Source organism: Silurus aristotelis (assembly GCF_946808225.1).
Source record: "Silurus aristotelis genome assembly, chromosome: 12".
NCBI lineage: Eukaryota > Metazoa > Chordata > Actinopteri > Siluriformes > Siluridae > Silurus > Silurus aristotelis.
The window spans coordinates 7,520,537-7,592,625 of NC_139585.1; the positions used below are offsets into that span (position 1 = coordinate 7,520,537).

At 36.5% G+C, this 72,089-nt stretch overlaps 1 protein-coding gene across 2 annotated transcripts; it reads left to right on the top strand.

The window, feature by feature from the left end:
• The first annotated feature begins 32,781 nt into the window (after window positions 1-32,781).
• pax2b (paired box 2b) lies at window positions 32,782-53,966 on the top strand. Of its 2 annotated transcripts, none has more exons than XM_083555776.1 (10): window positions 32,782-32,875; window positions 34,371-34,536; window positions 35,336-35,533; window positions 39,188-39,267; window positions 39,559-39,702; window positions 46,257-46,432; window positions 48,579-48,693; window positions 51,661-51,762; window positions 52,503-52,589; window positions 53,634-53,966. In XM_083555776.1, the coding sequence occupies exons 1-10, from the start codon at window positions 32,833-32,835 to the stop codon at window positions 53,705-53,707; spliced, it is 1,185 nt and encodes a 394-aa protein (XP_083411902.1). In that variant the 5' UTR covers window positions 32,782-32,832; the 3' UTR covers window positions 53,708-53,966. The 2 variants fall into 2 exon arrangements, with proteins under 2 accessions (XP_083411902.1, XP_083411903.1); XM_083555777.1 differs by having other exon boundaries at window positions 39,559-39,678.
• The last annotated feature ends 18,123 nt before the right edge of the window (window positions 53,967-72,089 follow it).

Sequence of the window (72,089 nt, forward strand, 5' to 3'; positions counted from 1 at the left end):
CTTAATACATATAATAAACTCATTTTATGTGCATGTAGATGCTGTGCTTTTTTAAAAATAATATTTTTTTGTCATCTTGTCTTATCACACCAATCAGGCATACATTTATGACCACCTTCTTAATATTGTGTTGGTCCCTCTTTTGCTGCCAAAACAGTCCTGCTCCATCGAGCATCAACAGCATTAACTTTAAAATTCAAATTTGAGCTACAGGAGCTTGTCTGTTGGATCAGACCATGCGGACCAGCCCTCGCTCTCCCCTTGCATCAGTGAGCATGTGGAGTAAAATTTTATATATAGTATCTCACAAACGTTAGTACATCCCTCACATTTCAGCAACCATTTTAGTAGAATTTTTCAAGGGACAATAATATAGAAATAAAACTTGAATATATTTTAGTGTAGTCAATTTGCAGCATGTATAACAGTACAGATTTACTGTCCTTTAAAAAATAACTCAAAATACAGTCATTATTGTCGATATATCTGGCAACAAAAATAAGTACACTATAAGTGATAACAGCTGTACGTCATTTAACCATGCAAAGCTAAATGTCCTATTCATTGTGTTCATGTTTTTGACTCGTTTTGCTAATTTGTGTATCTTGTATTAAAGCAGTTGAGTACAATTCTTGACCATTGAATGTTCAACATGGCACCTCATGGCAAAGAACTTTAAGGATTTGAGAATTATAATTGTTTCTCTCCACAAAGATGGCCTCGGCTATAAGAAAATTGCTAACACCCTGAAACTGAGTTACAGTGCAGTAGCCAGGGTCATACAGAGACAGGTTCCACTCAGAACAGACCTTGTAAGGGTCCATCAAAGAAGTCGAGTCCTTGTGCTGTGCGTCAGGTGCTGTGCGTCTGGCTTAAAAACATGTAATGCTTGTGTGCTGCCAGCATTGCCTTAGGGTTTGCTGAAGCGGACGGTCCACTTTTCAGTGCTCAGACCATACACCACACACTGCAACAAGTCAGTTTGCATGGCCGTTGTCCCAGAAGTAAGCCTCCTCTGAAGCTGGCTCACAAACAGTTTGCTGCAGACTTCATGTCCAAGAGCATGAACTACAGGAACTATGTCCTGTGGTCTGATGAGACTAAGATAAACTTGTTAGGTTCAGATGTTGTTCAGCATGTGTGGCGACGCCCTGGTGGAGAGAACCAAGAAAATTGTGTCTTTCCTACAGTCAAGCATGGTGGTGGTAGCATCATGGTCTGGGGCTGCATAAATGCTGCTGGTACTGCGGAGCTACGGTTCATTGCGGGAAACATGGACTTTAACATGTACTGTGACATTCTGAAGCAGAATATGATGCCCTTCCTTTAGAAACTGGGCAGAATGGCAGTTTCCCAACATAATAACAACCCCAAACACACAACTGCCTTGCTGAGGAAGCTGACGGTGAAGGTGATGGAGTGGACAAGAATGTTCCAGACTTGAACCCTATTGAACACCTGTGGGGCATCCTCAAGCGGAGGGTGGAAAAGCGCCATGTGTCTAACATCCAGCAGCTCTGTGATGTCATTATGGAGGAGTGGAAGAGGATCCCAGCAACAATCTGTGCAGCTCTGGTGAATTTCATGCCCAGGAGGATAAGGCAGTGATAGATAACAATGGTGCTCACACAAAATATTGACCCTTTGGACACAGTTTTGACTTGTCAACTTAGGGTGTACTCACTTATGTTGCCAGCTATTTTGACAATAATGGCTGTATATTGAGTTATTTTCAGAGGACAGTAGATCTGCTCTGCTATACAAGCTGTACATTTACTACTGAAAAATATATTAAAATTTCATTTCTATATTATCGTCCCATGAGAAGGTATACTAAAATGATTGCTGAAATGTAAGGGGTTTACTCACTTTTGTGAGATACTGTATATTGTGGGGCAATGAACATTAAAAACATCAAACTTAGTTTTTAGTAGCACACCATGAATACTTTCAATTCTCTGAATAGTCCATTCTAGTTCTATAGGTCATGTGAAAGCAACAGGTACCTGAGTGGTAAATATCTGTGCACAAACATTGTATGTGTGTACATGTATGCGTTTGTGTTTGCGCGCTCATGTGGGTGTGTGTTTGTTTGAGAGAGAGAGAGAGTTTTGACCTCATTGCTGACTCGTGTAGGCAGTCATTCTCCTTGGTAACTATGCGTCATGCTTTGTTTCATTTGACGTGTAATTATTTTTTCCATTAAACACACGGCCCATATTTCACTTAGACTTTGCCAGTGAAATTTCAATCAGGCACACACACTGCAGAGGCAAACCTTAGAAACATAACAAGATGCCAGACCAAAGGAAACTAATACACTGTCAATGTGTGGAGGAAACATATAACAAAAAAATAATCATTTCTAATTTGAGGGTGACGCATATGTTAAAGTGTCAACAAACAATGGAAAATATTAATAGCTTTCTGCCACAGAGAAAACAATACTTGATGGATATGCTTTAATTTGCATATTTCCACTTTACATATGGAATGTAGCGGTAGAGTGCTATTTTAATCACTGCTTTGACTACATAATAAGGAAAGGGTTGCAACCTACATAACCCTTAAAAAAATGCAGTTTGGCTTTCATTATTGGCCAGATGCTGAACAAGCATCCTAGTGTTCATTATGGTGGAGCTAAATTACCAAAGTGTAAATGTATCACATGAGGCTGGACTATTATTTAAGACTTAATAGACACTGTGGTGCTAATTGTGTTTGTATTCATGCAGTCCTTAAACCCTTAAGATATTCTCTAAAAGCTGTAAATAATGTTTTTCCCATTACATTTGTATGCATGTAGCATTATTTGAAAATGAATATGATGTAACCAAAAAACAAAGAACAATATACATAACTGTAATGCTGCACAGAAGATAGAACACTTTATTCTGTGCAATATGTTTTTAAACACCTAGTTATAAAGAAAGGACAGACTTACACTATAGCTGCACACTAAATCATCAGCTACTAGAGATTCCCAATCTTTGTTACCTAAATGTAATGAACTAGAATAAAAAATGTCTAACAATTTATACCGTCAAATAAAACTAAACAAATGGAGGACACAGATTCACTTGTATGAACTGTAAGTCTATTCCACTTGACCTTATTTAGTAAGGCTATATTTTTTGAATAAGATATAAAACAAAGCAATGATTTGTGTGTGATGCTTCTATGTTTAATAATAAAACAGTGTGATCTAATGTAGTCTCGCACAAAGATGTCAATCATTGCCCTGAATTACATTCTCCTTTACTTTCAAATTACTTTTCTGGACAAAAAGTAGGGGTAAATGATGTACAGTGTATGGCTGGTTTACAGCAAAGGATCTGAAAACTGGAGTTAGCCTGAACAGCCTTGGTCCCTTCAGAGTTGGTAGTACATGCATGAGTAGACAGAGACACTGTGGCTAATTATAGGTTTGATTTAGAGGTCTCTGACCATTTGTGTCTTCCCATATCCTCTGATTCCAGAAATCTTCTTGGGCTTATGTAGCAGGTTGGCAGACAATGGGGATGCATGGAAAAAGTATGTTTACAAAGATTTTTAAAAGGTTTTAATTTCTAGGTGATTGTATTGACTAATGCAGTGAGCAGTAATATTGCTTTACAGTTTACTGTCTGTTTGTAGTTTCACATGTTCATCCTGTAGGCTTCTTTTGAGTTCTGGTTTTCTTCCAAACATACATGTAGATTGACTGTCTATGCTACACTGACTTAAGGTGTAAATGTGTGCAATTGACTGGCATCCCATTTAGGATGTATTCTGTGCTGGTATATCAGCTTCCTTGTTGAGTTTTTGGATCCACCACAACCCTGGCCATGCAGGATAAAGCAGATACTAAAAATGATGTAAAGAATGCATTTATTGGCTTGAGAAACATTGACAGTGCAGTGCTATTTAGAGGTGTGTTTCAAGTACAGGAATCATTTTTTTTGCAATAAATCAAGTAGTACAGAAACCTTACAAGATGCTATTTGTTGCCTTCCTTCCTTTACTCAACCAATCAGATCGAATCATTTCACATAACTGCACTGTGAAAGTAAACCTTTTATCTTTTTACCTTGGACAGGATAGAATTACAAACTGCTTGTATACAGTGATGTACTCACTGTCAGACTATGAAGCCTTCCCCCCCCCCCTTTAAAGTTTTCCTTTAAGCTGAAGGCACAAACCACAGACCCTCAGAGAAAACAATCAAGCAAAGATCAAGACAAATTCTCTTATTTTCCACTGTCAGGCCATCGTTCTCACAGTGCTCATACCAATATAGTTTGCAGCCATAACCGGGTGACGGAGGGTTACGGTAGTGATTGAAAGGGTGCTGAAAAGCCCAAGGCCAAAGACTAACAGCACCGTTACACACGCGAGGTCACAGAGCTGGAAACACGCGCCCACAGCTTCCTCGGCCATTTTACACAGAGCTTTAAGACGGATCACAAATAGTTAGGGAGTGCGGGGTTTATATAGATGAAATGAAGGATGCTGGTGGCCTCACTCCATTATACGGAACAGACTTCTAATGTGTCCAGTTGTCCAGTTTAGCCCATGACCTAGAATAAAATAAGACAGCAAACACACACACACAAAAATATTTTACCTGATCAAAATTTTTATATATGGCATAATGTGAGTAACATGATCATGTGAGAAAACTGTGAAGTTTGACATTTTTTGACCTGAACTTTCATATAATGCCATATTTACAAATATGCAATCATGTGTAAAAAAATTTTTTTTAATAATTTCGAAAATAAACAAACTCATTACATATGAAAGATCCATGCATTCTAAAATGACTTTTTTAGTAAAATAAATTTCACATGCTACTCATATTTCTATATGTGAAATTTTGCCAGTAATCTAGTGGTCAGCATATTTACCTTGCATCTCTGGTGCACCGTTCCCGGAGGTACTGCAATACTGGGCCGATGCGTGGAGTGGACAGAGCAAGTTTGCTTGAGTTTGAATTTTAATCTCATGCATTTTGGGGTTTTTCCAGGAACTAGAGACTCTAGAGACTAGAGTCTCTAGGTGCAGACTCACAACTGGTGTCCCACAAGGCTCGGTACTTGGTCCCCTCCTTTTCTCCCTCTATACCAAATCCATTGGTGAAGTCATATCCTCACATGGGTTTTCTTACCACTTCTATGCAGATGACGCTCAACTCATCTTTTCTTTCCCTCCATCAGATACCACAGCTTCCGCTCGGATCTCGGCATGCTTGACAGACATATCTTCATAGATGAGTGCTCATCAACTAAAACTCAACCTGAACAAAACAGAACTGCTGGTCATCCCTGGTGATTTATCTACAGGTCAAGATTTCAGAATAACTCCATGACTTTCTGTTCTCTCCTTCAGCCACTGCTTGTAACCTTGGGGAAACTATAGACAATCAACTGTCCTTCTCCTCACATGTCGCTAATGTGGCTCGTTCCTGTCGATTTCTTTTTTACAACATCTAAAGGATTCAACCATTTTTGTGCACACAGGCTGCCTAGGTGCTTGTTCGGTCTCTTGTCATTTCAAGACTGGACTACTGCAACTCTCTGCTGGCAGGTCTTCCCCCTGAATGCTATTCGTCCACTGCAAATGATCCAAAATGCAGCTGCACGACTTGTGTTCAATCTGCCCAAGTTCTCCCACACCACCCCACTGCTGCACTCCCTTCACTGGCTTCCAGTAGCTGCATGTATAAGATTCAAAAGACTGATGCTTGCCTACAAGGCCAAAAATGTACCAGCACCATCTTACCTCAGAGACCTCATCACATCTCGCACTGCACCACGCTGTCTGAGATCCTCCAGCACTGCTCGACTGGAACCACCTTCTCTCAGAATGAGAGGTAAGTATACTTCAAGGCTCTTTTCTGTTCTGGCACAGAGGTGGTAGAATGAACTTCCCCTAGATGTCCGTACAGCGGAGTCCCTGACTATCTTCAAGCGACGGTTGAAGACCTACATCTTCCTAAAACACTTAAATTAGCACTTTTCAAGTTTGCTTTGTAGAATTCAAGAATTATATTTATATTAAGTTTGTAAACTTACGTATCAGTGTAGATTTATTCATTGCTAGAGACTCAAAGCACTTTTGTACTCGCTCTGGACAAGGGCTGTCTGCTAAATGCCACAAATGTAAACTATAGTTTCCTCCTGCAAGTTGACTGGTGACTGGATTTGCAAATTGTCCATAGGGTGTGTGTGTGTGTGTGTGTGTGTGTGTGTGTGTGTGTGTGTGTGTGTGTGTGTGTGTGTGTGTGTGTGTGTGTGTGTGTGTGTATGTGGGTGTGTTTGTGTTTAATTGGAGCCTGTAATGGGTTTGTACTCAATCCAGGTGTTCCCCTGTGTGCCCTGAGTTCCCTGGGATGGGCTCAAGGCTCCCCAATGTGGGATAAGCAATAAGGAAAATGGATGGATATCACTAAATTGCAAAAGCTTACCCATATTTATGAGGACCTTACAGTGACATAATAAATACAAGCATAGAAACATTATAGCTCTGTGCATTTTTTTTTAAATATAAGCTTTAAAATCATTTAATTTGAGTGCAAGCTGAATGAATATGTGGACTAATGCACTAATATCTAATGCAATTCTACTTACATTACTTAGAAAAGATTTATAAATACATATATTTATAAATCTATAGCGAGGACATATAGTCCATTTTGGTCCTCACAAAGGGCTTACCACACACACACAAACACAAAAACAACCCTTGAGTTCATGGTTTCTGCTTCAGTGAACACCAGTCTTCAGGTTTGCAATCTTAAGCTCAATAGATTTCATCAAATGAGTTAATGCATAAGTTATTTCCTAACTGAAAGTATTTTTCTTTCTTTTTTTTCTCTCGCTATTGTAATGAACAACAGTTTCAATTCAAGTCTTTTAATTCATTATATTTGTTATGTTTGGACAACTCATTAATGTTATCATTTATTATCATTAGAAAGATTTTAATTCTCATTTCCCAGGAGAGAGACTGCACTCCTATTCTTATGTTCACATTAAAATAAATACAAGGCTACTGAAGCATTAGATTAATGTGCTCACTCATTTCCAGCAGCAGGGAAAAAAACGCAGAGAAAACATTGGTGTGCTAACAAAGGCAACGCACTGGCAAGAAATTAGTATAATCTTCCCTAAGATACACTGAGATACATCACAAATCCATTAAAGTCACTCACTGACATTGTTATTAGTATTATTATTTCTTTTTAGAAAAGTGATTTATGGAATTCATTTCAGACATTGCAGAAATTAGTATGAATAGCAGATATACAAGACATGTACAACGTATAACACAATCAAATTAAATTCAGAATCTGTAATAATGTGTCAACTTGAATAGGAGGAGGAAATGAGTCAAGACATTAGCATTACATCAGCAAACTAAACTGTATTTTGACAGAAAAAAAAATGCCACTGAATGTTTGTAGTGAAGTTCCAAAAGCCAGAACAGATTGTTTCCACTCTAACAACAAAACATAGCACAATACTCGGATATTAAAAACAAACATTCATTTTGGTTTCACTTAGAGCACTTTCTAAAAATAAATCACCCAGTGTTGTCCAAGTGTGGTTGTCCCAATTCAGAATACATGAATAATTGAAGAAAAACTAAGCAAAACCAAACCAGGTAAGGTAAATTGTATATTTTTTCTTTGTTTCTGCCTGTTTAAAACCTCAGAACTCAAATTATAATTTAATAGCTATGTGAAGTGGATAGACTGTCAATTTACATACATGCAAATGTACATACGCTGAGCTCAATTCTGTATTTTTATACCTGATCTGAAGGAAAATTGGTTGCAAGGAGTCATGGAATGGACACAACTGCAAGGTACCATGCACACACATTCACAGATTCATTTATAGCTAGAAGCAATTTATCTTAGCCATACTACATACTGGCATGAGTTGAAAGGTGGGAGGAAACTAGGAAAACTGAGGAATCCCAAAGAAACACAAGGAGAGCACTCAGATGAACTCAGGATAAAACTAGGGACCCAAAATAAATACAACCTACTAGAGTGGTTTTATGAATGTGAATTGATAATTAAGAGAATTAGAATAGCAGTCTTATATTTTGTTACTAATTTAACTTGTGGGGAGTGGTAACTCAGTGGTTGAGTCACTGGGTTACTAATAAGAGGATCAGGGGTTAAAATCTTGGTATCGCCAAGCTGCCGTGGTAGAGCAACACCCTTAACTCCTATGCTCCAGGGGTGCTGTATCATGACTGACCCTGTGCTCTGATCTATTCTTAAGATTCTTAATTATATGAACAAATTCATGACATGTATCAAAGAGTTACAAAATAAATGCAAAAAGTTTGCAATTCATCTAAAACATGTGTGTGTGTGTGTGTGTGTGTGTGTGTGTGTGTGTGTGTGTATATATAAAGATATATATATATATATATATATTGTCAGGCTGCAGACGCGGAAGCCGATATAATCCGATCATTGTCCTTTTATTTCAAAAAACCGTACAACACAAAAACACTCATAAGCCGTTGAAAACAACAAACAAAGACATCCGCTCGATACGCGTTGCCCGCTATGAGTTCGAATGTCCCAAGCATAATCCATAAAGCCTTCGGCAATTAGTAATCCAAGTCGGAAGTGGAATTCGCATATACAGCCGGCGGTCGAGCAGCCACGCGATTGTCCAGCTTGACAATATAACGACCGACAGCCTGTGACTCAAGAACGTGAGTTTATGTAGTCTGATCTTTCATGAGCCACAGCTGTCGGTAATCTTGGGAAGCAGCGTGACTGCTATCGAGGGGGGCGTGGCAGGGTGGATCTCTGACAGCTACAGACGGGGGCGTGGCAGGGTGAATCTCTGACAGCTACAGACGGGGGCGTGGCAGGGTGAATCCCTGACAGCTACAGAGGGGGGCGTGGCAGGGTGGATCTCAGACAGCTACAGACGGGGGGCGTGGCAGGGTGAATCCCTGACAGCTACAGAGGGGGGCGTTGCAGGGTGGATCTCTGACAGCTACAGACGGGGGGCGTGGCAGGGTGAATCCCTGACATATATATATATATAAATATATATATATATATATATATATATATATATATATATATATATATATATATATATATATGTTTGTGTATAGTATGGTATGCTCATAGTATGCGGAACCATATATATATATATATATATATATATATATATATATATATATATATATATATATATATATATATATATATATATATATAAAGTTAATTATAAATGGTTCCGCATACTAACGTACAGCTTGGCCTATTCATAACCGGTATTAGGGCACAATCTTCATGTTCATAAAAATGTAAAGTTTATACTTCTGCATTCACTCTGACTGGGTGAGAGTGTGGAAATAGGAACTCTTTATGATACATATTCTTTTAGACACAGCTAGCTGATCCACCTTCCTATATTCTAGGCAATTTGTCTGTAAGACAACATGATTTGCATGATTGGAAATGTGTGGATTTATATAATCCAGCTCCTGTTAACATCCACATTTTGCATATATTCAATCGACATTCGCGTTTATGCAAATCAGCTACCAGGCATATGTAGTATTCATGCATATAGATGGGCGATTTTCGGATTAAGGCTCTCTGGCAGGGCCATTAGAGCGTTTTAAAAGTTTCTGATAACTAAAGTTAGCTTTGAATGTGTTAAATGATTTTCACATGACAACATTTATAAAATAAATCAAACCAAACTTTATTTTTTGCTTCATGGGAGATCAGCTGCCTTAGTGTATTGATCAAATAGTTTAGTGCTTTCACTGTCTTAAAATACTGGTTTCAGCTCATTAGGTAATCATCTTTTCCTTTAGTGAGTGGAGCAGATTTGGAGCAAGCTCAGTGCGATGCAGTGGTGATTTAAGGCCAAAAGATTTCAAACATTTATGCTTATGTTTTGTGGAAATGCAATATTTTCACTCTTTGTTGTTATTATTCGAATCTGTAGACTGTGTGATTTGAAAGTGGCTTAACTATTTCTCCTGTTTTACATCAACAAGCATTTTTTTTCATGCACGTTTAAATGCAGAATACACATCAGATCTAATGGCATTCTCACTCCAATGTCATTAGTATCCGTAGCATTAGAAAAAGGCTAATTTGGTCAGTGAAGCCTGACAGCATTTAGGCACTGTTAGCATCTCAAAGCTAAAGCAGCTTTGAGTGCAGTTGTGATGGGACATTATGAAACTAGGTAATGATAAGCTCCAGCCCTTAATCTGTAGGTTAGTGCTTATCCACACAGTCATCATCATTACAATATGGAAAATATTACATAAAACACAAATAAAACACCTGACAATCAGGAAAATGAAAGTCACACTTGATTTGAGTGGGTTCATTATGCTTCTATAATGAAAGCACTAAAGCACTGCCTAATGTCACTTCTTAGCGATGCGTTTTGGTAATTGGGGCTCTTAGAACCGGGAAACAATGGCTCCATTTCACCTTGCTGAAGCCGACCATGCAAATAACGCATGTACAAAACACATAAAAGCCATTGCCTTTGTTCTTTATGGCCCGTGTATGTCCTCTCCTCAGCCTTCATCTACTGCCTTTCCTGTTCCAACAAAGGAGGAGGGTCACCCAACACCAGCTTATAAATCTCAATGACAATGACACCCAAATGTCCAGAGCTTCAAAAAAGGCTTTAAATTATTGCAACTCCAAGAAACCCTTCGCATATTCAACTTGATTACTGTAAAATTGATAGCCAGGTAATTGATAATGCCTTGGTGAATAATGTTGTCAATTTTCTCCCTAAATCCCATTTTGGTGGCCATCTGGCCCACGTAAACAGCTCCCTGGGGAAGAGAGGTAATAGATAGTAATTACTCACAAGTCATTTATTCCTGAGGAGTGTTTAGCGCTTATCTGTTTTACAATTAAAATGGAGAACAAGCTGCTCCACACACTTATTTTCAATCTACTGAAGGTCCCAGTGCTGCTGACAGCACTTGAACTTTTTAGACCCTTCTAATGTCCCTTAACAGATAAATGTGTGACTATACATGTCTCATCTTGTACATTTTTTTTTAATATACCATCTACTTTTTATTCTAAGTTCCATCTAAAAAGAAACACTGCAGATTTTGTACAGTATGTGCACAATATTTTGACATGCTTATACTACATACTTATACTATAAAATACTTATGATTAAAAGAGAAAGCACTTGACTGATATAGAACATATTTTAACATGTATACTTATTTTGAATTCAACTGTTTAATTTTATACTCATATACGAAGATCTGGGCCTGGGTATTTAATATGTTCAAATTTGGGGATTAGTTATAGTATGTAAGTATGTAAGTATGTAGTATGTAAGACTAGGAGAAGAATATTTACAGAACTAGTATTTACTAATTGAAGAACACTTTTCTCAAGACTCATATAACACTGTATATAAGTGGGAATTGGAGTTTTGGATTCTTGATATAAGATTAACGTGCATTAACCTTTATTTCTTATTTTAAAAATATCAAAATAGTGTTATTGAGGCATTACAGGCAAACTATATATGTTATAAATCCTACATTTTCATATTAATTATTATTTTTCCAAAGGCAGGTAAACCCATAGTTAGCTCTAATGTGAATATATCATTTAGCTTATGCAAAATGTGCATTTGTGAGTACATGAATAAATAGTTATTTTATTAAAATAAATATAAAAAACTTGTTATAACTTTTGCTATTCTTATTTTCTCCTTTTCTGGTCTTAAATAAAGAGTCACTTCAGACACAAGATTTATGAAATTACATTGACAATGTAATGCAGCTTTTTTTGTGAGTTTTTTCTTCCACACACTTTTAATCTTTATTTACAGAAAATGCACATGCATTATGTCGGTTTGCTATTGGAGAGTGAACAAGACTGGCATAAATCCAGTGGCTCTGAAAATGAAGGTCCCTGGGGAGGACGCCAGGGGTCATGAAGGTCGTTTAGAAGCGACAGATTCACCGGTGTGGCATGCTCAGATTCACTCCAATGGACTGGACCCTGTCCAAAAACACTAAGCAACTACACACTACAAACAACATTACCATGACCTCTTACCTCTCTCTCTTACACACACACACACACACACAAACACACACACACAGACATACCCTCGCACACACACAAACATAGAGTCTTGAACATCAATGCCCTTATTTTGTGTCATATTTAAAAATTATTTTGCCACAAACATGCCTAAATGTATTGACATTATTGTCAATCTACTATAAATGCTTAGAAATATATAAGGACATTACATTTGGGCAAAAACTATAATCACTTAATGCTTGACTGCCTTAGCACAAGAGGTGGTCATGTATTTTTTTTCCCTTCCTCTCATTTGTTCGTGACAGGCCTCCATTGCAAACAGTATAATGTCTCTCCCTCCAGTAGGCTTTTGCTCTTGACAAGACATGTAGCCCCTCTTAGAGTGGGGTTAATAGTCAACAGCAAGAAATTACACTCGCTGAAACACCACCAATTTTGCCCCTGATGACCAAAAATCCTCGCTTCACACTACATCTACTCAAGCACATTTTAATTTTTTTTTTCATGTTGAAAGATTTAATCTTCGCTTGCCTGAGGCCCTCTGGGCAGGAAGCATTGACATTTGGAATAATTGTTGTTACAGGGGTAATCTCTGGAGGGGGCATGCAGGCCGAGAAAGGGGAGAAGATTTGAGTAAAAGACCATGTCAGCTTTTATTTGCGCAGGGATTGCCAGAGGCGTCTTTCACTGATCACTAATATAAAACTGAGAGAGAGCAAGAGAGCGAGAGAGAGCGAGAGAGAGAGGGAGAGAGAGAGAGAGAGAGAGAGAGAGAGAGAGAGAGAGAGAGAGAGAGAGAGAGAGAGAGAGAGAGAGAGAGAGAGCGCATGTGCAGCACTAAGAAAGGAAACATAAGCATGTAATGTGGTGAGTTATCTAAAGTGTTCCCCATGGGGAGAGGAAAAAAGCTCCCAGGGAAAAAAAAAAAGCGTGCTGATGAGCAGCAATAGCAACACAAATATCACTACCGGCAGTTATGGAAATGGACAAAAATTCACAAGGTAAGGGCTGCTCTAAAAGCCCATCAGGACCTATTACACACTATAAATTACTTTACAACACTATTTGTGATCAATTATTTATAAAAGCCTTCCCGTGGGCTCACCACCTGCAGGAGGGACCGTAAGGGACGGTGCTGTGAGGATTGGGCAGCAGTCGAAGGCGGGGGCCTGCTTAGACTGCTGCCCCCGCGACCCGAATTACGGATAAGCGGAAGAAAATGAATGAATGAATGAATGAATATTTATAAAAGCAAACCAATACATGCAAAATACGAAAAAGATTACGCTTGTGTACTTTTTTTAGCTAAGCTGTATTTTCAGGATCTTGTTCATGCAAAATTAGAATTGTTTAAATGTTAAAATGTCATAACCCCCAGGTTTAAAACACAAGCTCTCAAAGCATTTGTTGCTTCAATAACAAGTGATTTTCTTTAATGTAAGCAAAAGTCTAACTATTAACTACCTGCTGCCTCAAGTCCTAAACTTAACTGCTCATAACTTTACATCTGACATGCAAGATTTTCAAAAGGAATTGCTAGTTCAATTGTCCATAACCCTATTTATGTGCTATAAAGTCTATAGCTTTATTTTATGATTCACTGAGCACATGAAATCGTATGAATTGTCCAGATGAATCCTTAAAAGTTCTGTGTAATATCATAAAATCGAGTGTTTCGCAATAGAATCCTCTAAAACCTTTCGGCTCTCAATTAATTCGCTTGCAGAGGCCCTGAATGGTGCACAATTTAGTGTTTATGCTGCTAAAATTGACAAATATTAAGGGGTGATATGAATGGGTAAAAGGTTCATTACCGAGATGAATTAGTAAACTTGCAATCAAACTTGGAGTTAGTTAAATTGTACTCTAGAAATCGCTGCTGTAATCATGAATATTGTGTTCATCCCAGGATTCATATTGATTTATAATCACAATATAAAGGATGGCTTCTTCTTTAAGATTTGTTCCACTCAGGGTCTTTCTTGCTACTGTCAACCCTGTCTTGCTGATCTGGGACTGAAACCTGTATTTACATTTATAGGATTTTCTTGATAAAGCACTAAATGCAAATGTTATCGTATTTTTTTTTTACATTATTTGATTTTATTTTGTATCTAATAGCATAACTTAATTTATTAGTATCTTAATTTGTTTTTAAGAAGCATCATTTTTAAAGAGTTGCTTATAAACATTATTTTTATCTGCTAATTCCAAGTAATACCTTGATATTGAGTGTTTGTTTAAAATTATAAGCTCCTATTACATTTAAAATTTTAAGAAATAATCCAGATAAAATACCAATAATTCGGTATGAACCCAATTACCTCTTTAAATACCAGGCGTAAACCACAAGGTATAAATTGCTTAAATTGTTTGTTTGTTTTTATTTTCCATGACATACAGATTCTTTAGGTGCAAAATGAGAGACAGGGAAAAATACAATATAGCAGCTCCCTATATACACCAGAGTTAATCTCCACGGTCGCCCAGAATGCCCAGCAACCCTGGACCTGGGGAGGAATGTGTAATCCATGCAGGCACTGATGGGGACAGAAAGGCCTCCCACATCCCCACCCGTTTTCCCCTATTGTCCTTCCTCAAAGAGTGGATAGGGAAGGAAGCTTTGGATTTGGGGAAGTGGTGGTGTTTTGGTGGGGGTCACTGTCTTTTCTCAGTCATGTAATTCTAAGCACACCCCAGGCTTTTGTCTAATTATTACAATAACACCTTTCTGATCTTTTGTGCCACCTTGTTGACTCCGCTTATTGGTCAAACGGTCAGACATGGAAAGGAAATTACCTACTCTTCTCCACAGAACTCCCCTCATTCACACATATCTCCTTTTCTTCTGCAATTTCTGCCTTTCCTTGGACACACTCACACCAGCACACAGGTTTACATGTAGAATTAGCCTGTAAAAGAGGCTTAAGCTCACAGTGCAAATCAAACCCCTCCTGATTCAAGCACAATGGCAGGAAGAGAAAAGAAGCAACAGAGAAAAGAGAAAGAAAAAAAAATAGACAGAGCTAAAGCAGAAGAAGAAGAAAAGCTGACTTTTCTGTTCTGTGAGCAATATTTCACATCCTTTTGCCGGCCCTCAAACAGATGCAAAGGCAGATGGAGGGAAATTAGTGCAAAATAGGCAAGGAAGAAATGAGAGACAGAGAGCGAGAGAGAGAGAGAACGAGAGAGAGAGAGAGTTGAAAGGAGCTAAAAAAAAATATGCAATGGCTGGATAAGGAGCAGGTTAACACATAGTAATGAACAATCTCTGAGCATGGACAACTGCAGCCAAATTTAGCTCAGTAAGAAGTGTTGGGAAAGATGAGATGATGGTCTCCAGCGTGAGTGTGTGATCCTGCCTCATTTTCATAATCATCACTTGACAGGTGAGTTAATTCAGAGGAGACACTTATAGTGCTCCTCATGAAACTTAGCATTATGCTTGTAAGAATCTTTGGTGAGCTCATTATTGTTATGTGTGAACTAGTACTATCCAAATTTTATCCCACCTCACACCCAAATGATCTTTTATTCTGTCTTTAATAGACAATTTCTTGCTCTGACTCAACTACTACTACTACTACTACTACTACTACTACTACTACTACTACTATAATTACTACTACTACAACTATTAATATAACTCATTATTTATTATTATTTCTCATTTCCAGAAAAACTACATTGTCATTTTGCTCATTTTTTCCCACTACCTTTAAAGCAGTTAAAGCCCAGAAATATTTTCAAGTGCATTCGTCCATAAATATTATAAATATTTTTGTCAATAATTTCAATGAATAGATGTATATGTTAAAGTATAAATATTTAGCATGTTTAATAACCCCAAATGGTCATTTAGATACAGTAGATGAACAAAAAGGCTTCAAGATGGCTGACAGTTAAATAGTCTGCAAACTATGATTTTTATGGTTTTTAACCTTACAAAGCAATGCTTATCATTTTCTGTTACATCAATAATGGCTGAATTTTTGTTAATTAAACAGTGAAAGCATTTATAGAACAATGAGCCCACAATGAGCCTCGGTTTATAAGATGAGCAGCAGAAAGTTCAGACAGAGTGAGTTAACACATGGCAGCATTAAGAGCAGTGATCCCAGCTGCCTACAAGATGGATGTAGTTCAGGCAGGGGGTTCAGCATCCACTCCGTCTATAGACAGCAAAATAGCATCTCAAACGTTCCCACTCCAGAGGCTCCAATCTCTGTTTTTACATTTCCCTATCATTTCTGCCCACAAGGAATATGGATAACAAATGAAATATTCAGTCCTGTTGTCTGAGTTATTCCTTGTATTATGTGAAAGTATCAGAGAGTCCGTTTAAAGAATAGCCCCCCTCACTGGGCCACAAGCCGCAGGGGAATTCAACAGCCTATCAACTTCCTCTCGCATAAACAGGTCAGGCACATCTGAGCACCCCAATATGTTCTACTTTAAGCTTTTCACCATGCAGAATTTCTAAGCAGAAATTGAAAAGAGGAGGGGAGGATCCTTAGGGGTGGAATTCAGCATATAGGCCCTGTCTTAGAAATGATAAATTTGCGCAGCAGACAATTTTTTAGTTTCTGAAATGGCCAAAGAAAATGTTATTAATCTTAAAATTGACAAGAGAAGCAACAATCGAGAAAACTGTAAATAAGATCACAACTTTTAAAATGAGCGTGAATGACAGATATTCTATCAATGCATTAATTCATTAGTTCACTTTATGTACAAAAGTTTGCAGCAAACAAAAATTGTATTAAAGAGAAGTGAATGAAAGCATTACAGAGAATGGAAATGACTATAAAATCCATTTTAAAATTGGCCTTCAACACCAGTTTTGTGTGTCAAATAGGTAACTTTTCCTTTTTTGACTCACTGTTGTTAGTTTGTGAAATTGATTTATTATCATCGTACTAATCTTTGCTACAAAACAGGCAGTTTTATAAGTATTTTTAAGCTTCAAATTTGAGGCAGGCAGAACTATAAATTATTTATTCTGATTCATAAATCATTTCACCTACCCAGTGTTTTCAAAATGTTTCGAAAAAAATCATTGGGCATTGAATGCTGCTAGTGTAGTGAAGCTCAGTGCTGTGTCCTTGAAGGCCAAACAAGAAATGTGTCATCGTTAGCACATAATAACAGAGACGTGTTTATGATAAGCTGCCGAGACCCATCATAAGCACAAAGGGGTCTGTAAAACTATCAAAGGCTTCAGTGAAATGAACAGATTTACCCCCAACCTTGAACAAAAAAAACGCTCAGAGCGGCTAAATATAGTTATTTCACCTATTTAAAAATTGTGTCCTACTGATGTGAAGTTACCATCCTGCATGTCTGGAGTACTTTCTCACTAGGCAGAAGGTGACAGGTGACTGATTCTTACATTTGTGGTGGAATAATGAAAGAGAAAATAACAACAAAAACATGTGCATAGACACACAGGTAAGCTAATGCATATACAGGCATATAAAGGTCTGTCAGTTCTAACACACGCTGAACCTCGCTGTTCTGATAATCCCACTCGGACTCACTGTTAAATCTGAATTGGCCAACACCTGACTGCCTTTAGTGTAACATCATTGAGTAATGAAATAAATAAAAGTGTATACGCAGTGTATGTGAATCTGTAAACGGCACATCTTCAATTTAAATGTACAGCTGCTCCAAAGGAAAGCGAGTGCCACACACACAAGAACATTTTTAATAACCTATTAAGTTAAGGCGTCAGTTCCGTTGTTTTATGAATATTTTCCTTTGGGAGCAGAGCCATCAGCAGAGAAAGATGGAAATTTAAAAAAGATAAATAGTGCCATTAATTTTGAACGTTTCTCTTCCATTATCCTTGAAAATGAGGAGTTATTTTTTTTCCTCTCTGAGAACCACTCCTAATTAGCTCCTTGCACATGATCCACTAGCTAGAAAATGACCATGTATAGAAAATTAAAAATCTGTCATTAAGTTGCTGTTAGCATAATATAATTTGTCTTCATACATTCCTCAGCTGTCATGATGTAGTCTTGGATATTTGCTTTTGTGCTGAATGAAATAGCAAAAGGAAAATAATTACTCTTTTAGTAAAGCTTTACAAGGGCCTCTTTATGTCTTTTTGCTTTCTGTTTTCTCTCAGGATGAGCTAAATATCTCTCTGTCCTATATAATTTGACGAAACATTTTTTAATTCCTATTCAGTGTTACTTCGCAGCTCACTACTTTTAACACATTAACACCTTACCATTACAAAACGTACATGCATAAGAATTCCCATCAAATATCAGATAGATAGGATCAGTTACAGGGCATCACTTCAGTTCCTTAATGCCCGTCCCAGAGATTTCTGCCATCGCTGCAAAAATGGAGAGAGGTGTAGCCTTCATATGGAACACAAAGATCTGCTGCGATTTAAAATCTAATGCCTGCATTAAGCCTCCGAGCAGAGAGTCATTAATCAAAGAATGTCTCCAATCAGATAATATTTTTTAGTGCGGTTTTAAAAGCAGTGGCATAAATTTGCCTTTCGATATAATTAGTCAGTATCAGTGAAAGGCAGAGAGAGGAAATGGAGTGTGAAGCAAAGCTCAGTGTTCGCGCTCAGTGTCACTTATCGAGCTGACACAGTATTTGCAATCATATTTTGCTGAATCAGGGATAAAAACTTTCTGTTGCTCTGTCTTAGAGTAAAATATAGGTAGCACAAATTGTGACAAGATACAGCATATAAGAATGTAACGTAATGTATTTTTTTATTTGGAAACTGTATTGAGGAATTGCAAAACTAAGTTGTAAAAACAAGTTATTGTATTTGATGCGGCCAAATGATGTATGGGCCAAAATAAATTTTTTTAAATAATAATATGGTTGAGAATTAAATTGAAGGGAGTTAAAATGGCATTTGTAATTGTGTTATTGATATGAAATTTAATACATGAATCTATGAACAGGTTTATATACCCGTCTTTTAAATAACCTTATCAATATTATAGTAAGGTCCTTCTGTAATGTTTTTTTCGTCTGTAATTGCTTTATTGCACTCTATAATGGACGCTATGCAACTCTGCAAATAGTTTTTAATAATACGGTTATAACCTTTTAATGATTTAAATGTTTTAACAGTTATTTAAAATATACTTTATGCTTACCATTTAATTTCCTGTCTGAGAGTCTGATTCTGTTCAATTTGCATTTTTATAATTTAAACAAATTATTTTGCAGGAAGGAGCATTTATTATTTATTTTAGCCATACAGTAGTTTGGCTTCAGTTGTCACCTTAAGCTGTAACGTCATTGAAAATAAATATTCCAACTCATCACATTGATCCTCAGATAAACTATTTTATCATAATGGCTCTAGTCATGTGTATTATATAGAACAGTTTAATGTAACTCATGGGTTTTTAGTTCAGCACTGCTGTTCTGTGGCCTGTATTTTAAATAGACACTGTTGGTTTGTTCTGAAGCAGAAATTAATCCGTTGTATGCACAGGGATACTTGGCGAATAAAACTGATTCTGATATCGAGTGCGACATAGTATGGCCTTTACATTTACCAGATCTTAACCTAATTAAACTATTATGGGAGATTCTAGATTGATGTATTAGACAGTTGGCACCATGAATTCCAACATCTTACTAAGATATTAAACTTACTGATAAATGTTGGTTGCTTCTTTATTTTCTTGTTATTCTGTAGCATAAATGCTTTCTTACAGTTATTGCCATACTAAAAAGGATGGAGTGAATTAAAAATCTTACCCAAACAATAACCAAGAACTTACTTCTGCATATCTTCATCTTCATCTTCTTCATCTTCTTCATCCTCTTCTTCTTCTTCTTCCTATTATTATTATTATTATTATTATTATTATTATTATTATTATTATTATTATTATTATTATTATTATTAACATTATTGCTGTTATAATTATCATATATACAATATACACATTATATTTATAAATATAGCTAGTTTTAGAATTTTGCCTGCAAGTTACAGAAATACAGGTGTACACTGTCCTCAGACAAAACACAGCAGGTTGTCCATTACTTTTTAATTGATCATCAGAAAAAATGGAGAGAGAAATGGAGTTTAAAATGACTGTGGAGCCATTCCCTACGACTCTCATTACAGAGTAACTGCATCCATATTCATTATTGCTCTCCTGTGACTCAGAAAACAAAAAAGACAAAGCACGGCAGACAGCATCATCCCACTCCCAGCTCAATGACATCATGGGACACTGAGAAGCTCAATCCAACATGCAGTACCAAAAAACCTCACACTGATCCTGAAATAATAATCAACCATCTGACACTACAACCCCTATTCATTTCATCCATTTAAAACATTGAGAGACAGGCCTAAATTATAAACACTCAAATCAAATTGTTCACTTAGTGGATAGAGATATTCACTAACTGCAAATTTATTCTAGGTGTTTAGATGCTTTGATTATCTTTTCCAAGTTGGAATGAAGTTCCAGCTACTAGATAACGAGATCAATCCAGTTTAGAGTACATCTCACCAACAGTTCACCTGCTACAGGCAAAGCAAACAACCCTTAAATCGGCAGTAATACAAAACTATTTGATGAAATTTCTATATAATTATTTACAATTAGATAAAAGTGTAAATGCTGACTTCAGCCATATATTTAACATTCATAACTTTCTATGCAGATTGTACATGTATATTTTTATATTTATTATTTTGATTGTACAAAAGATTTAACCTAAAAAGATTTACATAATAACTTATTTTTTAAACTGGGCTGCTCTAAATAAAATAACAAGGGTTTAATATATGGATAAGCAAATATAAAACTAATTCAAAGCACTCAGCACAGAGATTTATTTAATGAAATTGCACATTGCAAATGTCTTATTGACTTATTGATGTAACCATACTCCCATATTTGTTTTCATTTCAAATGATTTATTATAGAAAACATGCCTGACACCATTGGCCTTTATACTAAACCTAAAACACATGAATTCGGTTCTCTTTGAACAGAATTATAACACCCTACAGTGGTTATAAATGGTGTGGTATGTTCTGCAATACCCTTAAGGACAACATGTTTTCTATTAATAGTTGGTATTTATTAGAAAGCTATATCACACGCACACACAAATAAAAATACCCAAACCCATTGTTGGTAAGAGCATGGATTGATATAGTGTAAAAAATGTATGAGATTTACTGTTTTCTAGCAAGGGGAAAAAACTACAATAGCCATTTATTCTGAATAGAAGCTCCTAAACAATCAATCAATCTGGATGTCTCTCACACACACTTTTCAAACACTCCTCCTTTGTCTTTTTCTGAAATATAGATAAATGTGTCTACTGCTCTTCCAGAGATTGAAAGATCTGTGTGAAATTGTGATCTGCATTTGACCTTGCCTGGTGACATATTTCTCTGTTTATACCTAAATGTTTTTACCTACAGTGGCTACCTTAACTGTTCACGGGAGCTTTCCTGTTCATATTATCTGAATGTTATTTAATGAGAATTTCACATAAAATTGAACAGAAAGTGTGTGATGTGGTTGGAAGGTTGTCACTCCAAGGTGTTGGTGCTTTTTTGCTCGTCCACATGTGATACAGTTTTCACTTTTTCATTTAAAGCTATTATCAGTGCTTCCATTTAAGGTACATTGCTCATTGTAAAATAAACTTTAGAAACATTTTGTTTTTGTTTGCACTGTTTTAGTATATCTGCATTTCATAATTGTTATACTAATTCTGAAAATGTATACAAATGATTCTTTTTTTTATTTAGAAATTGTGTAAAAGATTGACCAGAGTAAGTAAATTAATTGAAGTCAGTAAAGCAATAAGACTATTACAATTCCAGTTAATTATTTACAGTACAATCAATTAAGAGGTTTTGACAAAGAAGCACACTGATACAGTGTGAGAGTAATATCAATCACTAGATCTACCAAGCAGTAAAAATAATAACACATTAAAAACAACAATAATGACAAATCAACACAAAAACATAAGAAATACACAAGATATTATTGTTAGGAAAAGTAAGATTTACATACCCAATGTAGCAATGGGGTTTTTAATGTAACATAAAGATAGAATATTTAATCTAAACCACACAAATCTTATATTTAATTGTTTTGAAGATTCAATGCATAATCTGAAAAAAAAAATGTTCAGGATTTATTACACCTAATGCCAAACAGAGCTGAGTTTAAAATAACCAATGCATCTATAAACCGAATTACATGTGTTTAGTTTCAACTACTTTTATGTGAAAAGATATAAAGTTCAGGATTATAGTTACGAGTGAAATAAGTTAACTGAGTTGACTAAAATCCATCAACTTATTTACTTCTCTGCTTTTCTGGCTAATGCCAAAACCCAAAACAATATCCTGTAGGTGTGTATGATATTCATCTGTCCAGCTTGTGACAAGAGTTGTGCCGTTTGTTTTTAGAAGCTCCAGATTGAATGCTAAAGCTGTTCCTGGCTTTTTTCTGGTCTGAGAGAAAGACATCGATCTCACTTTAGAGGCACAGACACAACGCGGGATGTGAGGGATGTGGGTGCTGCTGGAGAGAGATGATGCCTATTCTTCAATTCCTGCTCACTTCACACACTCGAGCAGTCGTGAGTGCACACTGCTACTCTCTGCAGGCCTGGACAGAGTCTTGAGGTACTCATGCTTAAACATATGCTGTTGGGATTGTGTGTACAGTAACTGGAACGGTATTGTAATGTAAGGTACTGTATAGGTTTTATTTTGTAAATTAAACTATTTAAAGTTCAAATAGAAGCCTGAATTTTTCTGCAAACACAGCATATTCTATTTACAATAGATGCATTTGCCTAATTATGGTTCATGCATTTTTTTTTTCTTCAGTCATCTTTACTCTTTGTCTCTTCCTTTCACTGATGCAAGACTGGGAAATGATTGTCAATCTTCCCAATTGACCTTTACATCAAATAAGTTTTTGGGATTTATATTGAAGGATTTTAAATTTTCTAAATATGCAGGACCATAACCTGTTGTGCAACCAATAAGCAGCTATATTCATAGTACGTGAAATACATAGTATGCAAATTGTAGTTTCTAGACACATTAGAATCTTTTGAATAATAAATCTGTATAGTCATGCATTTGGATGGGGGTTGGGTCTTTGTTTCAGGCTACTGATTACATTTTTATGGTCTGAGAATTAGTTTTCAGGGAACTGGAAGCCCTGTAGGTGTGTTCATTGCAATTGCAATTCACTTTACAGGAAGTAGAAGGCGAAGAAAGAATTGCAAACTGAACCTTTAATATAACGTCTGTGTTAAAGTTTTTTTTTTATGTTGGTTTTGATTGTTTTGTGCTTTTATACAAATATACATCTAATAGAAAATAATACGAATTTTATATGGCTACAACGTTGCTGCCGTATTTCATATGTCCATAAGCAAAAATTTCCATAGATATAAAATTTGAAGATTAGTAGAAAAAGTAATATTTAGACTTTTCTAATAAATTGATGTTAAGTAATATGAGCTCTGAGTTTTTTCCCCACACTGCTTCCCCAGTGCTGTACTTATTACTGTAGTTATGATTCATACAAATTCACCTGTAATGCACCTGGCACCAACGCAGATGTTAAGCAACAGGTGATCACACCTGGACCGGACATGTTAAAGCAGATTCTCTGAAAGTCTATAGGCAGATCAAGCTAGTTACTGGCTACAGCAGATTAGCATCATAATCACAGGTTTTGATCACAGGTCACAGGTGTGGCCAGATCTACATGTGTACACAGACTCATTGAATTTTTTTGATCACTGAGACAGAGAGCCACTTGTAAATTATGTATATGTTTGTTTAGTGAAACAAAAGCATGGCAATTCTTTTGGATTATAATTAATCTAAAGTACAGATTTTCATCTGTCTTTGCAGTGACAAACAAACACAAACTTTGATTTACAAAAATACATTCATTTATTAAACTTTTATAAATATTTATAGTCATATTATGTTGCAATCTTAAAATGAGCACACAAGTTCCTTCCTCAATTTAGCAATTAATAATTGCCCACAATTTTCTTAGAATTTCAACTCTTTATTACCCTCTTTGTCTCTCCATCTGCATCTTCTTTTGTATTTTCAGTGAATGGTCTGTTTGATGATAGCACCATATGACATCATAATCATTTGGTAATTAAACCATTGCTCAGTTAAACATCAAAACCTGGTACTCAGATACAAACTGGACACATGTAAAGATGCTGGATTTTCTCATGACCAATCTTTTTATGAAAATGTATTTAAAAATTGACATATGAATGTCAATAAAACAAACTGTCCGGGAAAAATAACTATGATTTCATGTCCAGTGGCTCTGAAGGTAATAAAATAAGTAGAAGAAGAAGAAGAAAAAGAAGAAGAAGAAGAAAAAAGGAAGAAGAAGAAAAAAAGGAAGAAGAAGAAGAAGAAGAAGAAGAAAAAAGGAAAAAGAAGAAGAAGAAGAAAAAAGGAAGAAGAAGAAAAAAGGAAGAAGAAGAAGAAGAAGAAGAAGAAGAAGAGGAAGAAGAAGAAGAAGAAGAAGAAGAAGAAGAAAAAAAGAAGAAGAAGAAGAAGAAGAAGAAGAAGAAGAAAGGAAGAAGAAGAAAAGATAGAAGAAGAAGAAAAAGGAAGAAGAAGAAAAAGAAAAAGAAAAAGAAAAAGGAAGAAGAAGAAGAAGAAGAAGAAAAAGGAAGAAGAAGAAGAAGAAGAAGAAGAAGAAGAAGAAGAAGAAGAAGAAGAAGAAGAAAAAGGAAGAAGAAGAAGAAAAAGGAAGAAGAAGAAAAAGAAAAAGAAGAAGAAAAAGAAAGGAAGAAGAAGAAAAGATAGAAGAAGAAGAAAAAGGAAGAAGAAAAAAAGGAAGAAGAAGAAGAAGAAAAAGGAAGAAGAAGAAAAAGAAAAAGGAAGAAGAAGAAGAAAAAGAAGAAGAAGAAGAAAAAGAAGAAGAAGAAGAAAAAAGGAAGAAGAAGAAAAAAAGGAAGAAGAAGAAGAAGAAGAAGAAGAAAAAAGGAAAAAGAAGAAGAAGAAGAAAAAAGGAAGAAGAAGAAAAAAGGAAGAAGAAGAAGAAGAAGAAGAAGAAGAAGAAGAGGAAGAAGAAGAAGAAGAAGAAGAAAAAAAGAAGAAGAAGAAGAAGAAGAAGAAGAAGAAAGGAAGAAGAAGAAAAGATAGAAGAAGAAGAAAAAGGAAGAAGAAGAAAAAGAAAAAGAAAAAGAAAAAGGAAGAAGAAGAAGAAGAAGAAGAAAAAGGAAGAAGAAGAAGAAGAAGAAGAAGAAGAAGAAGAAGAAGAAGAAGAAAAAGGAAGAAGAAGAAGAAAAAGGAAGAAGAAGAAAAAGAAAAAGAAGAAGAAAAAGAAAGGAAGAAGAAGAAAAGATAGAAGAAGAAGAAAAAGGAAGAAGAAAAAAAGGAAGAAGAAGAAGAAGAAAAAGGAAGAAGAAGAAAAAGAAAAAGGAAGAAGAAGAAGAAAAAGAAGAAGAAGAAGAAAAAGAAGAAGAAGAAAGGAAGAAGAAGAAAAGATAGAAGAAGAAGAAAAAGGAAGAAGAAGAAGAAAAAAAGGAAGAAGAAGAAGAAGAAAAAGAAAGAAGAAAAAGAAGAAGAAAAAGAAGAGAAGAAGAAGAAGAAGAAGAAGAAGAAGAGGAAGAAGAAGAAGAAGAAGAGGAAGAAGAAGAGGAAGAAGAAGAAGAAGAGGAAGAAGAAGAAGAAGAAAGGAAGAAGGAAAGATAGAAGAAGAAGAAAAAGGAAGAAGAAGAAGAAAAAGGAAGAAGAAGAAAGGAAGAAGAAGAAAAGATAGAAGAAGAAGAAAAAGGAAGAAGAAGAAGAAAAAAAGGAAGAAGAAGAAGAAGAAGAAGAAGAAGAAGAAAAAGAAAGAAGAAAAAGAAGAAGAAAAAGAAGAAGAAAAAGAAGAGAAGAAGAAGAAGAAGAAGAAGAAGAAGAAGAAAAGGAAGAAGAAGAGGAAGAAGAAGAAGAAGAGGAAGAAGAAGAAGAAGAAGAAAGGAAGAAGAAAAGATAGAAGAAGAAGAAAAAGGAAGAAGAAGAAGAAGAAAAAGGAAGAAGAAGAAGAAAAAGAAGAAGAAGAAGAAGAAGAGGAAGAAAAAAATAAGAAGAAGAAAAAGAAGAAAGGAGAAGAAAAATGTTTAGAAAGAGAATACTATGTTTAGGACTCGAGACCCCGTATCACAATTTAGATTTTAGCGAAAGACAGAGCGCATGAGAGAGTGAGTGAGCGAGAGAAAGAAATAGCTAAGGTCTACAATATTTTCTCAGAGATAAAGGCTACAATTTCAGTGATCATTACAGTGCTGAAAAGTGACAGCGAACATTATCTAACAGCACTCATAAGCTAGTCTAAGATGACTGCTTTATAGCTATATAATATTTCAGCATTCTCCTCTCTTACATTTCTATAGGTCTTTCACAAAGTCTGTGCATCCCCTTTGACAAATCCACCAATCAAATACAGACATACACCAACAAAACCATTCCACACAGGAAACCCAGGGCTCTTCCACACATTATCATCAGTGTTCACTCATATTGGTGCAAAGCTCTTTACATGCTTGCCCATACTCATTATAGACAGCCCATAGCCAGGAGGGATCTCATGAACAAGAGATTGAGACTCAAAAGCTGATTTATGATTGGTCAATTAGCATAACTATAGGCAAACTGAGGTGGTCTAATATACCGGAGGGCAAAACACAGCAAGGAAGCTGTACATCCAAATATGGAAAGGAACAGGAGGCCCGATTCCCATATTGCAGCAATATGAAGGAAAGCTGTTTCCTGTCCAGGCACAAGTTTATTTTAGGCCACATGCTGACACACTCATAGACTCACATACATATACATGGGCACAGCTTTGAACTTAATGCAAAACCTGTGTATGATCCAGAACTCCAAAAGATTATAAAACAGTCAGAAAAACAAAACGGTAAACAAACTGCGCAGCCTTTATAGTTTCACTTTGCTCTATTAAATTAGATTCTGTTACCTTTTTGTATACTGTGTAAATGAAATTAGGTGCTGTGTGAATGGGAAATGCAGAATGAAATATGTATTTAAACATGCAACAAAGAAAAGCAACAAATCTGGTTTGATTTAGTGTCTTTTGTGTGTGTGTGTTTGTGTGTGTGTGTGTGTGTGTGTGTGTGTGTGTGTGTGTGTGTGTGTGTGTGTGTTTAAGGTGCTACCACATCAGCCCACAATTCAGTTCCAGCTGTCAGCTCTCATGTGAAACATGCTCGTTCAGATACTTATCCTAATTTACGTTTTTGGGATGTTTAGTTTTACGACTCTACTGAAAGAAGAAGATTTCTGCAGTATTAATTTTATTATCTGAACAATGAGCGCTGGAGGTGTAACACTTAAACACTGAGTATCAGGTACTGATCAAAATTACTTAAGATTTTTTTTCCCCACTCGAAAAAATCAATATATGTACAGAAAGACGCAGTGTGACAGTATTATTTATTTAAGGTCTGTAAAATACACATATAACCCAAATGTAAAAACGCACAGCACTGCCTCCTACAAACATTATAATAGCCTTTAAGATATGCCTTGTACAAAAACCGAGCACTGGTATTAAGTGAACGCTGGTTTTCAAGCCCCTGTGCTAATTATTACACTTCTATATAAATAAATAAATAAATAAGTAAACCGATTCACCTTTTAATTTGGGTTCTTAATGGTAAGATCAATGGGAAGCAGTTGTAATGATCTAATTAATGATGTCGAAATGAAAAGCTCGCGCAGGGCGGAAGGGAAACTCTCCATCTGTTCAGCCCTCCAACCATTTCACACTCTTCCCATCCACACACTTTTCTTCTCCATACACACACACACACACACACACACACACACACACACACACACACACACACACACACTATCCTCAGACAGACTATTTATTCTGTATCAACAAGCTACAGCTATGGATTTATTAGGCGCACAAAATACTTAAACAACGAGGAAGTACTTTTATATGATACGTATTTTTAGGCTAATTACCAACATATGTTTTGCTTATTTTGAATAAGAAATAGGTATCCATGTTATAATACTATTATTATTATTATTATTATTAATATTCTTATTATTATTATTATTATTATTATTATTATTATTATTATTATTATTATTATTATTTTTATTATTATTATTATTATTATTATTATTATTATTATTATTATTATTACAATTATTATTAATTATTATTATTATTATTATTATTATTATTATTATTATTATTATTATTATTTTTATTATTATTATTATTACAATTATTATTCTTTTTATTGATATTATTTAATTTTATTATTATTATTATTATTAATATTATTATTAATATTATTATTATTATTATTATTATTATTATTACAATTATTATTATTATTATTATTATTATTACAATTATTATTAATTATTATTATTATTATTATTATTATTATTATTATTTATTATTATTATTTTTATTATTATTATTATTACAATTATTATTCTTTTTATTGATATTATTTAATTTTATTATTATTATTATTATTAATATTATTATTATTATTATTATTAATATTATTATTATTATTATTATTATTATTATTATTATTATTAGTAGTAGTAGTAGTAGTAGTAGTAGTAGTAGTAGTAGTAGTAGTAGTAGTAGTATTATATTATTATGTCGCTATTTGTGTTGTCAGAACTCCTCTATATTTCAACAACAGTGCATTATCATCAATGAAACATTAGATTTTCTTACATTTGCAAAACCATTGATTTGGTCACTTCAGACATTTTAAATGTAATCACTTTTACACCACTGATTTGGAGTCTAAATTTACACGTCTAATTTGCAGTCTAAAAAAACAAACAACAACAACAAATAAAAACACACAAAATGCAATGGATGAAGGTTGGAGGGAAAAACAAATACAAATATCAGTAATAAAATAAGAGACAGACTGGGTCACGTTCACGACTGTGTAAAGATTTATTTATTTATTTATTTATTTATTTATTTATTTATTTATTTATTTATTTATTTATGTATTTATTATATCTACAAAAGGCAATGTGACCGAGGTACAGCATACTGGTGCAGACATTTTTTTTACATTTATAAATACGTGCATAGAAACTTCTTTGACGCTTTTGGAAGCACGTGTAAAAAAAAAACTTATAATTTGACTACAACCAAATTGTACATCACAAATGGTTACTACAGCTTCCAGAGTTACTCTTTGGATACAGATATTTAGTAATGTTGTATTAGTGGAGTGCTTTTTCTCCGTATATCACATATTAGGGAGGCAGAGGGTAGAACCTGAAGAACATCCTTATTCCTAAAATCAAACTTTTTCTCCATGTGCATGATGAGTCTGACAAGAGAAGCATCTCATCTGCTAGGAGGTGGAAAATTCTGTATAGTCGGATGCTGTACCCATGTGGTGCTCAGAGTTCTCTTGTTTTTTTTGTTTTTTTCCTTTCTTCCAATTCCTCCTGGGAAAGCGTCTGAGAGGAAAAAGAGGCAGCGCGCGACTGAAGATGGATCACTTGCTGTCAGTCTGCGAGGCCTTTATGAAATTAGTTCTCACGTTTTACATCATGCCCATTACATTTTAGCTGTTCTTTTTCGCCCTGCTTTATTCTGCTCTTCCATTTCAGTCACATTCTTTGAAAAAATGATTGCAATTTTTCTTTCTTTTTGCAGGTCAAGAAATTTTGCAATCAGTAAAAAGCAAAACAAAAAAACAAAGATATTTGATGCTACTGCGTGGAAATCACATCGAGATCCAACACTATACTCATCTGGGACCATGCTCTGAGAGTGTGCTGTTATAAGCGGTGCTTTGAGAGGACACGGTGCCGGTGTAATTGCCTAATAACGGGGTTAAACGGCACGGCGCGGGGTTCACGCGCCGCCTCGTGCACGCTGACCAGACTAAACAAAGCGTTGATTCACTGTATCTGTTTACAATCCGATCGAGATTTTCTTTGCACAAAAACAGCGACACTTTATTTTAGTACGGAAAGAGGAAAAAAAAACGAGTAGTGCGCAAGGGCAAGTGGGGAAAGACAGCAGAGAAGGAGGGGGTTCTCAGTGGAAAAAAATGTAGCTGTGGGGTAAGTGTGCAGCAGAGGGTGAAATTGCAGCCCGTAGTGCTACATATTGTAGCAGAAAACGCCTCTAAAAGCGGTGCGAGCAAGAAAAATCATCCCCTAACCTAACTAGAAGGCCTGCACCTCCACCCCTTTAGCCCTGAGAGATCTCTGAAAAAAAAAAACCCACCCGAGTCCTGAGTGTATTCGATCCCCCGTTCTCTGGACACCGCTTTTGAGGTGAAATGACTTTCAATTGTTTTACATATAAATAACAATATCGCACTATTCATGCTGATTTCGCAACATTATTGGTGGAAATCCTATTAATAAATTAACCCAACACTATTAATGATTGTTAATATAATAGAAAAAAAAGAAAAAAAAAGGGTTCTCTGACCCCTTTTACAAATAAATAAATAAATAAATAAATAAATAAATAAATAAATAAATAATATTTTTTTTAGGCCAGATTATCTGTGATACCTCTAAGATCAGTGGCTTCAGGTTTATGATGGTGAAAGATTTTTTTATTTTGGAAAACATTATAATCAACAATTTTCATCATCATTATCATCATCATTTATTTCATCAAAATGTTTTCAACAATCGCATCTGAAAGGATTCTTCTCCTAAAGAGATGCACATCAGTAATGTCAATAACCTATCGATTATTTGTGCACCTCAATGGAAGTTTTTGTCCTTTTTTTCTCAGCAGCATGAAAACCACAGAGCGCCATCTACAGTGAAATGAGTGCGGCTTGCTGTGTGCCACAAAAAAGCGCAAAATGAAAACTAGTCTAAAATGAATGAATGATTGAATGAATGAATGAATGAATGAATGATTGAATGAATGAATGAATAGGTTTAGAGAAACCCATTAAATTCAGAAATCTATTTAAATATTTGGCATTATAGACAAAAAAAACAAGAAGATGATGATGAAGATGATGATGATGGTGATGAAGATGATGACGATGAAGATGATGAAGTCGATGATGTGGCACTGAAAATAATAATAATAATAATAATAATAATAATAATAATAATAATAATAATAATAATAAGAGGAAGAAGAAGAGGAAGAAGAAGAAGAGGAAGAAGAAGAAGAAGAAGAAGTAGAAGAAGAAGATAAGAAGAAGAAGATGTTGCATTGAAATAAGAATATTAATAAGATGATGATGATGATGATGATGATGATTATCATGATTATGATCATGATCATAATGAAGATGATGTGGCACTGAATAATAATAATAATAATAATAATAATAATAATAATAATAATAATAATAATAATAATAATAATAAATAATAATAATAATGGTGATGATGATGATGATGATGATGATGATGATAAGAGGAGGAAGAAGAAGAAGATGACGATAATCATAATGATGTGGCATTGGAGAAGTTGATGATGATGAGGCATTGAAAAAGAAGAAGAAGAAGAAGAAGAAGAAGAAGAAGAAGAAGAAGAAGAAGAAGAAGAAGAAGAAGAAGAAGAAGATGATTATGAAAAACAATCACGTTGCCAAATTCAATTAAGCAATTTCACGCGCATCAACATCTGCATCTCTTTTTTTTTTTACAGTTAATACGTCATATTTAAAGAATGAATTATTAGAATTTCATTTAAATCATGTTTAAAAAAGTAAATTCATTATTAATTCGTTTAAACAATTGCAGAAAGAAGTATTTAAAGAATTCTACTGCACAAAATAAATGAATGAATAAATAAATAAATAAATAAATAAATAAATAAATAAATAAATAAATAAATAAATAAAGCTCTTCTTAAATTCGCACTGAACTCATGGTTCTAGATCAGATGAGATCAGATCAGAGCAGATCAGAGCAGAGCAGATCTGATCTGAGAGTCCCAGCGCATCTCCCTCCCCCTTTTTGGAGTGACAGGCGGATGGACCTCCTCATTTTAGCCGCTCGCTTTTTACGTTGGCGAATCACAAAGTGTTGGAATCTGCTGCCTTTGTCTGAGAAGTCATCCATATAAGCAAAGAAGGGATCTGCAGCTTTTAGACACCGACACTACCGGCCCGGGGCTCCAGTCCCGGCCCACGCATCTCTAGTCCACGCGCATCCCGTTAGTCCGTGGTGAAAAAAAAAAGGTGACCGAGGAAACCATTCTTTGTAAAGCCTTTCGCATCTTGTTCCCTTTATCCGAGGTAGCGAGCCCACCCGGGATTTAGGACACGACCAGGATTCATGGGACCTTCCGTGGTGCTCAGGGTCTCCGTGCACGCGCGCTAAAACACTCCTGCTTCTGCAAACACCCGCTCCGGTTTTTGGTTGTCGGTGTCAGTTTACCAAAACAAGCCTGGGTCATGCTTGACACCTGACATCTCCTCCATCCCTTTTTTCCTTTCTCGCTGAGCGGACAGTTTCTCAAGAGGGAACTTCCCCCACAGAACCATCCCACCCACCCTGAAGTTTTCTGGTCGGAACTCGAAGGAATCGCACTCGTCTTTTTTTGACATCACACCTGCGTCTTTTGCTTCTTTCTGTTGTTTTTTATTTTTTTTATTTAGATTTTGATCCACAGAAGGAAAGCGAAACGGCGACTTCAGTTGATTACCTGTCTTTTCTTTGCTATCCAATGGATATTCACTGCAAAGCAGACCCCTTCTCCGCCATGCACCGTAAGTTTCCCACCTTTCATTTCCTAAGACCTAATAATAGCAATTTATTCATAAATATATTAAAAATCTAAAGCTTAGAATATTTCTATGCAGGTTGGACTGAAATATCACATATTGATTTCTATTAAAATTAAGCTGTTCTTACATTGCACAGTTAATTTAATATTTTCACTTATTAATAATAATAATAATAATAATAATAACCATCATAATAATAACAATAATAATAATAATAATAATAATAATTATTATTATTATTAATAATAATAATAATAATAATAATAATAATAATAATAATAAATCCAGATCTTTTAATTGTTTTAAAGACCCATTTCAGAATAAATAATAATAATAATTCAGGTAATTCAATTTAGTGTTTTCAAAACGATTTCATTCCAAACCAGTATGAACTCTTTTACATCCAAGAACATCAATGCCACAAAATATCATTATTTCCATAGAAACAAAGCAATCCGCGTATTTATTTATTTTTCAACAACGTGATATGCGCGTTCATTCAACGTTACTAATTTAAGATAATGAAGACATTGTTTTTGGAGATGTGTAACAGGAGGAACTCTTAATAATTTATTATAGGGGAGGAAGGAATATGAATAAGCACGTAATGTAATAGCCCAGGAAAGAACAACAAGCGTCACTGTGGGGATCAGAAAGAAGGAGGAAAAAAACATGGAGCTGGATGTAATTGAATAGCAAACATAATAATAATAATAATAATAATAATAATAATAATAATAATAATAATAATAATAATAATAATAATAATAGATTTCTTACCTTTTAGTGCTTATAAAAGATTATTTTGCTGGAAAAATCTTTGTAACTGCACTACAAGATCAGTTATAATAATAATAATAATAATAATAATAATAATAATAATAATAATAATAATAATAATAATAATAGTAATAGTAATAATAATAATAATAATAATAATAATACAATTAATAATAATAATAATAATAATAATAATAATAATAATAATAATAATAATAATAATAATAATAATAATAAATATAATAGGTAGAATAAGAATACGTGTTGTTGTTTTTTATTAATTTCTAAATTAAACTAAACGTGTAAATTCTTTTGTTATGTTTCAGTTATATTGTCACAGACAAACACAAATACAGCATATCTGCAGCAAACTATTTGCAGTCGTGTATATAATATTATCAAATAAATGCATTACTTTATTTAATGTGTACAGCAGTTTAGTTATTCATAATTACTTCACAATTACAAACCGGGAATTCGGAAATGTCTGACTCAATAATTACTTGGTTTGTCTTTTCATTAAAGTCCTAAAACGTGATATTTAAGTCACTTTCATAATTACATTGTTTTCAATTGTTTTGAAATGGAAGCTACAATAAAAATAAAAAGCGGTATTCTCCGTGGTGTGTGTGTGTGTGTGTGTGTGTGTGTGTGTGTGTGTGTGTGTGTGTGTGTGTGTGTGTGTGTGTGTATACAGGGCATGGCGGAGTGAACCAGCTGGGCGGTGTGTTCGTGAACGGCAGGCCGCTACCGGACGTCGTGCGCCAACGAATCGTGGAGCTCGCGCACCAGGGGGTGAGACCGTGCGACATATCACGACAACTGAGAGTCAGTCACGGGTGCGTCAGCAAGATCCTGGGCAGGTGAGAGATAGAGAAAGTGTGAGAGAGATAGAAAGAGGGGGAGAGAGAGAGAGAGAGAGAGAGAGAGAGAGAGAGAGAGAGAGAGAGAGAGAGAGAGAGAGAGAGAGAGAGAGAGAGATTTTTGTTGTATATAATTATAATTTATCTAACCATAAATGCTTATCAGGAGTCATCTGTGTAATTTCTGCTTCTTGTGCATGTTGCATGGATGTGAGCAGGGAAGCTGGAAAGATCATACATTTCGTATGGACCTAGAGTCTAGAAAATTATACTGCAATTTATTTATAATTTAATAATATATTCACTGTCTCCTCAGTCAAAATGTGTGCTATTAATAGGTCATGGTATATCTAATAAATCCACGAAATGTCTAATAAAAAAAATTTATGAAGATCAATGTTCTCTGTATTAAAACTTATACAAGACTTGGCTTTTGCCATGAATTGTGTTCAATTTGGATTCAATAAAATATGTTTATTTCCATACATTTGGATTAATTTCTTTTCATATTTAAACAAATATATTTGATCAAAGTCATTGAGATCAATCATGTCTTAATGTAATGCATTTATTAATCTCATATATTATGGTTTGAATGAGAAATACTGAAGATATTTGTGCGTGAAATAAGACGTAGGGCAAAAATCTATTTTAATACTAAAAGTAATAGTTATGTTCAGTATTATTAAAGCCTGTATGAGGCTTGCAGATGTGAGGAATTGTTGATGTATATATTATACTACTGTGTACTGAATTGCTGTAGGTCTGCATGTACCATTATTCCTTCTGGGTGCTGCAGGTACTATGAAACTGGGAGTATAAAGCCCGGAGTGATCGGTGGCTCCAAGCCGAAGGTGGCCACTCCGAAAGTGGTGGATAAAATAGCGGACTATAAGAGACACAACCCCACCATGTTCGCCTGGGAGATCCGGGACCGGCTGCTGGCAGAGGGTATCTGCGACAACGACACGGTGCCCAGCGTCTCCTCCATCAACAGGTAGACAACATGGACATTTATTATTAATGAACAGAGCATGAGGGCAGAGTGGGGGGAATTATGGCTGGGAATAATATTGAAAAGAAACATCAAATGACGCTGAAACGTAAAAACAATAAACGAATAAATGAATGAATGAATAATAAAAAAAAAAAACCATAAATAAATAAACAAAAGGGTAAAGTTAGAATAAGGCGTTGTGCCAATATAATATTTTTTATTATAATTTATTTGTTTTTGTTTGCACGATTCAACGCTTTATGCCAAAAAGAAATTATTACATGCCTTGTGCAGTTGATATGCCAATTTTTTATCTGTATGAAAAGGGTGTGTGTGTGTGTGTGTGTGTGTGTGTGTGTGTGTGTCTCCCCTCCTACAAGTTTGGTGGTGAAAATTGACTCTCTTTAGCTCCACCTTGTTTTGCAATCTGCCATGAATCTCTAAGATTATGTCCCAAACAGCACGTTATCATATTAAACAGCATGTCAGACTGATATGACCCTGTGTTATTTGATGTGTTATTGAGGATGGCTTCCACAGCGCCACCATCACTCAGCGTATAATGCGACACGAATTCAATTCGTGGAAATTTTGACGTGCGAGCAGGATTTCGAGGATTTTTTTTTTATTAAAAAAAATAAAAAATAAAAAAAAAAATACCCAGATTAAGGCGTTGCATTGAACAGTTTTAGATACAAAAGAATAAACAAAATTATACTTGAAGGCAAGTTGATGAATGAGATACAAATTGAGAAATTAAATAATGAAGGGCTGTAGAAGCACAATATACTTTGCTATAATTTATATGGAATTAATGAAAGAATAAATAAATGAATGAGCAAATGAACTAACTAACTAACTAATGAACGAATGAATGAATGAATGAATGAATGGATGGATGGATGGATGAATGGATGGATGGATGGTGGCATAAAAGCAAAGCAAAGCAGAGCAAAATACTTCACACAGATTTTGTAGGAATTCCAAAGAAAGACGAAGGATTGCGTGTGTTGCTCCACACAATACGTTCAACCAATCAATAAATAATCAAATCTGGAATTAGGCTCCATTGCAGAAGTCTGAAGTGAAAACGAGACGGCGGTTATTGATAAAGAGCAAATGTGCAATGGAGTAAAAGCTGCAGGAGAGGAAAAGAAAGGCCTGTGAGCTTTGGTTAAGAGTCACTCTTCCATAAAACCAGCCTCGGCATTATATTTTAATGAGCCTGAATGCCAAAGAATAGACACGCCTCAGACAAGAAAAGGGAGAAAAAATCATTTCATGCCTTCTGATTGCTTAAAAAACAGCTTTTGACATGAATGGATGAGAAGTTCTAAATGTATCTGTCGTAAATACAATTAAAAGCACCTATTTAAGGCTTTATGAATTGCATTCAATTCATGTGGGCTATTTGGAAATGGAAAACAGAGTCTTTGTTATGATTTAAATTAATATATGTGTGTGAGTTTTGCATTAAAATAAAATGAGAAATAATGTGTATGCCCGGTTTCATAACCTCTTAGAGATCTTTACGTTTTTGGATGTCTCACTGAAGGATTATTGAAGGTTCTTTATAAAACTATGTTTAAGAGTTTCCTTATTACTGTAGATAAGGTCCTAGGTAGAACCCGTAATTATGAAATAAATGAACAGCTGAAGAAAACAAAGAGTGTACAGACAAACCGAGACTGATGTATAAATATAAATCTCAAGAACACTTGAAAAAGGATTAAATGTAATGTATATGTGGGTTTATTTTACATCTTCACACTTAACATAATTCAAGATAAAATATCTCAATAAAAAAAGTTGTGTGTGTGTGTGTTTGTGTGTGTCTGTGTGTGTGGTGTGTGTGTGTGTGTGGTGTGTGTGTGTGTGTGAGTGTGAAACACTGAGCTTGGGGGTGTTGACAATGAGAGGATGGTTCATCTTTAAACACCTTTCTTTGGCATGCATTATTAACTCTTACAGAGTTCCTTCTTGTGCTGAGGTTTCTGCTCGTCTAGTCACTCACAAACACTGACCACAAGATATCAAAACAGCCCTCAATGGCACTCAATATTATTGATTTCCGTGTAAGGCAATTTTAATATTTCTTCAGGGAATGTACAGCTGTGGGAATGTGTTTAATTCATTCTCTCAAATTACTTGTTCAATAAGAACCCAAATAAAGTGTTGAGATTTATGTAGACTGCACCAGTAATGGGGTCAAATTGCTGTTATGGAGCTAGAGAAGGAGAAAGACGAACAAGAAACCGAAGATCACTGGTAAAGTTAATCTGTTTCTTTAAAGCTATAGCCTGAGGGGCAGAGTGCCTAAGGTGACAGCAGTGCATAATATCATGTCATTTTAATGGGTACATTTATGACTTTTAAACTGGACAAGCCGAAAATAAATGGCAAACTAATTATTATTAGAATTTGTATTGCCTAAAGATCAAAATCTCATACATGTTTTGTATTTACAATATGTGAAGAAATTTATGCAACAAATAAACAGTAACATTATAATACAAGTTCTTTTATTTATTTATTTATTTATCTATTTATTTATTTATTTATTTATTTATTTATTTATTTATTTATTTATATTTGTTTTTTTGGGGGTGGGGTTTTGGTCAATTTTGACAAATTTGAACTACAACATACACATTGGCATTTATGATAAATGAAGCTCAATTTTCCCAATGAATGTGACAGCCTCTTCTATTCTTAAAGTGCTTCACAGATTAAAGAATTTAGATGCTGGCGTAAACTGGTGCAAAGGCACTAAGCAACTATTGCCTTCCTGTCACATGTAATTTATAGCCTTCTATTTGCATCTGTTTGCCCATGTGGCTAATCCCGAACTTTTTTATTTCTGTGTTTGGATCAATAAAACTTCATCCACACCAGCTCTGGGGTTTTTCTCAGGAAGACATACAGAGGATTAAGAGAGGGAGATGGAAGAAATGAGTGCATGTGAGTTTTTGAAAAAGAGAAAGTTAAAAAAATTAGTGCAGGAAAGGTTAGTATGGTGAAGTCAACAATTGAGATGAACTGACATGATTTTCATGATTTATTTGCAAGAACACTTGAGCAGAAATGCAACGAGAGCACAGATGCTTTTCAAATTAAAAAGGTTGTATACTTTCCAACTTCTTTCCAACAAAAAGTGGACACTCCTTTCAACACATTCTGCATTCTTTAATACATAATGGGTCAAATTCACTGATCTTAGATTTGTTGAAATTATTGTCATCTTTGCCAACTTTAGTTGGTAATATACAATTATTTATAGCTTTAGTGAATGCTTGACAACATTTTTATTACTTTGTATGTTTCTTTTTGTACTTTTGATTTTATTTCATTTTCAAGTAATTGAATGTATTTCATTTTAAGCTTATTAAAAGATGACATTGCTTTAAGAGTAAAGCAAAAGTAGCTTGCTTTGAGACATTATCGTTTTATAAAAAGGATTTGTTTCTGGATAACATTTTATCTTGTAGCACATTATACTGTTACTGCTGTAATTCCTGATGCAATTTTATACAGTCTTCTTTTAGTATTATAATAATAATAATAATAATAATAATAATAATAATAATAATAATAATAATAATAATAATAATAATAGGAACTTAAGTTTGTGACCCGTATCTTTTCATATCACAGGATTATTCGCACTAAAGTTCAACAACAGTACCACCCTTCTCCTGATGGAACATCTCTCTCAACAACAGGACACACTATAGGTGAGATCATCCTACTGTGCAATTAACATATGTGGTTATATTGATGTTTCTTACAGTTTGAGTTAAACATTGTAAACCCCCCCAGCAAAATGTACTGTATAATTATATTACGTTTGCTTTAAGTTTTAGATATAGGTGTAAATGTAGATTTATTTTGGTCAAACCCACTCTCAGTTTGCTTGGCTTTCATGGATTTTAAACTGGTATCTAGACAAAGATAAGAATGAAGAATTGGTTAAATTGTCAGTGGTGAGTTCTCATGCAGCGTGTTTTCCCTGTATCAATTTCTAGTTCCCAGCACAGCATCCCCTCCAGTATCAAGTGGATCCAGTGATCCTGTGGGTTCTTACTCCATCAATGGTATTCTAGGCATCCCTCGCTCCAATGGAGAGAAAAGGAAAAGAGATGACGGTAAGCACATGGATTTTCTTTTGTGTTCTATCCTTTCCTACTGGATGACGAGTCGATAACTCCAAAGATCTCACTTTTATTGATTTTCTTTACCTTTAAAAACCCCAACCAAAAAAGCTTAACAGTCCTAATAATTCCTTAAGCAGCTACTTTAAAGGAACAAGGATTATTTACAGGTATTACTGTATATTTTAAAGATGGTCAAAGCTTGTTAAACCTTTATAAATAGATGTTTTGCTGGGAAATTATAAACTATTGCTAAAAGAGTCAGATTATTGCTGCTGGAAGCATATATGTGTTTGCATCCCACATTTTGTTTAAATGTATGCATTGATCTTTTCATTGACATACAAATGGCATTGCTGAGGCCATTGAAGGATTTCTTTGTAGTAGCATTACGTTTAATTAATTTTTGTTACATTGATGCAGTTGATTCAGTTGTACTCTGGCCTTATTTCAGTTTTTGGGAGATGTGTTACTTTTTATAAAAAGACATTTGTCTTTCTGTACTTTGGCTGTGCTCCTCTTGGTGTACAGGTATGTGGCAGGCTATTATGATATGTCTTTTGGCTGTGAGGCTTTGACCTCGGCTAATCTACTCTGCTATGCTGTGATTAAAAGCTCTTCAGTAATTGCATGCCAGGCAAACTCAATGAAAGCCAGTGTAGTCAGTCTCAAGAATCCATTCAACACAAGGTTTCCAAATGATATTCTCTGTCTTTAAAAAAGCACATTTACACAAGTAATATAATTTTTTGTGAGACAATTCTCTTTAAAGGCTATGTACGGATCTCTGTAGATAGCTCTTTAGCACTGAAGAATCCTGAGCATGTTTATTCCCCATCAAGAATGCACATCCACTCCAAACAATCACATTATATCATATCGAATCTAATGTTTAATTTGTGCTTTGCAGAAAGCAAACATGAGCATGCCTAAGTGCTCTTATTTTTTTCTTCATGAGGTCACCATTTATGCAAGATTTCAATGTTGTAGTACAATCTAATGTTCCTATGTACAGGGGGTAAATGACTTACTGTATGTAGGCCGTAGTTGCTAAATCACCTTAAAGAAGAGCACAGTGCTCAGTGTGAGGCTGATACATACGACAGATGCATTTAGGGAGCGTACGCTACAGCGATCTGGGAAAGAGGTCATTCGACTGCTTAGAGTATCAGTCACTATGGGATGCTTCCATTTGTTCTGTCTCGGTTGGGCACGGCAAGCGGCAAGGGCAGAGCGCCACATTATATTTGAACCACAAAAATTATGGGAGCTAGGAGACTACAGATATGTGTCCATGTGTTTGTGTGTGTGCGCGTGTCCCATGTGCTAGAAGATGACTGACTGTTTCAGGGGTTTTCCTCCTTTTGAAATGACCCTCCTGATGGGAGCCTATTTTCTTGATTTAAGTATCGGCACAGAGAAAATGGGGGAAAAGAGTGATGGGAGAATAGAGAAGAGAAAGTATGAGGTCCTGAGGGGGTGCGGTTTAGATTCTGTACGTTTTATGTGCGTCTACATAAATGGATGTGAACTACAAATAGATCTGCACAAATAGACACAACTGCTGTTAGTGAGCAGGAGAAGAACAATTTATTAAAGACTAATAATTTAATATAAAAATAATTAAATAATATATTGGTACATAGAGAGAGAAAGGTGTTAGCTAGTTGTTATTAACTCGATTATTATTCTTACGGTTTAGTGGATTAAATATGATTTATTGCGTGACTAAAATGCAATTACGTATGGTAGTGAAAAGCACCAAACCCAATCCCTGCTTTGTTGTTGAAAAACAATAAAAGTATGTGACCATTTTGGACTTCTACTTTAAGCTAACCACAATCCTTTTGTGTGTGTTTAATTCATTTCATATCTACTGGATATTTAATAAAATCTATGTATATTATACACACATACACAAACACATATACACCTACATACACATACATATTTAGGGTTTATTTAGAGCTCTCTAATGCTTATTTCATTACAAGAGAACCTCAGCAGTACTGAGAGTGAGCATTTCTGAATGAATGGAGAGCATGAAGAAAAAATAACACTCAGCCGTGCTGAGAGAAAACCCTGCTGAGGGTTAAGAGTCACAGTGTCAGCTACAACATAATAGATGGTGTTAGCGGTGGCGTCAGTTTGTTTTTAGCCTGCACTCTGGCACAGTGCCAGACCGAGGCATCAGCTGTAGCTTTCTTTACAGTAGAGCTGAATTCAGCAGCAGGCTCGGAGTCCAGCTCCTCTTACCCACGCAATGATGAGATAATGCACCATGACACAGGTTTATGTACACTGCAGCTCTGCCAGGGATGGCCACAGGGACTCAGGTGTCAGCCAAGCTATTAATCTGCCACTGCCACTGGATTACTGCAAATTTAAAGCAGTGAGATGGAGTGAGAGGGAGAGAGAGAGAGAAATATCTGCTGTGTCTTTGGTCCCGTGGCTGTCCGAGCAGCGAGATGGAAGTGACATTTAAGGGAATTTGCAATTCCGTCGAGAAAAGTAATTACCTCACAAATTAACATCTACCATCCATACTGCTCCCCCAACCCCTCTACAAGTACTTCATATTACAGAAATTACTGTACTGCTGCCTCATATGCGCTATTAAGGAGATAAAAGATCACACCAGCCCCCCTTACACGCTGCCTAGCATGGGTTCACACACCATGCTAAAGTAGTATGCAACTCTGCCCTCTTCCTGGATGCACTGTAGGCCTTATATCTGACAAGATGATTTCATCACATTGAATTATCAGCAGCTCAATTGCCCTTTAATTTAATGTTCAATGTTACATGCATTACAAAACAGGACAATAGTGTATGTTTTATCATAATTTTAATCAATTTTAATTACATTTCCTCTCACTTGTATAAAAATATTAACAATGGACATAATTTTAAAAATCCTTTACAGAAATCCAAAAAACTCGTTAAAACTTTCTAAGATGACATCAGAAATAAAGGCTTAAGGCAATATAGTATGAAACTCACCTCTTCTGAATTTATATAAATCAGCACTCTTCAGGAGTCAGGGCTTAGAAAATATACATTTACAATTTAAGAGCACACATAGAGCATTGAAGAAGAAGAGGAGGAGGAGGAAAAAGAAGAAGAAGAGAAAGAAGATGATGAAGAAGAAGAAGAAGAAGAAGAAGAAGAAGAAGGAGAAGAAGAAGAAAAATAAGAAGAAAAAGAAAAAGAAGAGAAGAAGAAAAAAAGAAGTAATATGTTTAGATTTTGCCAACAAATTATTTCAATTTTTTAAATAAATTATGTACAACTTCATCATCACAAAAGGTCAATTAGATATTTCTAAATATGTCTGTACTTATTTTCATCACAAAAACACTAAAACACAGATTATCATAAGTAAAATAAATGCAGTTGAACCCCATTATGAGAATTTCAGTGGGTAGGAACACAGCAGGAAATATATTTTTATTCATTTAAATATAAATTTTTGCTGTTGATGTAACCAAGCAAATTAGGTATGTCTATAGCCACCAGATTAGTCTACATGACCACATGATCAACACACTGAGTAGATTACCTGAACTTAAACAGACTTTTTATGTGATGTCTGACAGTTTGAATAAATGAACAAAAGAATGTTGCATAGTTAATAAGAAACAGTGAGCAGCTTCCTTGAAGCAGAAGTTATATGTTATAAGTTATAGTTAGGATAGTTATTATGTAATAGTGTAATTCATACTCTATTAACTTTTTTTTATTGATATTAGAAATATTAATTTATTATTCATATATTAATATTATATTTATGAGCCAGTTCTTGTGGAAATTGTATTTCGGATCTAGATATTACAGACCTAAAGAAAAAAAAAAAAATAATAAATAATAATAATAATAAATAAATAAATAAATAAAAAACATTGTCAAAAAAATCAAGTAAACATATGACATGTCATGCTATTATTGTGATATGGGAACATTGTATACACTTCATTTATGTTCAGATATAATCTATTTGGCTGTGTGTATGACAATGTTACTGTATGATCTCCTCTCATCTACTTCTGCCAGATTTTCTTATTGCAATCATCTCACCTAGTCTATTATCACCTCTCTTCCTCTTTTCTCTGCTCACTCTCAGTCTTTCTCTCACTGAGAGGTCATACCCTGTGGGTGTTGTGCATCCCGCAGTGTTTCAGAGCCGCTCCTGTGCTCTGATAGAGTGGCCTCCCTCGTTACCTCAGCTCTTATTCTGCCTCCCGTCAAAACGAATCCAGTGCTCACACTCGCAGATCAATACTCCAGCAGCAGGGCAGGCGAGAATGCGACTTGGTGCCGGAGGTTTAAAGCGCACAGCCAATCTGGCTCCAGGTGAAGGCTATTACATAAGTACTGATGGAGGGGGAAAAAAAATTCAGACTCCATCTCTGACAAGCAAAAGTGTTCTAGTGTCTTGATCACTGCCTCATCAGACACTTGATTACACTTTAAATCCAAAATAAAGACGCTTAGTGGACAAACTACACAGCAGTATATTATTACCAAACACGGCTATTATACATTCTTATTCCTACCTGACATATAAAAGAACCACATTCTCATAGTTTATTCATGTATTCTTTTTAAAGCATGTTATTCAGCACCTACCGTGAAACCAACAGAACATTAAGCATTAACGGATCCTTTTTCATTTGCCAGCACATTTTTATAGCTTTTGTGTAAGATCAGCAAAGAGACGCTCTGCTGACGATGACATTTGATAGCTGCAGTCAAAATGTCAAAGCCACATTAGTCCAAGCAGTAATTGGCTTGTGTGTTTGCATGTGTATGGGTGGGTTTGTGTGTGGGAAGTTTGTGTCACTGGTGTGCATGACAAATGCACTTGTATTGATCAGGTTTGTGGTCCTGGCCCTGTAATGGAGGGTAATTAATGACTCCATTTGCCCCCAGCGCACACTAGAGGAAAAGATCCCCCTGCCATTAGGACCCACCCGAGCTGCCTGCAAAGAAAGCCAGATCAGAAATAGCAGTGAAGAAAAGAAAGCACATGTATAGGAAAGCTATGTCTCATCTGAGTTACAGAATCCATTCAAATTCCTTCACGTCGGTTTAAGTCCTAAGATTTAGGATGTGCAATATGACATCCAGTCATGGATTTGTCATAATTTGATGACCCCACACCCACACATGCACTCATCCAGGTGAGTGATGGGAGAGGTGCTTACGCCCGGGGTTATGTGATGGGAAGAAGGTCATGGAGAGGAGCAGAGAGGCAATAACGTGCTGAAATGGAACCAGCAGACAGACATGATTGATCAATTGAATTCAGCAGTGGAGAAAAGCGCTGGATTAAGCTCAGCATTATAGGTGCGATGAGTCAGGCCATGATGTTCATCTCGGCTTCATTTCAAGCTCTGTCCTCTTCCCCCCACTCTCACACACTCTCAGCTTTCAATCTCTTACTACCTCACTCACACTTATATTCTCTCTCTCTGTCTCTCTTTCTCTTTCACAGCTGGGCAATCGATAGTGTTTGTGCATATCATACATTATCAGACTCATGAACCAAGGAGACAACATAATCTGTGGCAAATTTAGACTGGCAGCTCCATAGGTGAGCAAAATACCATGCCAAAGTGTTTGTGGGTGTGAGCAAGTATATGTTCATGTGAGGCAAGTCAGATAAAAAACACAATAGTGATGAGGAAGGCAACAAAAGTAGACACCCCTCTTCTCTAAGAGAATGACTTATGGTCAGCAGGTTATTTAGAGGAACTGCTGCATTTGCACATTGCTGTTTAACCAGATTGGGGACTGAATAATCACATTATACCTGGACAATAGTTTTATTTGACCTGTCTCAGCTTCATGACCATAGTAAATTAATAAACCCAGGCCATACAAATCACCAAATAAGTTAAGGAAACATTTCAAATCATTCATTTAGATCACACACATTGTAAAGCACAAAAATCCTTTCTTATACAGCACCTTGTGTTTTCTAAGATTATTTTAACTATGGTAACTCCTTTCTTCACAAGTGCAACTTAGGCATTTTCTTTTCACCTATCTTACAATCTTCAACCTCTTTTTTTCAAGCAAAATATATATTTTTTAACAAATGTAAACATGTTTTAAAAATCTTTAATTTCACAGACAGATGTTGTTTTTCACTTTGGGAAATGGTTTCTGCCCACTGCTTTGTATCATACTTTGTCATCTTTGCTTACCCATCCAGAGAATGTTTAATTACTTCAATCATAAACTGACAGACACTTTTGAAAACTCTTGCAAATCAGTGAAGTTTCTATGGGTTGTATCACTTCATCACGACGATCTTTACTAAAGCACTTTAGTAAGAAAAAGAACTTAAAACTGAGTCAGGAGTCAGTTAAAATAAACGGCAAAGCTTTTAATTTTAAAATTAAAAGCTTTGTCATTTATTTTTTCGTTTTTGATTTTCGTTTCCTATAGTTATAAATGCATTTTCAGATATTATTCAAATGTTTTGGTGGTAGATGCCTACAAACAAGTCTACAATATGTTGCTTTCAGTATGTTTTAATTAAATTTTATTTTAATTCTCTGTAGATGGTTCAGAGGGCTCTGGCCAGAACAGTGATTCCCAGGGCAGTGTGGAGAGTTTAAGGAAACACCTACGTGCCGATGCGTTTACCCAACAACAGCTGGAGGCCTTGGATCGAGTGTTTGAGCGACCGGCCTACCCTGACGTCTTCCACAGCTCGGAACACATCAAGCCAGAGCAGGTAAGCATCTTTATCCCAGTGCATTTCTTTTTATTTGTCGATGCTAGATGACAACATTAGTGCTAATTTGCTAAGCTAAGTCATTTCTCACATGTACGATTTTACATTTACAAGATATTGAAGGTATAGCATGCATTGTCAATCTTCCAACTGATGACATTCATATATATTTTCAGACATTTTACCAATCCAACACATTAGGATGCGTTTTATTTTAGATAAACTTGTGACCAGGTCCAGACAGTTTCTATTGTACATTCAATTACAATAGAAATGACAAGCAAAAAAAAGTCCAGGAGTGTGAGGAACAGCTGTGTTGTTAAATGGCAATTTATCATCCTTCTAAAGGTTCATGGTAAAACTTTACACTTTATTGCTCTAGTAATGGAGAAAAAGTAAAAGAAAATATCTACTATATTGTTAAACGTGGTAATGTCACTGAAGAAATTTTTTTTTCTGCAAAATGTTTTGGCAGAAATAAAAAAAGGATTGCTGCAAACATGAAAAAATTTTTTTACACAGTTAGCGCTATTTAATAATTCATAAAAAAAAACCCTCATTTAAATATAGGTAGTAATCAGCCTGTTCATTTCCCCAAATAAGGGACATGTATTGCCATTAATGCACTGACACTTAATGTAGAATTTCTACCATAGTTCTGTACATTGTCAGGTTTATTGAAATGGATAACCTTTATTTACTTTCTGTAGACTATTAAAAATAAGTGACTATTAATTTTCCCTTGAAAGCAGAAGTCTGAGCCATAAGGGGAACGACCTAATTGAGTTCATTTTAATTTGGGGGTGATCGTGTGGCATTACTTCAGCGATTAATCAGGCCGACAGCACTCACCTCCAGAAGAAGGCCTAATTTGCAGCTAATTACGAAACTGATTTTCACTGCAAGATCAATACCAAAACGAATTGGAAATGACTCGCTATCACAAAGACAGTCAAAGAGGGTGTTAAATGTGTGGGGGAGGTACAGAAGGAGAGTAGCATGGGGAGTGAAAAAGGAAAATATGGCTGGATAATGTTCCAGAAAAATCAGCTTTAATTTGTGGCAGTATTAATCAGAGTATTTTCTTATTTGTAGCTCTCCCATATCCCAGGCCTCATTATGCATAGTCTCTCTCTCTCTCTCTCTCTCTCTCTCTCTCTCTCTCTCTCTCTCTCTCTCTCTCTCTCTCTCTCTCTCTATTTCTGTTGTATGTAAATGTAGGGTTATTAGTTAGGTGTCTGAGTGCTGTTGAGGGCATTAAAAAGCCATTTTGGAGTTTCTAAGCCGATGGCCGATTCCCTCCCACGCTTCTGCCGGCCATGTGCTCATCCTTTTCATATCTTTCTTTTCCCCACGACTACGGCATCTGCATGTGAATACCGCTGTTCTGCACAGGGGCCTCTTAGGAAAAGAGAGAAACATCGGCTGGGGCCATGACGAACAGTTGTAGCAGACAATTAGAGTTTATCTGAGATAGAGACAGACATGGCTGGGGTCAGGGGCCTCCCCTGTGACACACACACGCATACACAAAGATCTGGGCAAACATTATCAATGTGCAGACGCCGGAAGTCTCATTTTATTAAATAACAAAAAAAAAGAAGGGGGTGGGGGTGGCTCACATCTGTTGATACGGTCTGAAGGATTTGTTTGGTAAAAAGGAAGACACTTTCAGATTGAGAGCATCTATAAAATGATTAGCAAAGTAGATGCACTTTTATGACCCTAAAGACCAAAGACATGTTTTAACATGGGTACTTGAACAAAACTCATTAGAGGTGTGAGTTACACCAACTATTCCATCTGCAAATATTTATTTTAAACAGTAAATTTCAAAATGTAAAGAAAATCAGAAGAGTAGACAAAAGGTTTTTCATCAGCGCTTCATCCTTTAAGCCACATACAAACAGGAACCTATTATATTGTCCTGTTCTCTGTTTATTCAGTCGGCAAAGGCTTTTATCTAAAGCTTCTTATACAGACAGGGGTAAGGGTTTGCTCATGTGACTTACTGGCATTCTTGGGATTTAAACAGTCAACTTTCCAGACATTAGATCTGAATCTTAACACATATATAATTAAGAAAGAAAGAAAATTGCATAATCTTTAACACATATTAACTATTATAATTTTTTTATGCTTCCAGAGTAGTGAGTATGCCCTTCCTGCACTAAACCCAGGGCTGGATGAAGTTAAACCCAGTCTGTCATCTAGTAGCTCCTCAGACCTGGGTGCCAGCGTGTCCCAAAGCTACCCTGTAGGTAAGATCAACTAGACTTTAAGAAAACATCCTGAACAGGACATATGTTTGCAGAATATCAGATATATAAACATGAAAACATGAATAAAATGGAATATTTAGCATTTTTACTAAGCATGTTCTTTAAACAACAAGAAAATAACCATTGTGTGACATAGTGAGATATTGTTGGTCCACTGTAAAAACGAATGAATCAGCTATAATTATGCAATCATGAGCTTGACTTTATCAGTCTGCAAGGATAACAAAGTGAAATTTTGGCTATTGAATAGAATACCAATTAATTTCTGGTGGCATGTATAATACTGTTCAAATAATGTTTAGACTGAGCAGATACTTGTGCCATTTTAAGACATATCTTCCTAGACAGCTTTTGAGCATTGTTTTGTCATCATCATTGTTATTCAGGCCATTCTCAAAGTTAAATAGGAAACGAGAATGTGTATTTGACTTGCGTTTTAACATGTGCCTTTATGTCCCCCATGGTAACTACTAATACTAATAGGATGTTTGTAGGATGTAATAATCAGGTGTACGGTTTATGCCCGTGTTAATGGTAGTGCTACGGTTTACACTCGAGTGATAAACTGCTGAGGGAAACTCAAGCCTCCATTTAGAGGCGGCTGAATGATCTCTCGCATTTAGGCCCAAATCCAATTTCCAAATGAATAGTTCCTTTACAAGGGGAAAGGAGCACAGATTATACTCATCCTCAAAATGTTTTCCAGCACCAATTAAAATGGCCACAGTTATTGATCATGTTGATTTTAGGCAGGGTTAAATTTGCATAATCTATTAAAAATAAATTATTCATGAGGCACTGAGTGCCAAACGAGACAGGGTTTGTTTGGTGAAGTGTGAATACTTTTCAGATAGAGATCTTTTGTGTCCTTTGCTCATCGAATAAAGATTTTGCATTACCTGCTTTACCAACAGAGAGAGATTTACATGTAATTTTGCTCGCCTTAAAAACTCAGTGACACTGAATAATTTTTTTTTTTTTTAAGTAAATTAAATATTTTGATAAGATCCTGTTTTGAAATGATTGTATATATCCATTATGCTAGAAAATCTACAATATTTTTTCTCTAATTTGGTATGAAAACGTTAATGGATGAGAACAATTATAACAGGTCTGATGCTGTAACCTGTAAGGACAGTGTGAGAATAGTTCCTGTAGCTTGCAACCCTTACTTTCTCTCCTAACAAAGCACCTGTCTTTTCCTCGCTAGGGGCTCTCACGCTTTTAGGCTCAAAAATTAATGCTTAGTTTCTTTCCACAAAAGCAAACTAACCTTTGAGCACACATTTGATAATGGACGACTTTCAGTGTGCAGCCAGGGAATTAAAGCAATTTGACTTTCCAAACATCCTTTGCTTAGTCGTAATTAATTAGGGTGCAGGGGCTTTCGCCCAATGATAAATTGCTCCATCCTGAATATAGAAAATGGAGGTCAGAATACCAGTGCCATGTTGTTGCAAACATGAAGGTGTCCCTATCATATAAAAATGCTCCAGATCGACCCACTGCCCTAAAAGAATCTTTTTCCACCTCCTCCTCATCCTTCTTTTCATTCTCTTCTTTTTTTCTCACTATTGTCGCAAGCACAAAGGTGTCCTTTTCATAGAACAATGTTTCAGATTGACCCACAGTCTTCTAGTTATAGTTGACAATGTGTTTGTCTTTCATCTTGGCAACACGATGAAACCCCTTAATGGTAATGTTGGTTTTTAAGTTAGAAAAGCTTTAATTGCAGCTTTGACAGACAGGATTATATCTAATTAATTTCTCAATCTGACAGTGACACAGATACATTGTTCTGAAGGCACATATTTTGTGTACGGATTATGATTTCAGTTTTTAAATAAATTTTGAATAAATTATGAAAATTACATCATGACATGTACTAACCCACCTTTAACCTATTTAAATTTGCATTGCACAAGTTTGTGTATTAGAGTATGTAAACCAATGGCAATATTCAGTAAATATTCTTAATAATAAAGCTTTTAATTAGAACATTTTCTAACATTTTTTAGATCATTAGCGTAGAATTCATTAGTGATTCTTAAGATTGCAGGATTTTGGAAACATAATTTCATCAGTTAATGCAATAGCCTAGTCAATTGGGATAACATTTGTACATTTCATATCTAAGTGAAGCCATCAGCTGATTAATTCACAAAAAAAGAGAGAATTTTGGGAAGTTTGTAAAACTTTTAACAATATTTAAGAAAGGGCATACTGCAGAAAAAAAGCAGTGGCAAAAACTGCTTCTTCCTGGAACTCTCTATGGAACAGACTCGATGGTCTGTGATTGCCGTAATGGTTGCTGGCCTGCTCATTAAAGTTGCACTGGTGACCGACTTTCCCCTCGTCCCCTGCCACCTCTCCCTCTTCCTCCCTCTCCCAATTTTTCACTCTCTCCAACAATGTCGTTAAGGGGCCACTGACTGGCTGCTTCGGCTGGCTCGGGGCTACACGTGGCTGCCTGGGACAGCTAAGCGTCAGCCCCAATTACCGCTCTGAATGCAGAGTTTTTCTGTGTGTCTATAGAAGGAATGACTGTCCGGAAGGGTCAGTATTGGTCATTATGACTCATACTTATAGATGTATTCATCTCTGAGTCAAATGTGGGGTGATTTCCAGCATTTAAAGGTGGCTGGCTGTTGGAGATGTTCTCTATTGGATTTGGGTTTATTATGCCTTTGGCTAAATATAGTTTTGACTATTCCTGATGTCATTTCTTTTTTAAGTTTACCTTTGTAAAATTGTAGGAAGAACAGTATTTATTAAAGATCATCTAGCCAATGACAATCAATAAAATCTAAAAAGGGGGTCGACTAACTTGAGAGCTAAAATATGAAGGTAGTAAAAATATCCAGAAACTATACAGCAAATCAGTCAAGAAACTACAATAAAAATAGCCATTAACGAGCACATGTGTTTTATGCTCTCTGTATGTAGGTAGAGACATGGCCAACACAACATTACCTGGCTATCCACCTCACGTCCCCCCTACAGGACAGGGCAGCTACCCAACATCCACACTGGCAGGAATGGTTCCTGGTGAGTAATGATCTTGTATATTGTATACACATCTTTATTAACATACATCCTACTGTCTGGCAAAGACTTTAATTTTATTATAATCAAATATTTAGACTGATTCCTTAATAATTCTCTCTTTAATTCTCTCTCTTTGTCACTGTGAATTTAGCCTATAAGGGTATTTTCTTTGGGCTTGGATTATATAAGCAAGCTGCCTGAAATCTGTTCAGCTCTATGGCTAGGTCTTTCCTTTTCTACTAGATTTAGTGATGGTTCCCAAAACACTGTTAAAGTCAAGAAGGCCATTCTTCACCTTCTTCATTTAAAGCCTTCTCTTTACAGTGTCATAAAAATGAGAGGGTGTTATACCAACACAACAGCTCAGTGCCACTGTCTGAATTTCTACACAATTAAAATTCCATGGCACAAAAAGAGATAAACTCTGGGAAGTAAAAAACAAAGAAAGAGCAGAAGTGCAAGTTGTCACCAGGGAACCTACAGTGGGGAAGAAAAAGAAAGAGAATGAGATGGAAAGAGAGAGCAGAGCGAAACGCCAACATGAACAAGAGAGGAGCACCACATTGATTTTAACATGAGATTACTGTTCACAGGAGACCAGCAAAATGAGGGCAAATTTTCAGGCAGCAGAATAAAGAGGCTATTGGACCTCTCTGTGACTCCCTTGCTGATTCTAAATGTAGTGCATTTCTTTGATAAAGTACAAGCACTTTTTAATGGCCTTATATGTCTTGCTGCAGGGAGTGAATTTTCAGGGAATCCCTACAGTCACCCACAGTACACAGCATACAACGAGGCCTGGCGCTTCAGCAACCCAGCCTTACTGAGTGAGTATTCCTGCAACTGGAAAAAAGCTGTTTTTAACATTTACACACACCAGTGACATTGCAATGAAATGTTAAAACCCCACCACCAACATGCCAATTCATTATGGCACAATTCAATCTGTATGAAATATTATTAACTTAAGTTGAAGTTTGGAGATTTTCATATGAAAATGTGTTACATGCAATGTTATTCTTAAATTCACATTTTACTTTGAGAGTAAATTGTAGTTGGGAACAAATGTTTGAAATACTACATAAATTAAAATTACAGTTCAAAATAAATAAAATGTAATATCAAGGTGGAAGAAAGAAGAGTCAGGCAACAGGTTTAACAACCAAATCTCTGGCTTTATTCTGCTGTAATCATGCCTTTGCTTTTCATTTCAGTGTTTAAAACAAATACACACACACACATACCTCTTTTTACTTAGTCACTGCTACAGAGAACCTTGATTAGTTAAATCAGATTCAGGTGTGTGATCCTTACCACTCTCTTCCACCACCTCATTCACAAATGGGCGCTCAGCCACACACTGATTGCCATATATCTATTTTGTAAGAAATTAAAAATGAAGGATAATAATTTAGATAAATTTGAAAAATAACTAACAATTATATTTGAAAGAAATCAGTCCACCCATGTAACAAATAATTAAATTTAGTTTATCTATTTTTTAATAGAACCATATAAGAAACTTCTTTTTAAATAATTATTGCTGCTAACCTTAAGCTTTCTGATTTTAAATCAATATTTTTTAGGTACTCTATTTAAACAGTCAATTTCTAACACCAATGATGATTTACAATGTACAGTAAATAAAAATGTACAAATAAATAAAAACAAATAAGCCTAAGGCATTTTAACTGTCTGCTACACGCTTAAAAAAAGCTTTAAAGAATTGTGAGTGTAATGAAATAATTAATACTGATTAAGGAAGAGAGGTTTAATTTTAGAACATACCATTATATCTATGATTCTGACTGTACATTTAGGTTTCTGAATGCCTTATTGAAATGGTACATCCCTCTTTTGTTAACTTCCAGGTTCCCCTTATTATTATAGTGCATCCCGAGCCTCTGCACCACCAGCTGCTGCCGCTGCTTACGACCGCCACTAGACATTGTGCAAACCAAACCCAACATCGCCTTGGACGTCCTGTTGTGCCAGTGTGAACAACCGAGAAGATTGGACAAGGGCCGCTGTGAACACATCACATGATGATAAACAAGCCAATCAGGACATCAGATGGCTAAGCCACTTTTAGCCATCAAAATCCAACTCGAAATCAAACCGGCCAGCATTCACAGTGGGTGTCCACATCTCAAAGACTAATGAGAAAACTTGCAAGAAATGATATAAATATGGAAATTGACACAATAAGGCAATTTGAATCAACAGATTTTGCTTTTCTTTCTCATATTTTGGGATATTTTTTATCGTCATGGATGGAAACAGAAACATTTTTCAGTAACTGACTGTCACATGGCAGCACATCACTTTCCTGTTCATATGCGTGTTCTCTCTCTCTCTCTCTGTGCAATGCAGTATTTTTCATCTGGACTCACAGCATGGTGCTTCTTTACATATTCACATGCACACATACAATGAAACATACCGAAATCCGCATGTCAGCTCATTCTTCTTCAGTTCAAAGCCATGAACTGAGGATAAACACTTTGCCTCAGTGAAAACACTGATTATGTGACGAGAAACCAAGAGATTTATCCTCAAGAAAGGACAAGCTTAATGTACCCTACCCTGTATTCCGTGCACCCAGACTGGGGAATTAGTAAATATATATTCCTAACTTAATTTTTGGCATTTTTATATATATATATATATATATATATATATATATATATATATATATATATATATATATATATATATATATATATATTTATATTTATATTTATATATATATATATATATATATATATATATATATATATATATATATATATATATATATATATATATATATAAACTTGCAGGCTTAATTCTAAATGACAATGCAGTATGCATGATTTATTTTTGTTAAATGTGTGAATTTTCTGAATATGGCAATACCAGGTGTTATCATTTTCTCTTCAGTTTTGCACTACACATCGTTCTTACTTTAAATATACTCTACACTGTTACCGATATACAATAACCGATTTGTGATAACACTTTAAAAGGGATGCAGTGAAGGGATCTAGTGTAAATCAGACTGTAAATTATTTTGTAAAATCCTGGCAGCTCCTGGCAGCTCGTGTTACACGTGAAAATCCACTGATATCAAACAACTTATACTATATTTATTGTAACTTCGACTGAAGGCTTGAAAGGCACATTATAAAGAAATACATCACACCTATTGTACTACTGATCCAACATGGCATCTAATGCTCTAAATGTGTTTGCAAAACATTTTCTAGCTCCATGTTTTCAAAGAAAGTAAGTGATGTAGCTGACACGGCAGCAGATAATAAATTATTGATTTTTAAGTCAAAATTGCTTCAGTTAAACTTTCAGATAAGTAAACAAAGATAATCCTGTTCTTTAGGATGACGTAACACCCTGACAAAAAAAGGACAAGTTATTTCGTCCAACACTTTAAGTGCAATTGTTGTCATACAGAGTGTGCTCTACACAGTCCCTTCCACATCCAATCAGTTGCACTCAAATGGACATGAAATTCACAGGACACAAAATTTTTGACATAATTAATTAATAATATAGTATCAGAACTGACATTACACTTGCCAAAGATTTTTGTTTAATGTTTTATTTGCAGTCTAATGTATTATTATAACAGTATTATGGTAAAACCATTTAAAAAATATATATGTACCTATGCAGAGGAAAAACGCTGTCATATGCATATAAAACTACTGAAATGATTTTTTTAGTCTCTTTATTTTCTATTATTTATATTATTTTTGTGATTTTTATGGATTTTGCTTTATTATATGATTTAATATGTAAGATTTTTCTCATTCTGTAAATAGTCATTAAAAAATATTACATATTGCTCTCAAGCAGTATCATGCATATTGGTCTTAGCAGTCAACTATAATAATATTATATAAAGAACGAAGCTCAATACCTGCCCAGATTTCTTAAGATAACAGCCACAATTTGCTGTTGGGTGCGAATACATAATATAAATTCACTTTCACAATTGAATCTTTGGCCTAGTAATTTCTATGCATATGTAAAGGAATATTTCTTTAAATCATAACAATTCACAGAAATTAAGATCATACCAATCTTTTTTTTGTGAAAAGTTCCTTCCATGCCACAGAATTTATGAGCATCAGAAGGACCAGCTGAAATCCACCTCCTTTTAAATGTACTGTCTAAAACACAGCAAAGTTTCATAACAAAACCATTCAAGAGCAAATGAAAATCTTTTAAAGTAATATATTATTTTCTGCACACATTGATGAAACCTGTAATTTACTCAGAACACTCGCCCATATTAAGTAAGTAACAATTGAAGGACTTTTTTAAGAAACGTTCAGTTTTGTCTCATATTTGAATTTCTTTTAGAATCTGACTACGACGTTTCAGTGTTTCTGAATGAATTCATGACCCTTAAACACATTTAAGACACTTATGTCACACATAAAATGAAAGCTTAAGCACATCGTGACTGTGAAGCGATGTGGATGATCAATGACAAAAGCCGTATTACTTCAATCATTGTTTAAATATAAGTCTGAATTTTTGTGCATATGAAAAATAAATTTTATATGTCAAATCAAATACCTCATTATGTGATGTTTGTTTTTAAAAACAAGTATTGTTCAAGTATATTTTAGAGGTATCATTCCAAAAACGTGCGGAGGATCCGCTGTGGCGACCCCTAACGGGAGAAGCCGAAAAGAAAGTTTTAGTTTATTCCAAAAATAAATGTATAGTTCAGAGAGGTATAGATCTCTCTCTATAGCTAGATACATTTATGGCATTAGTTAGATGCCCTTATCCAGAGCATTCATCTAATTTGTTCTACTGACCACTTAAGTGTTAAGGGCCTTGCTTAAGGTCCCAGCAGTGGCAGCTGCTTACAAGCTGCTGATCAGAAATTCAACATCTTACCCACTGAGCTACCACCTCCCTGATGGATGGATGGATGGATGGATGGATGGATGGATGGATGGATGGATGGATGGATGGATGGATAGATGGATGGATAGATAGATAGATAGATAGATAGATAGATAGATAGATAGATAGATAGATAGATAGATAGATAGATAGATAGATAGATAGATAGATAGATAGATAGATAGATAGATAGATAGATAGATGCGATAAAAAAATCTTCTCTCAGCAGCCCCATAAAACCAGAACATACATTTATTTGTCCTGAAGATGCTCCAGTATCATATAACTAGTCGACTTTTACAACAGAAACTTCTTACAAAAACCTCACTAACTGCATGGTTAAATAAAAATTTATTGTTTAAAACTATTAATTGTCAGGTTTTTATTATATAGAACATTTATAAAACCAGTCCATGTGAATAAGGTGTTAATTTTCAAAATACAAAGTACTAGAACAATTCCATTAATACATTTAATGTTACAAAATAAAATAGCAGTGCCTGTTGACCCATCCAAAAAAAACAACAGCATTTTAGTATTATATAAATTTTAACTATGTTTATTATATGCAATGCCTAATAATGCTAAATTCATAAATGGTAGCTGACAAAAACATCCAGTCAATGTTTGCAGGTATAATGATAAATTAATCATAGATGCAATTCATATTGCCGCATGTCTTTGAACAAACCATTTGAAGTGCTGGCCCGAAGCTTTCACCAGGAGCTTTATAAACAGCTTAGTGCTATTCTAAAGGGAAACGTTTCTCACCCAATCCAAAATGTAATTAGGAAATTTAAAGCCATGTGAATGAACTCCTATAAGGTAGGAAGAGAGTGAGAGGCATTTATAAAGAGGGCAGAAGTAATGTTTTCTTCATGTTTTGGATCACTGAGCACACAAAGTGTTTAACCTCTCTATGCATTGGAAAGCAGAAATATTATTTCTTAAATGGAGCAGAATTCAATTAGCGTAACTGAACAAAAAGAGAGAGCGAGGTATTAATGCAGGAAATCTCACACAAAAAGCCATTTCTGTCCCTTTGAAATGTCTCTTAATCCTTCCAGCTTTTTGGAGACTCCTTTTATATGTGATTATTGATCATGAATAGTGGAGGATAGGTGGATTTATATTGAAAGATTGGATTGGATTTCCTTTGTACAGAGGAAGTGATGCAAGACATCCTTGTGCTCTTCCTGCCTAAACAAGTTCACTTAACATCCTGTAGACTATTTCAAATAGGAACATATATTGCTGTAGTAAAATCTAAAGAACAACATAATGCAGAACCGTTTTTGTAAGCAGCATCAACTATCCTAATGTTACTATACATTATATTTATTTTTTGATTGAATAGAAAGTTACAAAGAATACAAAGTTGTTCTAGATGCCTCAAATGGTGAAACCTTTCTTTCCTACCTCGTGTGGTTTCATCCACAATGATTTCACCCCATCCACATGGCACAGAAGCCCAGTGAAAAGTTTCCAGTAGAGTGATATAAATCAACTATAAATAAAATTGTTGTGTATAAATAAAATTAACTTTTATAAAATCTCAAACTGAATATTTACAAAAGATTTTGGAGTAGCGTGTAAGACAGCACTCTCCACCACTACCAGAACAACACCTTAGAGAATTATTTTTAAATGAAATGTACTTATGTACAATTCTTGAGACATGTTCAAGAGACGTGATTCAGTAATTTAATATTTATATTTATTTTTGTTAAATAAAATCAGTTGCTGGCACATATACACAAAAAACTTTATTTTTAATATATATTTATTTATTTATATATATGTTTTTGTTTCTTTTTATTATTAAAAATAATTTGCTTCTTTTTATTATTAAAAATAAATAAATAAACTTGAGTCTGTTTGGGCATTATGGACATTTGGTAATGTTGGTAATTGATGGACATTTGGTAATGTTGCATGTAACTTTACCAAATGGCCCACAATTGCATCATTTAAACTCATACTTGCATCATTTGACACTTATGTAGTGTATATTATTAATGTCATTTCAAAGTGGTGGTGCTTAATGAAGCATGATGTGAAAACGCCTGTGAAAGAGTTTGCTTTTGTATGTATCAGACACACTAGTGTCTTTGTCATCATACAATATCCACAAGGCTGAGTAGTTCCAAATCTTGAAAAAGCAACAACTCATAAGTCAGATAAGTTTTTATGTTTTCTTTTGTATTTAGAAACTACAATTCGTAATGTTTCATAAAAGAAAGAGAATGAGACTGAAAGAGAGAAAGAGTCTGAAATTAGATTTCTTTTAATTTACTTTATGTCTAGGCTGTGTGCAAAGCAATCACAACAGGAAATTATAATTGTTGTGTCTTGTTTCTTATCCAAAATTTTTTTTGTATTAGATCTCATTCATTAAAATCTGTGCATTTTTCATGAAAATAAAAATGCGTCTTAATCCTAAGCGATGAGTTTCACAGTCCTGAAAAAAAACAAAAAGCACTATAAAATGGGGTTCTGGGGGTTTCTGCAGAAGTTTTCCTTATAAAAAACAAAACAAAATTATTATAACAGAGAAAACATGTTAACAGGAAATAGCTTTATCTAGTGTTTCTCTGTTTATTTTGCTGAAAATAATAATAAACAAAAAAGGTCCAGCAGAATGTAAACGAGAATAAACGAGAAAGGTCCAGCAGAATGTAGACCAGGGAATAAACTAGATATGTTACGGATTTTCTTAAGTGTGATTTTTATATTTTGAAATCTTTTCTTTTCTTTTCCTGATGGTGTCAGCATCAGTTTCTTCTATTCTCACTTCCTCTCCCTGCCCGTTTGTTTTGCTGCTCCCCTGTGAAGCTTCACGGCCGGATGTTCCGTCAGCTCCGAACTGTCGTCTGTGTTTGTCATTCAGGCCTTGTTAGTGAGAGGGGGAGAAAACCCACCTGATTTCTTCCATCCCTCTGCCGAGAATTCCCTGTGGTAAAATTATTCCATTTAGAGGCAAAGTTTTTTTTTTATCACTCCACTGTCTAAATTGGCATATCTGGCTCTTTCACAGAAACCAGTAAACTGTGAACCTGGATGCAGCTGCCAATCAAGCGCAGTGTCTCTTCAGCATGCCAGATGACATCCGAAGCAGAGAAAAAAAAAAGAGAAAGAAAAGAAAAAAGACAGACGCAGATTGAGATGGGATAAGCGGATTGGCTTTCATCAGAGGCGCATAACAAAAAAAGCACCTGCCACTGTCAATGCTATGTATATATGCATACATACAAAAGAACACATACATGTTAGTGCACACTTCAAGATTGCAAGACTGGGTTGCAGAAACATCCTCATATGCATATTACTATCATGCATATGTAGCCTAAATTAAAAATAAATAGGAACTGGATTTCATTTGTTCAAAAAACATAATTTAAAAATTATAACAAGCAAAAAGATGATAATATACATCTTTCCTAAATGCATGCAGTGTTCAAATACCTAGAATATATTTACCTTTATGGCATTTTGGCAGATGCCCTTATCCAGAGTGAAATACAATTATCACATTCATACAACTGAGCATATATGGGGTTAAGAACCTTGCTCGAGGGCACAGAAGTGGCAACTTGGTGTAGCTGGGATTTGAACTCACGACCTTCTGAGCCAAAGTCAAATGCCTTAACTACTAAGCTACCACCCCATGCATTGTATTATGTTACATTGGCTTTAAACCACAATATTGCCAAGTTACAACTCTTGGACCCATGAGCAAGGCCCTTGCCATCTGTGCTCCAGTATTTTTCACTGTGCCGTAGTGTACAAAGTAAAAAGCCTGATGACTTTTTATATAGGTAGAGTCCTGTAAACTGTCTTGCTTTCAACATGAATGACATCCAACTTCCTTTTCCTGAAAGTAATTGCAGCAGTTTTTTCCCCTTCTGCAATCTGCAAATAACTGTCCTGGAATTATTACTGACAGTACCACTACATACAGATTGTTCTGGGTGTCTAAAGCAAATGTCAGATTGTGAGACTTGTACATCTGGTTAAATACAGATTTCATATAGTGTACAGAACTGGATTCAGTGGTTTTAATGGGTGCTTTTAGATAAATCAAATAATAATAATAATAATAATAATAATAATAATAATAATAATAATAATAATAATAATAAATAAATAAATAAATAAATAAATAAATAAATAATAATAATAATAATAATAATAATAATAATAATAATAATAATAATAATAATAAATAATAATAATATTTAAACAGTAATAATCTGATTGCATATTTTTGACCAAAGACAAAATACAAGTTCTGAAAGTGTCAGAAAAGTTGTACCAAAATCTGGCTATGTTGTGCTTCATGCAGTACAGTTATAATAGCACTATTGTAAAGAATATTCAGTTTTATAATATGACTAATTTTCAAGAGTGGATGTCTAGATGGCTAAACATTCATATAGTTTAAAAATGTCTATTTATAACACATTTTGATAAAGAAAAAAGAAATATCCAAACGTTCTAGATTGACTTTTTTAAAGCCTAATTTTTCTATCTTTCTATTTTTTTTTTTTTTTTTTTTTTTTTTTTTATAAATAATAAAAAGCTTCTTGGAAACTAGTGATGGAAAATAATCACTAAAATGATCATTGTTATACCATTTGTTGCATAAGTGTAACAGATTTGCCTGTTTGTTTCCAAAGCTTAAATGAAAGTGGCAGAGCAGTCGAGCAACAGGCCTGGCGCAACACAAATGTCGTTCTTTCAAAACCCTCATCATAATACAAACTCATCTGATTTTCACAGCCCAGTGCACAAACGAATAAGCGTTTAACAGCCTCCTATCTGTGACTTGTTTAAAACAAGGCCGTGTTATGCCACATCTTCAGTTTGTCTTATCAGTTCATCTTCGCCCACTAATCCCTGGGACGATCTCATTTGCCATGGCATCGTTCTTGAAATAGAGGATTCAGACGTGCATTTCACATCTTCATATCAGGAAAAGCCCTGTGACATTACCCAACAGCAAATCTATCTGCTGCTTTATGTTCTGCATCTAATTGGATTTGGCAATAAATTATGCCAGTTCAGGGGATCCATCATGTCCTACCTCAGCCCTGCGAGGCAGTCGAGCAGCCCAGCTTGTTATGTTTCCTGAGCAGCAATTATGGGTGATTTTTGACCAGAGCCAGCAGGACTGTGCAGGAGACTGTGTGCACAATCCTGATAACTCAACATTGATGGATACACTAGAGATTAGGAGTGTGCAAGAAGAGAGAAAGCAAAAAATAAATATAATGCTACAAGGAAATATTATGTAAATTCAATTAACTTAAAAGAACATTTTTAACAGAATTAACATTCAGTTTTTTGACAATAATCGTCTCCAGGTTACGTATGTAACACTGGTTCCCTAAGGAGAAAGAGATGCTGCATCAACAATGCTTTAGGAACGCCTTGGGCACTCTCATGCTGAACCCTTTGGCGAATTGTTCTTGGAGGCCAAGACCGGGCAGTTAACTGGATCCAATTGGTGCAGATCACACCACTGAACAGTCACTATCTCGTGGCATACGACCTCCTCGTGGAGGGAGCTCTGTATTAGAAATAGTCTCTACCACCTCGGTGGAAAGACCAGAATCTCGGAGCTGTGCTTTCTCAGGGGCCACAGCCACAGCCTCCACAATTCTGGGCAGGGGTGAACTACTGCGCACCCTGCTTGAGAGAGGAGATCCCTCCTGAGAGGAAACTCCCAGGAAGGGTGCTCAAGAAGGGCCACCAGGTTTACGAACCACGGTCTGCCCAGCCACCGCGGGGCCACCAGAAGGAGATAGACTCTATCCCGTCGAACTCTTTCCAGAACTCCCAGAAGCAGCACAAAGTGGGAAAGGCGTACAGGCGTAGCATGAGCCAAGGCCTACAGCCCCAGAGTAGCTAGAGGAGTAAGGGAGAACCAAAGGGGACAGTGTGATGCCTTTTGAGTTGCGAACAGGTCTACATGAGCCTTGTCAAATCTCTCCCATATCTGCTCCACCACCTAAGGGTGGAGCCGCCATTCCCTGGGCCAGCCTGTACAGAAGGCATGAGCGCAGACCCCCTTGTGGTTGATGTACGAGACCACCGAGGTGTTGTCTTAACAGATCAACACATGGTGACCTCTGCTGTCCTGTAGGAAATGCTTCAAGCTAGAAGCAAGGCCAGCATCTCTAGGCAATTGATGTGCCACAGTTGATAGGGCCCTTCCTATCCCAGACTCCAGTGCGCCACTCCCAGACAGCCAAACAAAGACAGCCAAACAAAGGCTGTGTGTATCCCCCAAAATATAGCGGGGGCAGGGGGAAACACACAGTCGGTAGGTGTGCTTAGTCTTCTTAGTAGCCTTCCTATCGGACAAACAATTGACAGACAATTTAATATAGAAAACACACAGAGCGCTTCATGAACAAACAGAAGTTAGCATCGGCTCCACTCCACTTCGTCACCCGTCATGACATCACACTTTCCATTGGACGGATTACACATGTTATTCAGAGCATGGACAACTTGTCAAGCTTGATTTTAGTAAATGTGTCTAGAGTTACAGGGATACAAAATACTGAACAATTTGTAATGCTGAAGACTCATGGGTTTAGAAAGTGTTAAAAAGTTTAAAAGTGTTAAAATAGGGCAATCATTTAAATAGCACTTTAACTATTTTACTACTGGAAATTGCTAAAATGTAACATTTTCTTACAGATACACAATACAATTTGGTCAAGTCAAGTCAAGTTTATTTCTATAGCACTTTTCACAACAGACATTGTCTCAAAGCAGCTTTACAGAAATTAACAGTTAAGGTGAATGATGTGCATTTATCCCTGAAAAGCCATAGCGACTGTGGCAAGGAATATCTCAGTTATATATGTTATGAGGAAGAAACCTTGAGAAGAACCAGATTCAAAAGGGAACCCATCCTCACCTGAGTGACATCAAGACTGTGATTATAGTCTTTAAACAACACTGGAGAGTGAGATACAGAACACTGGAGAATCTATAAGTAATCAGTTACTCAGTATTCGGTCACTGTGTTTAGCATCTTTCTGTTGATCTCTAAATTGGACATTTTCTGTTTTGGATTGGAAAGTTTCTCCAGATGAAGAACATAAAATCTACATTTCCATTTTTTCATAAGAAATTACACCTTCCAAAAATGTCATAAGTCAATGATTTAAAAGTCCCATTCGAGTTGTAGACGATGTGTGAAAGATATTTGTGCAAATAAAAAAATAGACACAAAAATGTCTAAGATAGAATGATACAGAGAGAGAGAGAGAGAGAGAGAGAGAGAGAGAGAGAGAGAGAGAGAGAGAGAGAGAGAGAGAGAGAGAGAGATTAAACAGATTGTGCCAATGTTCTGGCCAGTCCTGTCAGAGCCAAACCTCATTTTCCATCACTGTTAGCTAATCACCTCTAATGGCTATTGTGTGATACATGATGCAATTAAAGGCTAATGCTTAGTGCAAATGTGATTATATTGGGCAATCTGATTGGCATTTGGGGATTCACGTTTCAGCACCACGTTGCTTTAACAGTCCAATCAAATGCTCTGTCAGAGTAGCTTGGGATGCTTCCAAAATGTGTCAGGACAAAATCCTATGTGCATTACACTGATTGTGGTAAAATACATGAAATTGTTATCGAGAGAGAGAAAGCGAAAAAGTAGTTTCCCATACCCCTCTTTACTCAGCCCCTCTCTGCTCTCGACCCTCCCCCACTCCTGCCCCGTCACTGTCAGGCTAAACTCATGATGAATTGCCCTGTCAACAGAATTCATTCAGGGACCAATTAATCCAGCAGAAATGAACTAGAGCCATCAGATGCTGGAAAACTCAGGAAGAGTAGGAACAGTGCTTTATATGCAACAGAAGAAAAAAAGAATGAAAGCAAGAATGTAAGAAACAAAAAAAAGGAAGGAGTAGAATATTTAAAAAAGAAGTAGTTTTTAGTAGTTTCATGTGAAGTAAAAATGAACAAAAAAATATTATGCCCTGTAGGTGTTGTTTGCTAGCTAAATGGTTAGTATGTGTGTAATATTAATTTGAATGTCAATTACTGGTATGATTTAGTTATCAAATCAAAATCAAATATGATACTACTGTAAAGAGAAAACAAAATAGTACAAATCTTCATTTGCAAGGCCATTGGTTTATCTTCAGTTTAGGAATCACACTTGTGCTGATTCAACTTTATGTATTTATGTCCCTCGAACACAGGGCTAAGAGAAAAAAAATGGTTTCCACTTTAGTATGTAATTTTAGCAAAAGGTATTGCAGGTAAGTATAATTAAATCTACTAGCAGTGTAGTATCCTCTCTAGGTTAGGTATGTAACCGTAGTTCCCTGAGGGAACGAGACGCTGCATCGAAACGCTTTGGCAACCCCCCCTAAGTGTTCACGTTCTGAAATAATGTGTGTAATCAGTCAAAAATGGGACGCTGGCCATCACCGGTGAGGTGACGTCATGACCAGGAGTATAGAATGCATATGAGTGAGGGCAACGGCAGCCAGAGGATGCCGGAGGTGTGGTATAGAGACGCAGCATCTCGTTCACTCAGGGAACTAGGGTTACATATGTAACCTAGAGACGCTCCCTGTCAGGAACTCAAGCTGCGTCGAAATGCTTTGAAAACGAGTGTCCAATCATGCCAGACTGACCAGTCCCTGCCTAGTGTGTGCCTGTCAACACAGCTAGAGAAGGCCTGAGGGGCCAGGAGTGGCACTGCAGTCTAGGTGATAGAACCACACCAAGGTCAGCAGGGTGAACCAACCCACAGCGTTACATATGAGGGGAACTCCAGAGGACCAAGGTTTTGAGGCAGCCACACTCCAGGTGGAGTGATCTCTGACACCGAAGGAAGCGGGGAGACCAGAGGACTCATTAGATGATGTGATAGCATCAACAATCCACCTGCTCAGAGTCTGCTTATTATTACAGGAAGGCCTCTCTTGGGAGGGCCGTAGCAGACGAGCAGCTCGACAGTCCTTCTTCAAGGACCTGTCCTGTGGACATAGATGTCCATTGCACACCGGTTTAGTTTTTCCGGGTCTGGGGCCTGGAACGGAGGAGGTTAGAATGTCTGTAATCTTACAGGGACGTAACCCGTACGGAGGTACAGAAAGACACTGGCCATACCCAGGGTAAACTCCAAAAAGTTGGGGGCCACAAAAAGAGCCTGCAGGCCCCTTACCCTCTTGAAAGAGCCAACAAGAATGTGGTCTTGATTGAAAGCCTCCACAGCTCTGGGGAGGGGTGAAATATGGCACCCTCAAGCAGGGAAAGGAGATCCCTCTTAAGAGGAATCTCCCATGGAGGGTGCTTAAAGAGGGCTACAAGGCCTGCAAACCATGGTTTGCTCAGCCACCTTGGAGCTACCAGGAGGAGATGGACTCCGTCCAGGCAATCTCTCTCCAGAACTCCTGGAAGCAGCGCGACAGGGAGAAAGGCATACAGACGCGGCCTCGGCCACGCCTGATTAAGGGAAAGTAAGGGAGAACCAGAGTGGACAGCGAAACGTCTCTCAATACGTGAACAGATCCACCTGGTTCTTCCAAATTTCTCCAAAACCTGCTCCACCACATCGGGGTGGAGCTGCCATTTCCCGGGTCTCAACCCGTGCCTCGACAGGGTGTCTGCTGCCTCGTTCAACCGGCCTGGGATGTAAATTGCTTTTAAAAAGAGGAGTTTCCACTGGGCCCAAAGGATGATCTGGTGCACCAGCCCACACAGGGGGCACGAACACAGACCCTTCTTGATGGTAGATGTAGGAGACCACCGCAGTATTGTCCATATGAATGAAAACATGGTAAACCTGAGGTCTGAGAGGAAAAGTTTCAGTGCTAGAAGCACAACCAGCATCTCTAGGCAATTAATATGCCAGCGTAGATGGGGCTCTTCCCACAGACCTCATGATCGCTCCCCACCTGTGAGGAATGCATTCATCGTTAGCGGTAAGCAACAACTGGGGACTCCCAGCATGGGGCCTAGATATAGGAACTGGGGATCTCTCCAAACATTTGAGGCACATAGGACCGTGATCGTGTGAAGGGGGTTGCCCCTCCATGAGAACCCACAGGTCCTGAGCCACCACTAAAGGGGTCTCATGTACAGAAGGCCAAGTGGAATCACACTGGACGCAGCTGCCATAAACCCTAGCAGTTTTTGGAACTGCTTGACAGTGAGAGGCTGACCTTCTCTGACCTTTCTGATGGCTTTAAGGATGGCCACAATGCGGGCAGGGAAAAGCTGCGTGCGCAAAGTAGTTGAATCCCATATGACACCGAGATAGGTGGTTCTCTGTAAAGGAGAAAGTACACTCTTCCTGGCATTCAGCCGAAACCCCAAGGCCTTCATGTGGGCGAGAACGACATCTTGTTGCCAGAATCTGCTCTGTTTGAGCTAGGATTTAACAATTGTTGATGTAGTTGAGGATGTTTTCACATTTTGTGAAGGTACGGGGTGAAAGGGCAAGGCCAAATGGAAGAACCCCATGTGAGCGGCATGGGAGGTACCACTGGAATGCTGCCGCTTGTTTCTTATTCTCCTGAAACCTTTTGACCACCAAGCTTACAAAGTCGCTGAAGAGGCCAGAAGGGGTCAGCGGGGTGTCCAGCAGTCTCTATCAGACATCTATGACAAAGTGACAAAGCCACAGGTGCCTTTCTGTGGACACCAGGGCAGCCATAAACTGGCCAATGGCCCTAGCAGTCTCTGAGGCCGAGTTATATCGAGCTTGGCAATGGCACGAGTTACAACCTCCGTAAGCTCCTCGGCTTCCGTACCCCCCCCTCCTTGTAGCGCTCGTTGCAGGAGTAAGAATCCGCCGAAAGGCGTGCTTTCAAAGCAAGTGCTTAACCGAGCAGGTGAGGTTGGAGATAGGGACATGCCCATTTCAAAACCCTCTGCAAGGTCTATCTGCGAGCCCCAGGAGCTGGCACGGCGCTCTGCCTTGGCGAGAGCAATTCCAGACCTGGAAGAAGCTAGGGCACCCTCCTCGAAGAGTGCCCAGCGGGAGCGGAGCAGGGACATGCAAGCACAGTGAACACAGTTCCCTCGAGAACCGACTTCGCATGCTCCGCTCCCAAGCAAAAGACACACAAGCTGTGCATATTCCCCCTCTTAATATAGCGGGGGCAGGGAGGAGCGCACAGCCGTAAAGTGTGCTTAAATTTGTTGCTTGCTTTCCTTTTTTTTTTTTTTTTTTCTTTCATTTTATTTTTTTATTTTTTGACAAACAATCTGACAGACAACACAAACACACAGAGCGCTTCGTGAACAGACAGAAGCTGCCAACGCTGCTATCACTCATATGCGTTTTATACTCCTGGTCATGACGTCACCTCACCGGTGATGGCCAGCATCTAATTTTTGACTGATTACACACATTATTTCAGAGAGTAAACACTCAGGTGCGTTCCCAAATCGTTTCGACGCAGCTCGAGTTCCTGAAAGGGAACTACATAATACAATATATACCCAAATTAACTAAAAATTGAGATTTAACAGCTAAAATAATTGGTAGGAGGAATGTAGGTGAGCACCACAAAGAGCAACATTAGGAAAAAGTTCTTTTCCCAATATTATTTATTTAAATAATAATTTCTAACTATTTCTGTTATTGTTTTAAAATGCACTTTTAATTACCTATTAATTGTAAAATAAATGTATTTAATTAAGTAAATAAGATATTCTTAAAGTTTTTCAAAAATCTTTAAACGGAAAATAAACCAGAACAAAAAGCTAGAACACAAAATAAGAAAGCAGCAATTTATTTTTATTGGAGATAAGGGAGTGGGTAGAAAGGAGTGTATTGTGTGTGTGTGTGTGTGTGTGTGTGTGTGTGTGTGTGTGTGTGTGTGTGTGTGTGTGTGTGTGTGTGTGTGTGAAAAAGAAGTGCGAGAGCTAGCAATTGTGAAAACAGAAGTGCTACAGAGAAGCTCTTGTGTCTAGGGACTGCAGTGAAAGTTAGCCTGACAGGACTTGGTCATTTAATGCTTTAGTGCTCTGAAGACAGGTCCTGTCATAGCGGCCAGTGCTACAGAAATCCCCTGGTAGTCCATTTATTAATTATACTGAAGAGTGAGGGGGCATCCCACTGTCTCGTTCCAGTCCCTGTCAACCCCATCAGCTGTCATTCAGCCTTCTATAAACACTTCCTTTAGCATCACTCAGCAGTTAACACAATAGAGCCGAGACCTTTAATGCAAATAAATGCATAGTTTTTTGCTGAGAACTGCCATGGCTTTTCATCTAAAGAGCTTCATGAGCCTTCAGAGACCATGGTGTTATATTTTACCTCATACATACTGTAGTGTGACAGGTCATGGATGATACAGCAAGATTTGAATGAAATAAAAGACTGACTTTTTACTTAAATCTCAAGTCAAGTAAAGTCAAGAAGCTTTAATTGTCATTTAAACCATATGTAGCTGATGCAGGACACATTAAAAAATGAAGTGCATTGTGGGCAACCGAGTGCAAACAGTTGTGCACAAGACAAAAGACAAGACGGTGTAGGACAGATACACAAAACCCAAAATAGCGCTGCCAGTAAACCTACTGTATGTTTTACAGTACAATGTGCAAAAGAGAACTGTATGCAAGAGTGTACTTAAGAGTGTGAATAAACAGAAAATGTAAACACAAAAGGTTGCGCAAAACAGCAACAGCAGCAGTCAGGTAGATGTGCAAAACAGCATGTAAACAGTTATAAATATATACAGTATATATATATATATATATATATATATATATATATATATATATATATATATATACAGTGAGGAAAATAAGTATTTGAACACCCTGCTATTTTGCAAGTTCTCCCACTTAGAAATCATGGAGGGGTCTGAAATTGTCATCGTAGGTGCATGTCCACTGTGAGAGACATAATCTAAAAAAAAAAATGCAGAAATCACAATGTATGATTTTTTAACTATTTATTTGTATGATGCAGCTGCAAATAAGTATTTGAACACCTGTCTATCAGCTAGAATTCTGACCCTCAAAGACCTGTTAGTCTGCCTTTAAAATGTCCACCTCCACTACATTTATTATCCTAGATTAGATGCACCTGTTTGAGGTCGTTAGCTGCATAAAGACACCTGTCCACCCCATACAATCAGTAAGAATCCAACTACTAACATGGCCAAGACCAAAGCGCTGTCCAAAGACACTAGAGACAAAATTGTACACCTCCACAAGGCTGGAAAGGGCTACGGGCAGCTTGGTGAAAAAAAGGTCCACTGTTAGAGCAATCATTAGAAAATGAAAGAAGCTAAACATGACTGTCAATCTCCCTCGGACTGGGGCTCCATGCAAGATCTCACCTCGTGGGGTCTCAATGATCCTAAGGAAGGTGAGAAATCAGCCCAGAACCACATGGGAGGAGCTGGTCAATGACCTGAAAAGAGCTGGGACCACCGTTTCCAAGGTTACTCTTGGTAATACACTAAGACGTCATGGTTTGAAATCATGCATGGCACAGAAGGTTCCCCTGCTTAAACCAGCACATGTCCAGGCACGTCTTAAGTTTGCCAATGACCATTTGGATGATCCAGAGGAGTCATGGGAGAAAGTCATGTGGTCAGATGAGACCAAAATAGAACTTTTGGGTCATAATTCCACTAAACGTGTTTGGAGTGATGAGTACCATCTCAAGAACACCATCCCTACTGTGAAGCATGGGGGTGGTAGCATCATGCTTTGGGGGTGTTTTTCTGCACATGGGACAGGGCGACTGCACTGTATTAAGGAGAGGATGACGGGGGCCATGTATTGCGGGATTTTGGGGAACAACCTCCTTCCCTCAGTTAGAGCATTGAAGATGGGTCGAGGCTGGGTCTTCCAACATGACAATGACCTGAAGCACACAGCCAGGATAACCAAGGAGTGGCTCTGTAAGAAGCATATCAAGGTTCTGCCGTGGCCTAGCCAGTCTCCAGACCTAAAACCAATAGAGAATCTTTGGAGGGAGCTCAAACTCCGTGTTTCTCAGCGACAGGCCAGAAACCTGTCTGATCTAGAGAAGATCTGTGTGGAGGAGTGGGCCAAAATCCCTCCTGCAGTGTGTGCAAACCTGGTGAAAAACTACAGGAAACGTTTGACCTCTGTAATTGCAAACAAAGGCTACTGTACCAAATATTAACATTGACTTTCTCAGGTGTTCAAATACTTATTTGCAGCTGTATTATACAAATAAATAGTTAAAAAATCATACATTGTGATTTCTGGATTTTTTTTTTTTTAGATTATGTCTCTCACAGTGGACATGCACCTACGATGACAATTTCAGACCCCTCCATGATTTCTAAGTGGGAGAACTTGCAAAATAGCAGGGTGTTCAAATACTTATTTTCCTCACTGTATATATATATAAAACTGTTTACATCTGAACTCAAATCTGAACTCAAACACATACTCATTTTGATTTGCACACATGGATGTGTGCAAATCAAAATGAGTATGTGTTTGAGTTCAGATTTGTAACAGCTCAGTAACACAGTTGAATGAGTGTGTGCATGTGGGTTTCATTCCATTTCAGTTCTGTGTGTTGAGGAGCCTGATGGCTTGAGGGGAAAAAATTGTTGCACAGTCTGAATGCGAGGCCCGAATGCTTCGGAACCTCTTTCCTGATATAGGAGAGTAAAGATTGTGTGTGGGGTCATCCACAATGCTGTTGGCTTTGCTGATGCAAGTTGTTTTGTAAATGTCTCTGATAGAGGGGAGAGAGACTCAGATGATCTTCTCAGCTGTCCTCACTATCCTCGGTAGGGTCTTGCGGTCCAAGACAGGATGAGAGGAGGGAGATGGGCTTTCCCATGCCATCACAGGAAGTAGAGACACTACTGCTGGGCTTTTTTGCTGATAGAGCTGGAGTTGGCTTTACACCAGGCTGTTAACTGTTTCAACTCCTCTCTGTATGCTGATTCGCCATTGTTGCTGATGAGACCCACCACGATGGTGTCATCAGTGAACTTGATGATGTTGTTTAAGCTGTGCATTGCTACATAGTCATGAGTCAGCAGAGTGAACAGCAGGGGGCTGAGCACACAGCCCTGAGGGGTCCCTGTGCTCAGTGTGGTGGTGCTGGAGATGCTGTTCCTGATCCGGAATAACTGAGGTCTCCCAGTCAGTAAGTCCAGAATCCTGTTGCATAGGAAGGTGTTCAGGCCCAGTAGGCTCAGCTTCTCAATCAGCGGCTGAGGGATGATATTGTTAAATGCTGAACTGAAGTCTATGAACAGCATTTAAACATATGCATCCTTATTGTCCAGGTAAGTGAGGGTATTCAGTATTAGAATGTATTTATTTTAGGGAGACTTTGTCTGGAAAGGGCATCTGTCAAATAGCATAAATGTAAATGTAAAATTCAGCTCATCTAAATAGTCTTG

What these genes read in the sequence shown, in the direction of transcription:
- pax2b (XM_083555776.1), top strand. Translation starts at nt 32,833, where the DNA reads ATGGATATTCACTGCAAAGCAGACCCCTTCTCCGCCATGCACC. An exon ending in CCCCTTCTCCGCCATGCACC is followed by an intron (nt 32,876 to 34,370) that starts GTAAGTTTCCCA and finishes GTGTGTATACAG; the next exon opens with GGCATGGCGGAGTGAACCAG. An exon ending in AACAACAGGACACACTATAG is followed by an intron (nt 39,268 to 39,558) that starts GTGAGATCATCC and finishes ATCAATTTCTAG; the next exon opens with TTCCCAGCACAGCATCCCCT.